The following is a 72,089-nucleotide window of genomic DNA, read 5'->3' on the forward strand; positions in this document are numbered from 1 at the left end:
GAATAATTCAGTCTGCCTTTCTTTATTGGGTCAAATACTCAGGTAATTTTTCAGCTCAACAGTTTACTTTGCTTTGTTACACATAGCTTCAATTATTCCTGTTATGTCACTGGTGGGAAAGCATTTAGAATTTTAAAATGGATATGAACCGTTATATACACACACACATATTTTTCACTCTAGAAAAGGAACAAAGTAATATTTAGTGACCCACCTCATGAAAGTTATGTAGACACCAAATGTTCAAGTTGATGCTTCTTCCCTTTGGGACTTATTTTTATTTTATGCTTTCTTCCGCATTTTAAAATTCACTGGATACTTCTTGTAGTGGTGACTTGTCTAGTGCCTAAGGCTGGCTTATATGAAAAAGCGCTATGGAGTAGCTTTTTAAAAATGTATTTTTAATGAATTTATTGGGATGACATTGGTTAATAAATTATATGTTTCAATTATACAATTATATAATACATTAATTGTATATTGTATTGTTTATTCACCACCCAAATTCTAGTCCCTTCCATCACCATTTATTCCTTTGTAACCCTCTTTTACCAGCCCCTATCCCTTTCCCTTTTGGTAATCACCATACTGAGGTCTGTGTATTATGAGTTTCTTTGGGATATTTTTGCTTAACTCCTTCACCTCTTTTGCCCAGCACCAGCCCCAGCACCTCTCACACTCTTAGAAATAAATTATCCTCATTAATACAGATGAATTAATTAAAAAGTACAAATTGGTAATCAGAATAGTCAGAGGGATGTGAAATATAATTAAGGAATAAATTCAGCAATATTATAGTAACTATGTATGGTGCCAGGTGGGTACTGGAAATAGCAAGGTGATCATCCTGTAAAATACACTGAGTGGCCAGATTATTATGATCTCTGAATGCATAATAATCTGGCCACTCAGTGTATATCCTATATAATGAAAGGCTAATATGAAAATTGTCCCCTCAACCAGGAGTTTGATCAGCAGGCAGGCCGGCCAACCACCCATGTTCCCTCCCCCTGGCCAGGCTGCCAGGCTGGCCGGACCCCACCCATGCACGAAATCATGCACCGGGCCTCTAAAATATATATATATATACACACACACACATACTGAGTGGTGTATACTTTATTTTCAGGTGTATACTTTACACCTGAAATAATACAAAATAATGTTGAATATAAAGTGTAATAAAAATTAAAATAAATAAATAAATAAATAAATAAATAAATAAATAAATAAAACTGGTGGGTTTTATTTTTCTACTTTTACTCCTGTCAGGACTTCCAGTTTGTCTCTCATTAGCCTTAATTGGTACTATGGAGCTACCTCACCTTACATATGGCTCAAGTTTACTTCCAAGCCAAGACATTACTTCTTTAATCATGAATCAGAACTTTATAAACTTAAGATGAAGATAAGAATCCACTGTTTTTCCTGTTACTTCTTCTTAATGACATTTATATTTATGGCTTTAAGGTTGCCCACTAGCCATGTCTTCCTTGCCCCAGGTACTCTCCTCAGTGCATACAGTGGCTGGGGACACACTCAAAGAAGCCAGTGCTCCTCCACACAGATGGATTCTATTTTCCTATCACCCTACACATAAAAAAATCACCATAAAATGTATTTTGTGTTTGCTTTGCCTATGCTCAGAGTAATATATGCCGCTATTAAAAGAAAAACATATTGCATATTCAACATGTGCTATAGTTAAGAACACAAGTTAAGGGATACATCATCCTTTAAGAAAATCAGCTGGCTCATTCATTGCATCATTCATTGGTGTAACAGTGCGTCATGCTCATAGCTTCCAGAAATGATTAAACTACATTCACCAGTGTGTTAGCAGACAAGGTCTGGATCAAATGACCTAATTGCCTTGGTTCCTTCATCTCTATTTCATTTTTTCATAATAAAGATACCCCATTTGGCCCTCTGTTCTTTGAGTGGGGCTTTACTTATTACTGAATATTTAGGAAAACTATCCAAAGACAAAACCGAGTGGGACTGAGAAACAGCAATGAGAAACAAAGCTGATGCTTTCATAGGTACTTCTTCTAGCGTGGCCTGTACTTGTACAGTTGCATTTTTATATGGATTTTTGTCTTCCTGGATGTTATTTTTAAATATATATTTACATGCTGCACACCATCCCTCCAGCATTAGACTGCTACATAAGTCAGAGAAAGCAGTGTTTTGTTTAGATGGGCTATTGTAAATTATCCTCAGCCCCAGACCCTTCAGGACTGGAATCCATGTGAAGGAAGGCCTCCTTATTGGTGAAAGTTGAGCTGCGAGTTATGCTCTGTCGGGGCTTCACAGGTGTAAGTTCATCTAATTTAATATTTTCATTTTTGACCAGAATGGTCTTATCCATGTTTTCTTCACTGTGCCTTGCAACAACAGCATCGAATACATCTAATTTTGGTGGCAAGGTTCCACTTTCAAATAGGTATTTGGCTATATAAGAAATACCGATGTTGGTTAAGAATGAGGTCACCATGGCCAGAGTTTTAAAGGGGAACCTCTGATTGTATATGCCATTCTTATCAGAGTAATAGCCGGGGTAAAAGAACAAGGGCTGCAGGTACAGATACGGCTCCCCGCCAGTTATTCTCAGGAAGAGGCCAGAAACATAACCTGCAGCGGCTCCATACGTGTTGGTTCCCTTGACGAAGAGCACACAGAGGAGCTGTGGGAAGATGATGATGTAAACGAGGTCTGAGCTGAGGTACCAGAGACCGTAAACGGTCTTTGTGAGCAGTGCCATAGCTGTTGCAGAAGCTCCAAACACAAACACTGTGATTCGCATGACCCACACGATTTCCCTGTCTGATGCCTGCAAGAAATTACCACAGCTGGTCAAAAGAATTTCCTGCTTTCAATTGGCTCAACCTATGGGAAAAACCAACCTAAACCACATCCTATGAAGCAAGCAATCTAGCTGGCCTCCCTGGTGGGCCTTAGGGAAGGTTGCTGAGCACAGCATGCAGGAACAGACCACCCACACCTTTCCCAGACTGTGCAGGGGCAGTGGTGAGCTGAGCTAACCTGCTGTCATAGAAGAAGAGCACAAAGGTGGGGGTTTGGGGCTTTGCTCGTTTTACATATTATGGAATAGTTATTATGTGGCAGTGAGGAGGCACGGTTTATCCTTGCTTCTTCTCTCCATAGGAACCCTACCATCTTTAAGGCTACCACCTTCAAAAACAAGTGGGAACATTTTGTTAACAGTGACCTAGAAAATCTAGAGAAAGACAAAGCCTTAGTCAAGGAAGAAGGTGGAGAAGGGCTGCGGGGCCCTCAGTAGCCCACAGTAGCATGGTGTTCTACAGTCAAGAGATGCAGCAAAGAAACCAAATTGGGAGACTAGTTTTGGACAAAAGTGGACTTGAGAGTCAAGTGAAGAGTAGGACAGATGTTAACACAAATCCCCAGGAAATAATTTATCATGTTCTACTTCTACTAGGGTTCTCAAGTTTCTTAACATGTTTAATTAAACTCAAAGTTATTCTAAGATATTTTAGGTTTCATTACTCTTTCACTAGACAGAAGGGTTTAAATTGTAACAATGTAACTGAACATCTTGGGAAATAGTTATATTGCTTTGTTTCCTTCCGTATTAAGATGAATGATAACATGCATTAAAATATCCATATATAGCATAAGTGAAATTCATCATTATTTAACCTTATGTGCTTAATAAAAAAAAGTAGGGTCAAATTTTAATATATAATATTAATAAGTATGTAATATTACATACATAATAAATATACTAACAAAAACAACTACAAAACAAGAATGTAACATTTAAAACATCCTTCTTACATTTTGTCTGAATGAGAGCTGGTAGATGTTTCGAGCAAACATTGAACTTGCTGACAAGATAGAAGAATCTGCTGATGACATAACAGCAGCAGAAACTGCACCAAGACCGAAGAAAGAAATGTACACAGGGCAGAGATACTGCAGAACAATAGGTAAAATCATGTCTGCTTCTTCATTGCTTTTGGGATCTGGCATCCCATATGCAGTCTGGTTCCAGTCTATTGAATAGAAAAAAAAGCATAAGGATAACCAAAAGTCATATGTTCTTTGTCAATCTGGGGTCGTGTTATTTACTAGATAGTTTTTAAGACAAATTCAGAACATATGAATTAGCTTAATTAGGTGGGAAGTCTAATTACTCTAACTAGGTATGTTAGTCTAATTAGGTGGGACATCCATGTACTGGTCAAGTGAAATTATCTTATAGGCCCTGGCTTCTAATGGGTTTTGGTTATATTTAGTCTTATTCAAAAGACCAGCACAGAATATGGTTGTGATAGATCTACCTATCATCTATCTATCTATCATCTATCTCTCTATCATCTACCAATCTATCACCTATCTATCTACCTACCTACCTACATACATACCTATATCTTCTGAAATTGTGGCATTCCATTGTACAGAATTATATAAAAAGTATTAAACTGAAACATAGATGATTTCTTCAATCATTTGAGCAGACCAATGTTTCATTCCTTAGTCTTCAGTTATAAATGCATAAATGGATGAAGACAATACTGGGGCTATTCTCACTCATCCTCGTTCTGTATATAAACTTGGGTTTGGAGCTTCCTCAGCATTACTTCTTCCCAATTAAATTCCTCTTTCCATCAGCTTTCAGTTACTAGAAATAGGAAGTATGCTAGATAAAGGAAATTCCCTTTTTATTTATTAAAAAGTGCAGATATGCCTGGCCTGTTTGGCTCAGTTGGTTGAGCATCATTCCCTGCAGGAAGAAGTCACTAGTTGGATTCCTTATCAGGGCATGTGCCTGGTTTGCAGGCTGGGTTTCCAGTAGGGGGTGTGCAGGAGGCAGCTGATTGATTTTTCTTTCTCATAGATGTTTCTCTCCCTTTCCCTTCCTCTCTCTCTAAAACCAATAAAAACATATTTTAAAAATAGTGCAGATACCAGGCTGAAATTTTCAGAAGGTTTTTGGACTCTGTGGTAAAAGGATTTGAAATGTAAGTATTTCTTAATAGATAGCTCCTTTAATATTTAGTTATATAGTAGTTCCCCATTTGTGGATTTGCTTTCACTGCCTTCAGTTACTCACTATCAACCTCGATCTGAAATTAGAAAATTCAAGAAATAAACAATTTATACGTTTTAAATTGCACCACATTTTAGTGTGTGATTCAGTCTTACATGGTCCCACCCAATCTGGCCAGAGATGCATCCAAGCTATACATGCTCCCACCCATCCATCACTGTGGTATCAGTAGCTGTCTGGTATGATAGTGCTTATGCTTAAGTAACCCTTATGCAGTGTCACTGTGCCTATACTAGTCACCTCACTGCATCTCATTATGTAGGCATTGCATCATCTCACCTCATCACAAGAAAAAGAAGGATGAGTACCACACAATAAGGTATTTTGAGAGAAATAAAAACCACATTCACATCACTTTTATTACAGCATACTGTTATAATTCTTCTATTTTATTTTTAGTTATTGTTGTTAATCTATTACTGTGCCTAATGTATGTTAAAGTTAATCAAAGATACCTATAATAATAAAAGCATAATATGCTAATTAGACCAGATGTCCTTCCGGACAACCTTCTGGAAGAAGCTGGGGCTGCGAGGGCTGAGCCCCTTGCACAAATTTTGTGCATCAGCCTCTAGTGTATGTATAAAATAAAACATAGTATATACAGTGGGTCTTTGAATAATGTCATTTCATTCAGTGTCATCCTATATAATAAAAGCCTAATATGCTAAGTGGTGGTCATTCATTCAACCAAACAAAGCGTAATATGCTAATGCTATACCAAGGCTGCTAAACCACTTGCAATGACATGCACTGACCACCAGGGGGCAGACACTCCAACTGGTAAGTTAGCTTGCTGCTGAGGTCCAGCTGATTGGGACTGAGTGAGATGGGTCAGACACGCCCTGGAGCCCTCCCACGGTACCTCCCCAGCTGGCCAACCTCCCACGTCCCTCCCCGGCCCTGATCATGCACCAGTGGGGTCCCTAGGCCTGGCCTGCATCCTCTCACAATCCACAACCCCTCAGGGGATGGCAGAGAGCCAGTTTCGGCCCGATCGCACTCAATGGAGGCGCTGCCCTCTGGTGGTCAGTGCGCTTCCAAAGGGGGAGCACTGCTCAGCCAGAAGCTGGGTTCACTGCTGGCGAGCACAGCACCAGTGGCTAGAACCTTTCCAAACTCCATGGCAGTGCTTAGAATGTCCCACTGCTGTCTTAAACCTGCTCCCCATCAGTCAGACATCCCCTGAGGGCTCCCGGACTGCGAGAGGGTGCAGGCCAGGCTGAGGGACACCGCCTGAGTGCATGAATTTTGTGCACTGGGCCTCTAGTTTTATTATATTATTGATGGGATCTTATAGGAACCTAACTCTTGTTACCAATTAGCCTATGGTAAAGTTGATTTCATTATACATCATTTTGCTTAAAGTCACAGTACCTATCGATGATGTTAAGTGAGGACTTACTATATGAGATTTGGTACTAGCTGCAATTTCAGGCATTCATTGCATGCCTTGGAATGTATCCTCCATGAATAGTGGGGTACTTCTATACTAGCATATGCTAAAGAATACAGGTACATTAAGATAGCTCTTTTTTATTTGTTTAACTTCTGTAATGTCATGATTACAGAATCAAATGGGAGTCTTTTCCCTTGGATCTTGCCATTTTTTCTTCCCCCCATTTTCCATTACAGTTGTTAAAGCCATGATTTGATGAAGCCAATTTTATAGCATTAATTGATATGTCATGAAACCAGAAATAACAGCCATCAAAATGTGTACTTAATCTATAAAAAAATAAGCTTTATATTTTTTCAGTGGATTGTCCTGCAACACACATGCATACACTAATTTCCAGATCTGTCTTCTGATTGTGACATAAATGCTATATTTTATTCAAAGGCACTCAGTCACCATTATCAGACATTGTTTTAAGTGTTTGCTTATGTCATGGTTGTACAACTGGAATAAAGAGCATGCGATATGAACCATAACTGCTCTCTTAACATTTGTCATCTAATAAATAGCTCTACAAACTGTGGGTCTCATCCTGGATAATATTTACAAGCACAACAAAATAAAAGGTCAACTTCTGGAGTCTATTTTAATTAGCTGAACCTACAGGGCTAATATGACATATTTGTGTAAAATACTCAAAATCTGTATAACATGGGAACATACAATTCAGGAATAATCAATAAGTTCAGTAAAATTAAGGGTGAGATTTAAAAAATGTTTGAGATAGAGTTTAACTGGGAGGCAAACATTTTATAATGCTCTTTTTACCAATTTGAATAAGTTATTCTCTAAGAGACTTAGTGCCTTAGTTTATCTTTATCTACACTCTTATTGACTGATTTCTCTAAGAAGGAAAACTTAATTAACAATCAATTAAAAGGTAAAGCCGCACTTTCAGGTTTAAAGTGGTCATGGTAATGGCAGGCAAACTTCTGGCTGTACTTTACTCATCAAGGGAACTTTAAAAACCCTGGTCACTGGCTCTATCTTAGATTATTAAATTAAAATCCCTGTGGGGTCAGACAGAAATTTGTATTTTTTTTTTAAAGAGTCCCTCTCCTTCTCCGCACATGATGTGAATTGAACCTTGATTGAGTAGAACTGCTGACAGGATTACATATACACAGTTGATAAATATAACAATGCCTGGGGAGGGGATGATTATAAATATTTTATTGGTGGGATGAGAAGTTGAAAAATGTTTGGAGACTACGAATGTATAATACAATTTGTTGAACACTATAATCATGGACTATATGGGGGTAAAGAGGAAAGTGGGAGAGGGAGAGTAGCTGTGGACTGTGGTAACTGGTAACTTTGCTGGAGCCTGAGTGGGTCAATGTGAAGCTGCAAGAGAGGTACCTGTTGATGCTCCAATGGCCCCGATGAGTATAGATGGTATAGCCATCACCAGGCATCCAAAAGCTGCCAGGAAGGATAGCACCTGAGCGTAGGTGGCTGAGGATGAAGAGAGGACTCTCTGGAAGTAGGCCTGCCATGGGATTCCACCCAACATCTGCATGGGAACCAAAGGGACTCGGAATTTTATTGGAGGCAAATAGCATGTATTAGATACTTTTAGCATGAGATTACATTTATGCAATTACTTTCAGAATAATTGTATGTATCACTAAAGTATAAAGAATGGTCTTACATGCCACACACCTCAATGGTTATTATTTTGTTATTATATTTACAATTTTGCAGAATTTCTTCCAGTTCTTTTCCTTTGTAATTACACAAGACAATCTTTTCCTAAATCTACCTCCTCTAAGCTGCATTACAATGTCCTAGAAGTCTCTTTGTTCTTATCTGGAGGTCCTAACCACAAAATTGTCTCAAAAAATTAAGATTCTGAAAACATGGAGTTTTAAAATCTGAATCAATACAGCCCAATGAATATTTCTGAACCCCGGAATGTGCCCGGCAGGGTAATGGTTGTCAGAGCACAAAGATGAGCAGGGGTGGCTCTGCTCTGGGTCGCTGTTCACCAGGAGAGTCAGCTCAGTGCAGGGTTCTCCAAAGCGGAGGGTGCAGAGCCAATGCATTTGGCATCCAAATTATCAAAACTTCTATTTGTACTCATTTTACCTCATGCCCAAATCTCATATGGCTATTATTAAAGTGTTTATACAATGTACCAGTAAAGTGTATGTAAATAAGTACATTTACCTACCTTGAGAGTGTATTTAAAATTCATATTGAGGAAATACTGTGAAAAAAGCTTGGTGACATTGAACTATTATATAATGCATTGCCTGCTATCAGAGGTATGTATGGGAACAGAAGTGAGAAGCAATTACTTACTTGGGGGTAACTAAGGAGTAGAAAGGCACAATGAAGGACAACTGCCTGGTACTTAGGGAAAGCTACAGAAATAATATCTGAATACGTCCTTAGGTACTGGGAGAGTGTCACTAGATGGAGATGGAGAGAGAAGAGAGTACCTGGCAGAGAATCCAATAGAAAAAGAAAGAAAGAAAAAAAAAATGATGAAGCAGCTATGAGAACATTATTTGTTTTGTGGAACTGGAAGTCAGGGTATGTGGGAATGGCTAGAGGGGAGGCTGGGAAAATACCTTCCCATTCATTGCTGTCACATTCCTCTGACTGGCATAGAGTTGGTATTTAATAAATATATATCATATGAATGAATGAATTGATGAATGGGTTTCCCATATCACAACATATTGAAGTTGATTATTCTATAATTGCCTGTTTCTCTCACCCAGCTCTTAATTCAGGAAAACCCATCTAGTTAGTCATTGTCACATCTGTGCCAATTTAGAGTTCCTGGCACATACTGATTCCAGAACAATTTCTTTGTCATAAAATCCATACATGTTTAAAAGTAAAAGATAAAAAGGTAAAAAAATTTAAAATTCATTATCCCATGTCTCAAGTCTATATTCTTTCCAAACTTTTCTTTTGTTTCGCAACCTGTAAATCAACATATTATTAACCTCTTTCATGTAAATGAATATTGTTCAATAATATCACTGATTCTATAAGTTGATATATAATAACTCACATACCAATCTCTCTTGATATTTAGGTCACAAGTAGGGTAAAATCTGACCTCCACTGACAAACAGGAGCTCTGATGGCCAGGTGGAAAATGGGTTTGGATGAGTGAGAGGTGTGAGGGCTGACTTCAGGGAGACCACTGATGGGCTATCACAATAGGCCAGGTGAGAAAAGCTGTCAGCCTTACCTTATGCTAGTCCAGGGACAGTGGGCAGTTAAGAATGGGATTGAGAGAGACCATGAGAGAATCATGACCAGGATCTGACAGCCATTTATGTGAAAAGTGGAAGATCAGAGACCATTGGTGAGACATTTCAAGGCTCACTTCTTACAGTTTAGTCATTCATTCATTTCAACTTATTTTACAACTTAAAGAATGAATATGACTTAACCATATGACTTTTTGAGCTGGAAAAACTTTAGCAGTCATTGGATATAATGCTTTATCTTGAAGATTAGCAAACCTGAGGACTAATTGGTATAGAAGAAAGGACCTTGGGGTTTTGCTTCATCTCTATTTCAATGTCTTGCTCAGACAATGGTATTATTATTATTTCTTATTTTTTTCAATTTTTTAATTGATTAAGGTATTACATATGAGTCCATATCCCCCCTATTTATTATTAACAAATTGCCTATCATTTCTGAGTCTCCTCATCTCTTCCATATACCATAACATACCCACCGTGCAGGTACAGTTACATACACATATAATGTTTGATACTTTCTCCATTAAATTAAAAATATTTAAGAATAACTTTAGCTAATACATTTTGTAACAATCCTTGGAAAAGAAAACCCCTCACCTCCATAAGAAACATTTTTTGTTCTTGTTCTCCTGCCTTCTTACCAGGATATTCTTTACTGAGACAGATACATCTAATTTCAGTGCTAAAAGTTAACAAGTGCCACAAAGACAAAGTGCAATCACAATAAATTGTGAACCACCTAAAGAGAAAAAAATAAACAATTTCCCCTTAATTTTGATATAAAAATTATTTTATTTTACACAAAATCCTCCTAATTAGCAAAGTCACAAAATCTGGCAGGTAGGTCCCTTTGTTTTTCCCTCTTCTCTTAATCTGTGATCTGCCTTTATTTCTTTTGTACTCACTTCTCACTGACAGCACCTCTGCCCCAAGTTTCTGTCAGTCCCAGGTCACCTCGAACTGCCCAGACCTTCTTCCCTGAGGATGCCTCTCCTAGTTTGTCTCAGACACATAAGGCTGTAGCACCACTAGTTTACTTACTATGTAGAGACTAAATGAGTTAATTATTTCAGAAGAATTTGACTTTTAAGGCCTAATTCAAAATACAAGTGAAAACTTTTAGCTGGCTTGGCCCTCAGATTGAGGAGGTATCTGGGAGTATGGCATGGGGTTCCTTCATTTACAGCACAACAGAAATGTGTACACACAATCCCATGGCCGTTATCCTTTAGGCTCTCACTTGCTCTCCATTTTGACACCAGTCAGCTCCATCCTTCCATAGAAAGTAGTAGATTCAGAAATGGTCATGAGCCAGTAGGTGAAATTTACATAGAAACATTCAAATCTTAAAAATGCATTTGATTTTAGGAAAAAAAAATTAGGTTGCGTTTATCAGTTAAGACACCACTTACCAACAACAGAAAACTGTCAAGCCAAGTGTAGACTTCAAATGATTCAATGGTGCCCAGCCAAGGAGCCTGGTATTTGGCATGTGTAGACGTAAACCCAATGTCGGTAACTGCAGGATGTGACAGTGCGAAAGGGACGCTGATCCACTGTAACCAGTGACATTAGATTGTTAGGAAAATATTTTTAACTGTTTAATATGTGCAAGACTTAGCCACTTAGTTCTTGTTTTTTTCTCATAGACCACATAGCTGAGTAGTTTCTCTTGTTCAGACAGAGAAGAAACTGGAATCATGTTCTCTGGGGAACATCATGAATACTGATTTAGAGAAGTTAAAGTAACATATTGTCTACTTCTGTGTTTAATTGTACCAATAATGTTAAGTAGAGAAGAAGTTGCTAGAAACTTTGAAGAGAGAACATTAAACTTGAGAATATAATCCTATCTAATAAAAGAGTAATATGCAAATTGACCTTCACTCCAAGACACAAGATGGCCACCTCCATGTGGTCAAAGATGGCTGCCATAAGAAGGCCGGCAGGGGAGGGCAGTTAGGGGTGACCAGGCCAGCAGAGGAGGGCAGTTGGGGGAGACCAGGCCAGCAAGGGAGGGCAGGTGGAAGGGACCCAGGCCTACAGGGGAGGGCAGTTGGGGGGGACCAGGTCAGCAGGGTAGGGCTTTGGGGAGGACCAGGACTGCAGGGGAGGACAGTTGGGGGGGCAGGCCTGCAGCGGAGGGCAGTTGGGGGGGACCAGGCCTGCAGGGGAGGGAAATTGGGGGGGACCAGGCCTGCAGGGGAGGACAGTTAGGGGGGACCTAGGCCTACAGGGGAGGGCAGTTGGAGGGACCAGGCCTGCAGGGGAGGGCAGTTGGGGAGGGACCCAAGCCTGCAGGGGAGGGCATTTGGGGGGACCAGGCCAGCAGGGGAAAGCAGTTGGGGGGAACCAGGCCTGCAGAGGAGAGCAGCTGGGGGAGACCAGGCCAGCAGGGGAGGGCAGTTGGGGGGGACCAGGCCTGCAGGGGAGGGCAGTTGGGGGGGCAGGCCTGCAGGGGAGGGCAGTTAGGGGTGACCAGGCCAGCAGGGGAGGGCAGTTGGGGCAACCACACTGGCAGGAGAGGGCAGTTAGGGGTAACCAAGCTGGCAGGGGAGGCCAGTTAGGGGCAATCGGGCCGGCCAGGGAGCAGTTAGGCATTGATCAGGCTGGCAGACAGAAGCGGTTAGGAGCAATCAGGCAGAGGCAGGCAAGCGGTTGGGTGCCAGAAGTCCTGGATTGTGAGAGGGATGTCCAACTGTCCATTTAGGCCTGATCCCAGTGGGATCAGTCCTAAACAAGAGGTCAGACATTGCTCAAGGGGTCCCAGATTGGAGAGGGTGCAGGCTGGGCTGAGGGACACCCCCCTCTCCCATGCATGAATTTCGAGCACCGGGCCTCTAGCATAATATAATATAATATAATATAATATAATATAATATAATATGTTATAATATAATATAATCTATAATAATAAAAGCATGATATGCTAATTAGACTGGACAGCCAAATGACCTTCCAGACATTATTCTGGATGTCCTTCTTGATGAAGCCAAGGCAGAGGTGGTTAGGGCAATCAGGCAGGCAGGCAGGCAGGCGAGTGGTTAGGGGTGATCAGGCAGGCAGGTGAATGGTTAGGGGCAATCAGGAAGGCAGGCAAAGTAGTTAGGGGCATTCAGGAAGGCATGAAGGTGAGCGGTTATGGACAGCGGTCCCGGATTGCTAGAGGGATGTCTGACTGCCAGTTTAAACCGGCAGTCAGACATCCCCTGAGGGGTCCTGGATTACGAGAGGGTGCAGGCTGGGCTAAGGGACCCTCACCCCCCAATTCACAAATTTCATGCACTGGGCCTCTAGTATAATATAATCCTATATAATAAAGAGCTAATATGCAAATGGGTTGTCATGCCGTCATGCCATAACAACTCAGACACTCAACACTGGGGAGAGAGGAATGGGGACCAGCCAGGCACAAATGAGATCACAAGAAAGAAATGGGGACCAGCCAGGCTGTGTCATGGGGAGGGACAAGCCACCCACCCTGCGGTCCTGGGTGCCAGTGGCTGCACCTGTGCCTGTGGCCCAGCCTGGCCCAGGAGAGGGACAAGTTGCACGCCCCGTGGTCCCAGGCACCAGTGGCTGGGGCTTTGGCCCGGGAAAGGGACAAGCCATGCGCCTCACAGTCCCAGGCACCAGTGGCTGTGCCTGTGGTCCGGGAGAGGGGACAAGTCACCTGCCCCCTGGTCCTGGGCACCAGCACCTGCAACTGCCACCCAGGAGAGGGACAAGCTGCCTGCCCTGTGGTCCTGGGCACCTGCGGCTGCACCCTGGGCGAAGCTGGCCTGGGTCCTGGGTGCTTGCAGCCGTCCAGAGGGAGGGAATCCCAGGTCCTGGGTGCCTGTGACCAGCCAGAGGAGGGAATCCTGGGTCCTGGGTGCGGAGCAAGGCAGAGGTGATTAGGGGCGATCAGGCCAGCAGGGGAGCAGTTAGGGTCAATCAGGCCAGTAGGGGAGTAGTTATGGGCAATCAGGCAGGCAGGCAGAGGGGTTAGGGGCGATCAGGCAGGCAGGCAGAGGGGTTAGGGGTGATCAGGCAGGCAGGAAGGCGAGTGGTTAGGAGCCAGCGGTCCTGGATTGCGAGAGGCAGTCAGACATCCTTCGAGGGGTCCCAGATTGGACAGGGTGCAGGCCAGGCTGAGGGACCCCCCTCTCCCTGCCCCCCCCCCCCGCATGAATTTTGTGATTTTGTGCACTGGGTCTTTAGTATAATATAATGTAATATTAGATAGATAGATGATAGATAGATAGATAGATAGATAGATAGATAGATAGATATAGATATAGATATAGATATATTAGAAAAATGATAACCATTCATTAAAGTGACAAGGAAACACCTGATTGAGAAATTGGTGGATGAAACAAACCTTCATGCATGATTCTAGTACCTAATTTGTAGAAGAAGAAGCAAGTAAAGGGACAGGTGGTCTATGTGGAACAAGGTAAACAGCAGAATATAGTGTGTGTGTGTGTGTGTGTGTGTGTGTGTGTGTGTGTGTGTGCACGCGCATGTACACACTGTTGGGTTAGGAGCTTTGCTTGCCTGGTGGTGGCTTAGGGAAATGGGATACATAGAGATAGATATGTGGAGAGAACCTTGATTTGCAAGCTAAGAGATTTTTATTTTGTTTTGTTTCAACTAGAAGCTAGAGGAATTTTTTCTGGATTTAAAAAATATTTTAGTAGAATGTCTTCTTCATTTTTTTATAATAGACATGAACAGTGAGTTTAGAAAAAGGGAGGAGTCAGGAAGAGTAATAACGTAGCACTGATATAACCCATATAAAGCCCTGAAGCTGAGTAATGATATTGGAAATGAAAGATATTTTTACAAAAAATAATTATGAAGAAAGATTCAACAGTCTTCAATTACAATAAGAAAAAAGAGGTCAGAGGGAAAAATAACTAACATATGAACCTCAGGTTCACAGTTGTAGGATGATGATAAAATCAACAGAATTAAAGAATCTGAGAAGAAGATATGGTTTATGCTGTAAGTTGATTAATTATATATGTACATATAGCACTTTGCAGCTTAGAGAAGAAACTGTATTTAGCCTTTTATTCCACCAATTTAATTATGACTGAAGTAGTAACAAACAGAACTTGATTTCTTATAAATTAGATACATTTTATAGCAGAAAAACACTCTAAAACACATCCTTACATATATTTGCCCTGCCATGGTTTTACTAGCACATTTGATCTGTGAACTTAGGTATTTTAAGGTCTGGTCTCATACAAAGCAATACATCATGAATGAATAGATTCATCCCTGGAGCTGTGTTCATTAGAATACCAACTGCATCTTTTATGAGAGCTATCACCTGCCAAACTAACCTCACCTCCAACATTCATAACAGAGCTTTATTTCTTGAAGTTTAATATGATGCTAAGAAAACTCAGAATTTCAGCACTGTCACTTGCTTTTGGATATTTAAAAATAAAAATGTAGAAGTCTTTGAGCTAGTTAAATATTTCTGGATTTAACTAAAATGGTGTTGCTCTTATGGGATACACACTTGAGGTCATGTACATGCATGAATCATCACAGCTGCCAGCACAGAGTGCATATTCCATTTACTTAATATTCAGTATGTCTTAGGTGGTGGATATTATTAAATACTAGAGGCCCCATGCACAAAGCTTCGTGCAAGAATGGGCCTTCCTGCCCTAACCGATTTGGCTCAGTGTCAGCCTGTGGACTCAAGGGTCCCAGGTTTGATCCCGGTCAAGGGCATGTACCTTGGTTGCAGGTATATCCCCAGTAGGGGGTGTGCAGGAGGCAACTGATCGATGTTTCTCTCTCATCGATGTTTCTAACTCTCTATTCCTCTCCCTTCCTTTCTGTAAAAAATCAATAAAATTTATTTTTAAAAAAAAGAGAGAATGGGCCTTCCTTCCCCTGGCTGCTGGCACCGCCTTTGCTCTGGCCAGAGCTGCCTTTTTGCTCAGGCCCGGAGCCTCTTTTCCGCCTTCCCACACTGCCCAGAGGCCCAGAGTGGCTGGGGTGGTGTGGCATGCCTGCGTCGTCACCATGGCGATAACACAAGCGTCCCACCCCGCCCCTGGCCCTTCCATGCCTGCGTATGCAAATTAACCCACCTTCTTTGTTGGGTTAATTTGCATACTCACTCCTGTTTTGGTGGTGGGCGTCATGAAGGTATGGCCAATTAGCATCTTACTCTTTTATTAGTGTGATACAATTACAATAACCATTTTTTAAAATTTTTGTTAATCCTCACCCAAGGCTATTTTTCCATTTATTTTTAAAGAGAGTGGAAAGGAGTGATGGAGAGAGAGAGAGAGAAACATAGATGTGAGAGACACATCAATTGGTTGCCTACAGCACTTTCCCAGACTGGCGCTGGGGACTGAACCTGCAACCCAGATACCTGTCCTGGACCTGGAATTGAACCAGCAACCCTTTGGTGCATGGGCTGACACTCTAACTACTGAACCACACAGGCTAAGGCACAGTGGTCACATTTTAAGATTTTAGTTTGCAAAGGCTGAACATTGATTAAAATGTGTTCAGAACAAACAAAAGTGCTTTTAATGTAATATTAATAATGTTCATATCTCATAATTATACAGTACTTTTTATTTAATAAAGTACGAATATATCACCTAATTTAACCTAGGATGTATATGCAATACATAATAAATATTTTTAGTGCCTTACATAATAATTAAGCCTTTTCTTTGTTTTTAGACCACAAATAGTGATGATTAATATTGAAACCCACAGTATTTCCAAGAGGAGTATTTCTATGCCCTATGAGGAGCTTATAGATTAATTGAAACTAATGTAAGGGGAGGATAAGATACTCATACAGGTTAGCATCAAGGTTTAAGTTTTCAGGTTAAGGAAAGTGTGTTGCCTTCAAACTTAAAGGAAGATCACACATAAGCTTCCAGCAGATGCAGCCTTGAAGGAAAGGAAGATTTAGACCTTTCTAAAAAGTAAACTGAGGGCACACTTCTCTGGCAAAATCTAACAAAACAACTAGAAATTTTTATTAAATTAAATTATAAAGAGATTTAACATTTAATGGTATGTGATTTACTATGTATTACTCGAGATGAAAAATAACATTTCTATTAGATTTTGCTGAGTAGTATAAAATTCCACATAAGCTTTTACAAAAGAAAAAGAAGAAAGGAAGGAAGGTAGGAAAGAAAAGAAAGAAGGTAGAAAGGGAGGGAGGGAGGGAGGGAGGAAAGAAGGTGAGGGAGAGAAAGAATATCTGTGAATGACCCCACTTACCAGTCCTATGAAAATACAAAAGAGCTGTACAACGTCTGTGTAGGCCACAGAATAGAGACCGCCCACCAGGGTGTACAGAATGGCAATGAGTGCAGAAACGATGACAGAAACATGTACGTTGACGTCAATAATCACACTGATAGTGGCTCCTGAAAGAACACAAACAAGAGAAGGCTCTAATCAAGGAACTAAAGTGGATTCAGATTTTTGTACAAAAATATATTGAATGTTCAGTGACAGCAGCAGATGTTTTTCCCAGTGTCATATGAAATGTGAAAGCTAAAGTTAGTTTTCATATTGAAAATTTTAAATCTCAGTAAATTGATTATGCATATATATATATATATATATATATATATATATATACACACACACACACACACACACACACTAGAGGCACGATGCATGAAATTCACACAAGAGTAGGCCTTCCTTCCCCCGGCTGGTGCCCAGGACCTGGGTTTTCCTCTGGCTGCCGGCAGGCACCCTGGACCGGGCTTTCCTTGCAGCCCTGGCTTCGTCCAGAAGGACATCCGGAAGGATGTCTGGTCTAATTTGCATATTACACTTTTATTATTATAGATATATATGTATATAGATAGAAATATATATTAAAATTCTTTCTAATTTAAAAATTAGTGCTTTACTAACTTATTTATGTGAGGACACCTGAAATTCATGATGTGATTTCAGAATCCCATGAACTATATAAAATTTAATTCTACCATAAAAACTTACATTAATTCCACCAACTGTTGGAAACTCCAACTTAATATTAAATATATGCAATATATGTACTCTCATCTATGAGAAAACAACCCTTTATGATAAGCATAATGACTAATTTATACATATTACAATTAATATTCACACTCTGTTTTGTATTAACTCTGACCCCTGCTAGCTTTTATTACATAGCAGATGGTATAAGATACCAAGCTTTGAGACAAATTTCTAAGCAACAAATAAATAAATAAATAAAATTAGCAAATTGTAATAGATTAATATTTTCTCTTTCAGCTTTGTTAAAGTTCTATTTTATCTTATCTTATTTTATTGGTGGAGCATTCCTGTCCTGTTCCTGGGACAACAATGCATTGAATGGCCCCAGATTTCAACATCACAGTTTTAAATAATATTCACCATCAATATTTTAAACGTACCTTAGAAATCAAGTTTATGTTTTTCTTACTTTATGACTTTGTTTATTGTGTTTGTTTGTGTCTATGTTTCCATTCAGGGTATTATGATATGAACAGTTGGACTACCTTGGACTGCCAGATCTGGATTTATTGATTTACAGAACTTTTACCCATTGTTCTCAAAAGTTGTAGTTTATATTTCATATTATTAAATACAGCAATGATAGCAATGCTAACATACATACAACAAACCTGTGATTTTAATTGTAATCTTATATTCTATTATCCCTCTTCAATTGCAAGCTAATAGTGTATGCAACCCACCAGAGATAAAAATCCAATATCTCAAAGAGAAATATAAAATATTTTGATCTAAGATAATACAAAATATTTTTCAAACAAAATTTTCTTAGTGCTTTGGCTTTGGTAACAAAATTAAATTTCTTTCCTAAGTAAAAACCAATTAATAAAAGGAAAAGCCTGGAAAGGAATTGAAGAATGATGATGAGATTAATCTAGCCTATCTAATAAAGAAGGAATATGCTAATTGACTGCCACAACCTCAAAGATGGTGGCGCCCACAGTCACAAGATGGTGGTGCCCAGTCCCCTCAGCCCTGCTGGGGTGGCAGACATGCGGCACGGCCAGGCCTGCCCCCAGGTGAGCCCGGCCACACTGCGGATCTGCCTCTAGAGTCCCCCAGTCCCCTCAGCCCCACAGTCACCCAGGGCCAGCCCGAGGCACAGGCAAGCCTCAGATGTCAGCTGGCCAGCCTCCAAGGCCGGCCTGAGACACAGGCAAGCCTTGGATGTTGGCTGCCCAGCCACCCAGGTCTGGTCCAAGGCACAAACAAGCCTCAGATGGTGGCTGCCCAGCCTCCCAGGGCTGCCCAAGGCTCAGGTAACCAGGGCCAGCCGAGGCTTGCGCTGCCGGCAGTAGCAGCAGCAGAGGTGTGATGGGGGCATCGCCTTCCCCTGATCGCCGGGTCGCCTCCCACCTCTGAGGGCTCCCAGACTGTGAGAGGGGGCAGGCCGGGCTGAGGGACACCCCTTCCAGTGCATGAATTTTCATGCACCAGGCCTCTAGTATATATATAAAACTCTAGTATGCAAATAGACCAAACGGCAGAACAACCGAACAACCAGTCGCTATGATGTGTACTGACCACCAGGGGGCGTGCACGGAACATGGCGGGCATCAGCAGTAGATGGCAGAGCATGGGACATGATGGCATTGGCCATGGTGGGATGGTGGAGCAGGTGAGCAGGGGCACCAGAACAAGGCGGGGCACTGGTCACTGTCATCAGGGCGAGCCTCTGGTGGTTGTTGAAAATTCTTTGCTCCCATGTGCCACAGACCTGCACAGTGCTTGCACCTGGTGCTGGCACCAGAGCTACTGCTTGCACCCTTTGCCAGAGCCTGGCGCCAGCCCTGATCTCGGCACCATCAACGGGTGTAAGCAGTGGCTGCCAGCCCTGATTGCCCCTCAGGACTTCTCCACCTCCCCCTGCTCCTGAGGGGTGATTGGGGCCGGCAGCTGCCTCTCGCACCCACTGCCAGCAACGGCCCTGCTTGCACCCACTGCTGGCACCAGAGCCACCGCTTGCACCCACAGCTGGTGTCAGCCCCGCTCACACCCGCATCTGGCACCAGAGCTGCCTCTCACATCTGCTTCCAGTTCCCAGCACCAGTCCCAATCACTTGGCATCATCATCGGGTGTGAGCAGCAGCTGCCAGCTCTGATTGCCCCTGAGGGCTTCTCCACCTCCCCCTGCTCCTAAGGGGTAATTGGGGCAGCAGCCACCACTCACACCTACTGATGGCGCTGGCCCCGCTCACACCTGTTGCTGGCGCTGGCCCCAATCACTCTGCATCATTAGCAGGTGCGAGTGGGGCCAGTGCCATCAGAGCATGGTAGTGGCAGCAGCGGCAGTGGAAGTGGGGCTGCCAGCAGACAGGGTACTGGGGACCGCAGCGGGAGGGGCCTGAATGGAGCATGGAGGATGGACCGAGATCTGCCCCTGGCCCACCGCAGCCTCATGGCCCACAGTTCCCTTCAAGGTGCACAAATTCATGCACTGGGCCCCTAGTTATTTATAAGTGATGGGATAATTGACTTATTTTTTGTATAGATATTAAACAAATTATTTTTTCTCAAATTATTTACTTCATGTTGAAACTTCACACATTCCACACATTTTAATTAGAATGTACTAGTTGCAACTCTTGGCCATTTTTCTTTTGATCTAGTTCTCTATTTTAATAACAACATTTTAAAAGTTATAGTCCATGAGTTATAAATAGTGTAAATATTACCCTACCTCTTTTCAATGTTGTTTGTATGTTATAAAAGTAAGATCACTGGACTAGAATCAGAAACATTTGGAATACTGGTAGATGCTGCAATCTGGTTTTAACTCAGTGGTTGTAAAGAAGTCACCTATGCTTCCATCATTATTAAGATTGGGATGAATTTTTCTCTAAAATATTTTCTGAATATTTTCATCATTTGTAGTGAGTAAAATTACTGTGAAATATTAGTTTGTTTTCTAATGCAGTCATAAAAATAAATATACTGTAACTAAAGTTATAAAAATTCACTGATTTTGAACTGTCAAAAATGTAAATACTATACCTTTCTTTAAAAAGTTATAAGGATATTGTTCATTTATACCAAGAAGATAATTTAAGATTCTCCTAACTTTCAGTGGTGAACTATGTACATTCATGATAAGGTGGTAATGGATCTTATGCTTGTCTATTCTTAAGTATTTTAACTTGTTTATAATAAATATTAACTTTGAATCATTTCCAACTATTATTTTTGAAGAAAACCCAGGTGTTAATTTAAAATTAGACATATATTCTCTTTATCAGAACATATATTTCCAAAAATAGAAGTAACGTTTTAATATACATTGTTCATTGTGTATATGTACAGTGAGAGAGACAATACATACTTTACATGTATATTGACATACACACATAGAAGTAGATACACACATATATACAAAAATAACTACAACAAAGTTTAGTGTTTAGCTGTTGTTTTATATTTCTAAAATACTTTTGAAATATTAATTTATTAATTCTATTCTCCCTTAATTGCTCTGTTATATAAATTGATCTTTATTTAGTGAGAATAAATATTTTGTATTCTGTCACATATTCAGCTCACTCCTTTTTGATATTTCAGCAGGTAGTTTGTCTTAAAACCAAAATTTTCTGGTGTTGAAACCAATGACAAACAAACTATTGCTTCATAGCTAATGAGAGCAAGGTAGCAAAGGAGGTGCATTTCCACACATTTTAATTAGAATGTACTAGTAAGTGCTGTGGTACTTGTGGAGTATTGTTATCCAGCACGAGGAATGTCCAACATTTTCACTGAGTTATTATAGTATTTTATAACTATCAAATTATCTTCTTTTTTATATCAAGTCATTCCTTTATTTTAAGTTGGGGACCAAGAAAACAAGATAAGATTATATAGGAGTTTGAGAGAGAAAGGAGTAAAAATTAGTATAAACTAATATCTGATATTATAGTGGCCAGGTCTGATGATAATGCTGAAATCAGAAGACAAATTTGTCTAGAACGTATAACATAGAAAGAAATTCATCTTATCTAACTTTTGTTTTGACCACTGAAAGTCCAGCTGTAGATTTCTTCTCTTTATTTCCATTTGTAAGAAGAGATGGAGAGTAACACAACAAATGCCTGTATATCAAACACTGACATAGCTCACTGAGGAAAATAGTGGAACTTCCAACTCTATTGATCTTTGGAAAGGACCCCAGTACTTAGTAGAATGGCTTAGATTTACCCTGATCAAAAGGTAGGGTATTGACTCTGAAGATTCTCCATGATTTCACTGAAATCTTTTGCTTTTAAAAGCTTATAAGTGGGCAGAGAATCCAAGGGCCAAGGGCAAGTTGTCCGTAGCAATCATTAATCTTGGTAGTAAGTTAGGCTTTAAAGAGCCAAAGTTCATTTTATAGATCCCTAAACATGTATACAATCCAATACTTTGCAATGTTAAGGGATCAAATTGAGAAAGGATGTTACATTCTTTTTATTTTTCTCTTTTGAAGAAAGTAGCAGAGCTAGGGGATTTCAAGATGGTAGCAGAATAGGTGGAAGCTATAATCACCTCCTCCCAGGACCAAACTGGATTACAACTAAGTTAAAGAACAATCATCCCAAATAACCAACTGAAGACTAGCTGTACAAGTATTTACAGAGGAAGCTCTATTGAGATTGGTAGGAAGGGCAGAGTAACCAGAAGAGCTGTCCCCACTCCCATGGGCAGCAACTAAGGTTCTGGGGAGATATCTCAACCACAGGGGGATCCCTGTAAGAAGTATGGGGTGTAAACCCAAAGCCTGGCTCCCAATCCCAGAGCACTGAGCCAGGAAGAAGCTCACAAGTAATATCCGGCTGTGAAAAGCAGCAGGGTTGCTATCTGACAGGAAGAGACAGAGTCCACTGGAGACACAGGCATCCTCCTAAAGGGCCAATGCACATGCATCATCCCTTATGCCAAAAGGTTGCAGGTTCAATTCCCAGTCAGGGTACATACCCATGTTTCAGGTTTGACCCCTGGTGGGGATGTGCACAGGAGACAACTGATTGATGTATCTCTCTCTCTCTCTCCCTCTCCCTATCTCTCTCTCTAAAATCAATTAAATAAAAAGGGCCAATGCACAAAATTTCATTCACAGCCTCGCACCCTGGATTCTGGCAGAGGGAGGGTGAAGTAGACTAGAGTAGTGTAAGGAGAGCCTGGGGTTTTAGGCTTTGGGAAGGGAGCTGTGGGAGCCATCAGGGTATCTTAGCTGAGTCATTCTTCAATTCTTGTCTCCATCATTCTTGTGTGGACACTCCCCTGCATATGGCATCAGCCTGGAGAAAGCTATTGCCCCACACTCTGGACTCCCTTTTGTCCCACCGTGAGAACCTTAGACCCTTCTGAAGATTCAGCTTCCTTGGCAAGGGTTTAGAGGTCTGGGCAGACTCAGGAGATGTCAGGGACTGAGTTGTCTGGCTTTGGGGGTGGGGCCATTTTCTCCACTTTCCTGTGAACCTGATTGGCATTTCCCCCTTATGAGAAATCCAATAAAAACACCCTCCTGACTTCTGGCAGACCCTTCTTCTGGGCTCCAGAGGCCCCATCCATCCAACTCATAATGGCTCTGCCATTTCTAGTTTGTGGATCTGGGGCAGGTATCACACCTACCACTTTCTCTGAAGCCTGACTGACACATCCCCAATGGAAGACCCACTAGACCTTCTCCCCATTCTGCAAGAGGTTCTTTCAATAACTGAGCTTAACAGGCAGCAGGCAGGCAGAAGCAGCAGAAGACAGATTTCATCGGTATGCCTTGGGACTTTTGTTGACTTTTTCCTGAACCAGATGTTGGTAAAAGCTGGCTTTGGTGCTTATCTTGATCCTACCTGCATGCACACAAGCCCAGCAGATGCAGCCACAATTATGGATCACTTGTAGATCCAAACAGGTTACCAAGAACCAGGCACAGACTGATATTGTCCTGCTCGAGTCTGTCCCAAGAGACCCAGAAGGAATACACCCAGTTACCAGCTTTAGACAACATCAGAACAAGACCCAGTAAACTTCACAATATCCAAAGGGCAATCTCAGCAGGCACTAAACCCTGCTGAGGGAAATTCTGCTTCATACAGTCAGCACCTGCACAGTAGCTCACATGCTATGGTTGGTGTTTGAGCCTCACAGTCAGCCACCCTAAGGTTCAATCACATGCACAAACAGGGCAATAGTAATCAAGACTCAAGTAAAAGGGAGGGACCACATAACCAACACAAGTGATATTTCTAGAGCACCCAGCTCAGGTGATCAAGGAGACTGCATCAGTGGGTTACATAGGACACTTACTATATAAGGCCACTCCACAAAAAACTGGGAGTCATAGCAGATCTATCTAATATATAGAAACCAATATAAAGAGGCAGCCAAATTGGGGTCCTAAATGAAAAGACAGGAGAACACTCCAGAAAAAGAGCCAAATCAATTGGAGGCAAGAAATGTATCAGCAAAATAGTTAAAAGTAATGGTTATTAGAATGATCAATAAATTTAGTGAGAACTACACAGCATGAAATGGGACATAGAAACCATGAAAAAGAATCAGTCAAAAATGAAGAATACCATATCTGACATCAAGAATACACTGGAACCCTAGCTGGTGTTGCCCATTTGGTTGAGTGTCATCTCATGAGCCAAAATGTTGCTGTTTCAATTCCTGGTCAGGGCACATGCCTGGGTTGTAGGCTTGTTCCCAGTGTGGGGAGGGGAGTGAAGGAGGAAGCAAATTGATATTTCTCTCTCACTGATATTCCTTTCACTCTCCCTCTCCCTTACTCCTCCCTAAAATCAATAAAAAAACATGTTTAAAAAAGAATATACTGAAAGAAATAAAAAGTAGGTTGGATGAAGCAAAGAATCAGATCAGGAATTTGGAAAACAAAGTAGAAAAAAATCCACAAAATCAGAACAGAAAAAAATTAGGAAGAATGAGGATATTTAAGGGAACTTTGGGACAACATAAAACATAGCAACATTCTCATTATAGAGGTTCCATAAGGAGAGAATGAAAGCAAGGAATAGAGAATTTATTTGAAGAAATAATGACCAAAAACTTCCTTAACCTGGTAAAGAAAAAAGACACACAAGTGTAGGAAGCACAGAGAGTACCAAACAAGATGAATCCAAAAAGGCCCACACCAAGACACTTCATAATTAAAATGGCAAATATTGAAGACAAATACAGAATCATAACAGCAGCAAGAGAAAAGCAGTTATGGGAGCTCCTACAATGGAGCTCTATATGACTGTCAGCTGATTTCTCAACATAAATACTTCAGGCCAGAAGGGAAGACATGTAATATTCAAAGTGATAAAAAGCAAGGACCTACAACCAAGGCTACTTTACCCAGCAAGGCAATCACTTAAAATTAAAGGACACATAAAATATAAAACTAGGCATCAATCCCAAGGGGGGGAAACACCCTGAAAAATACACAAACACATCAAGGCTAAATAATATGTTATTAAACAATGAATTGGCTAACAAGGAGATCAAGGAAGAAATCAAAAGATATGTTGAAATATATGAAAATGAAAACAGCAACCCCAAATATATGGGACACACGGAAAGTAATCTAAGAGGGAAATTTATAACATTACAGACCTACCTCAAGAAACAAGATAAATCTCAAAAAAACACCCCAAAACTAACTTTACACTTAAAGAAACTTGTAAAAGAACAACAAACAAAGCCAAAAGCGAGTAAACATCAGAACAGAAATAAATGAAAGAGTTAAAACACACACACACACACACACACACACACACACACACACACACACACAAATAACCCTAATGAAACCAAGAGCTGGTTCTTTGAAAATATAAAGATTGGCAAACCTTTAGGAAGACTAATCAAGAAAAAAAGACAGAGGAGAAATAATAACCCATACCAAAGAAATACAATGGGTTATAAGAAAATATTATGAACAACTATATGCTAAAAATGTGGATGAAATAGACAAAATCCTAGAAATATACAATCTTTCAAAACAGAATCAGGAAGAATCAGAGAATCTGAACTGACAGATTATAATTAGTGAAATTAAAGCAGTAAAACAAAACAAAACAAAAAAAAAACTTGCAACAAACAAAAGTCTTGGGCTGGATGGCTTCAGAGGTTAATTTTACCAAACATTCAAAGAACTAACACCTATGTTTCTCAAACTATTCCAAAATTTCAAGAGAAGGAAATACTCTCAAGCTCATTTTATGAGACCAGCATTATCCTAATTCTAAAACTAGATAAAGACACTACAAAGAAAGAAAATTATAGGCCAATATCCCTGATGAATATAGATGCTAAAATCCTCAATAAAATATTAGCAAACCCAATCCAGCAATACATTAAAAAGGTTGTACAACATGAATAAGTGGGCCTTATTTCAGGGACGCAAGTTTGGTACAATATCCACAAATTAATAAATGTGATACAGCACATAAACAAAATGAAGAATAAAAATCATTTGATCATATCAACAGATGCAGAAAAACCATTTGATAAAATCCAGCATCCATTTATGATAAAAACTCTTAGAAAAGTGGGAATAGAGGGAACATACCTCAACATAATAAAGGCCATATATGACAAACCCATTTGCCAATACTTCTAATAAGGAGTTAGTATGCAAAATTTTTAAGTAACTTATAAAACTTAACACTGAAAAACAATCTAATTAAGAAATTGGCAAAGGACCTGAATAGACACTTCTTCAGAGGACATACATATGACGAATAGACATAATGAAAAAATGTCCATCATCATTAATCATCAGAGAAATGCAAATTAAAACCACAATGTGATATTAATTCACATTTTTCAGAATGGCTATCATTAATAAATCAACAAACAAGAAGTATTCACAAGGATATGAATAAAGAGAAACTGTGCACTGTTGGTGGGAATGCAGATTGATGCAGCCACTGTGGAAAGCAGGATGGAGTTACCTCAAAAAATTGTAAATGGAACTGCCTCATTACCCAGTTATTCAGCTTCTTGTAATATATCGAAAGAAACCCGAAACACAAATTCAAAAAATATATGAACTCCTATGTTCATTGCAGTGTTACTTATAAGAGCTAAGATTTGGAAGTAGTCTAAGTGCCCATCAGTAGATGAGTATATAAAAATGTGGTACATTTACACAATGGAATACTATTTACTCGACTGTAAATAAGAAAATCTTACCTTTTGTGACAGCATGGATGAACCTGGAGAATTTTATGCTAAGTGAAATAAGCTAGTCAGAGAAAGATAAGTGCCATATGATATGTGAAATCTAATGAACAAAATAGCGAAAAAAGTAGAGACAGACTCATGGATATAGAGAACATACTGACAGCTGTTAGAGAGGAAGAGGTTTGGGGTAGATGAGAAGGGTGAAGGGATTAAGCAAAAAAAAAAAAAAAAAAAAAAAGGAAGACAGACCCATGGACATAGACAACAGTATGTTGATTGCCAGAGGGAAGAGTAGTAGGGGAGTTAGAAGACGGTAAAGGGAGGATAAATGGTGATGGAAGGAGACAAAATACAGATGATATTCACAGGATTATATACCTAAAGCCTAAGTAATTTTAATAACCAATAACACTCCAATAAACTGAATTAAAAAAGAAAAATAGTAACTAAAGGACAAACCAAATCTATCTATCTATCTATCTATCTATCTATCTATCTATCTATCTATCATCTAGCTAGCTAGCTAGCTAGCTATCTACATAGATGGTTTATTCATTCATTTGTGATAAGATTACAACTATTAACAAAACATAAATCCAGCTTTTAAGAAATTTATAATTTTTTATGAGATTGAAAATTGAACATGAAATAAACAGGCCATAATCACACAAAGTGGTAAGTCCATTGAAAACAAAATTTTGGTGTGTCTAAAGAAGCCACACACACAAAAAAAGCATCCAGCAAGTTTAGGATGACTTCTCTGAGGAAATGGCATTTCTGAGAAGATCTGGAGGACACTTTTTGGTTAGCAAGGCCGATGTGAGAAAGGAAAGAGGAGAGAGGAGTCAAGGCAGAGGCCACCTGGGCTTGCACAGTGTCAGAAGCAAGATGGGACTGTAGTTATGAAAAAAAAAAGAAGAAAGGAGGAGAGGGGAATGATGAGAGGAGAAAATCAGAGGCTAAGTCATATAAAGCTTATGGACCTGCTTACAAAGTTTGATTTTAAGCAGGAAAGGGATATAATTACATTTGTAGTTTAGAAGGATGAGTCTGGTTACCATGAGGAGACTACAGGAGGTGACAGAACTGTAAACAGGGAGATGGTTGTAATAAACCAGGAGAAGGAGGCAGGGGAGGCCTGACCTGTGGCTGAAGAAAGTAAAGTTGTGTATCTGATGGTGAACCAGAGAGTCCAGTAGAACAATGTTTCATTTGTCCTTACCTAAGGCGGAGAAGATGGCTGCTGCCCAGAACATTTCTCCCATTAGTGCAGGAATAAATAGGAGGCCACCCATGCGTTTGCCATAGATCTGCTGAAATGGGTCTAACATGGTCACATAGCCCCTGGAACGCATAGGTTTTGCAAAAAACAGACCACCTAAAAGGAATGAAAAAAGTGTTTATGACAAAATTACTAATTCCTAATATAACAGTCTTGGCCAACCTTTTATTATGCTACAATTTCTCAAGGGAAATGAATTTTTAAGGACACATATGTATTAAGGAACCAGTCTAAAATATGAATATAGAACCAAGCAATAGTCAGCAACCAAAGGCAGATTTCTTGATACCTTTATTATTGTATGTATCCAAAGGACAATTGAGTGTGTATCTGAGGCATGTGGATTAAAAAACATGGACCAGCACAGCACCCACCGAAATGCCTTGATGATTGTTGAGCACAGCAAGTATTCAAATATTTTGATTAAGCCCAAGATTTAATTAAACTATTTTAAGTGCAAAAATAAGTTAGGAATACTCTGTTACATAATATTCGTGACCTTTTATTAGCGTGATTTACACAGAGAAATTCAGGTACAATTCAAGTTGATTCATTTTAAATTATATATCCATGCTATTTTTGAAAGAAAAAAAAAACATCATTATGTTAAAGAAATAACTGTTCTGATAGCTATAATATCAGGGGATTTTTTTATGTATTCCATAATCAAGAAATCAAATAATCTATGCATGTGCTACCAATTTCTGTAGTACCTAAAGATTTCTGGTAACATTTTCCCACAATAGTTATTTACATTGCTTGACTTATTTCACTTGTTATTATATTCCTCCTCCTTACTGAGTGGGTCACTGAGGTTTGAACTTTCACTTACCTAAAATCAGACTGAGAGAATATCCAATTGGTGCCTGAGCCCAAGCTAGACCATAATCTGGTACATACACTGCTTCAGCTGTCCCATTGATATAACCTCCTCCAACCCAGGTGGCTGAAAGAGAATGAAGAATGAGGGAAAGATACTCTCACACTTGTAACACCCTAGGCCTGCTCAGTCTAGCACATTGGCCATTAGTCTCATGTGGCTATTTATTATCTTAAGTGTGGTTAGTCTTCTAGATGAAATGCTCTACGAGTGTAAAATACACATGGATTTCAAAGACTTAGTATGTTAAACAATTTTAAAAAGACTTAGTATGAAAAACTAAATGTAAGATATCACAATGATGAAAACATTTACAATGTACTGAGTTAAATACATGCTATTATTTACATTAATTTAACTATTCTTTATACTTTCTAAAGTGGTTTGTAGAAAATGTAGCATTACATTATATTTCTCTTGAATAGGGTTTCCCCCTAGATATTTTCTAAATCCATTTAGTCATCAACACTTTTAAATGATATTGTTAGTACACAAAGTTTGAGATAATATGTAATATGGTACGTGATTATTTTTATTCTCAATAAAACTACAACTTTTCCCCCCAGCCTCCATAACATGGGTTAAATGTCTTTATTTCAAGGTTCTTGTGTTTTAATTGTATTGATCTATTCCTATTGATGGTGACTATTGTCCTCAAGGTGTGTGTGTGTGTGTGTGTTGTGTGTGTTGTGTGTGTGTGCATGCACATGTGTAGTTGTCAGTGTGTGTACTTTTTGTTAATAGAGTCAGTTTAAATCATAATTAAGTTGTACTTACTACCTTAAATTGTTAAGAGAGTGGAGGGAGGAAAGATATGTCACTTACTTCAAGGTGTCCTAAAGTTAGTTTAAGTTACCTTTTCCTACTCTCTTCCCAAGAACCCAACGTACACTTAGAACCTAGATGAGCATTCAGAAAAATTTACAATCAATGTTGACTGCATATCCATTTGCAATTTTTTTTTAATATGGCTCTTCTAGTGAGATATTTGATATTTCATAGAGAATAATAAATATTTTTAGATGTTACTTAATACAATTTCTGTAGCATAATAGCTGAAGGAGAGGTAAAGGAAGTCCCCACAACCTCCCCCCTCCCCGAAAGAAAAAAGAATCCTGCGTTTTGGTTAAACAGTTGTGAAGACAATGTACAAACTGCCATTTTCTGTGAGAATACGATATAATATTTGATTCTTGCTGAAAAACTAAAGTTAATGGAACACTTAAATTTCTGCAGTTTATATATTTTAAGAGTATAAATAAAATATTTAAAATAATTCCTATGGAGAATTTGTGTAAAATTATGAGGAACATAGGTTGGCAAGAAGCTTACTAGATATGAGACTGAATTCTAAGCTGTATCATCCAATTTGACTCTAAAAAATTCCCTAAAATCTCACAGAATGTAAATAAAATTTCTAATATATATATATGAAGCTATAGAAAACAAGCATTTCCCTTGTATTCACCCCAAAATCTATCTAGCTTTAAAAAAAATCCAAACACAAAACAAAGAAGAGAGAATATTATTTTTAAAGGGATAACATAAAAAGACCTCCCTGAAAAGGAACTTTAAGTATACTTAAATGGGAAGTTTTGTACAAAACCCTACAACGGACTGTTGGAGACCGGGTGTAAGCTGACAAAGTCCTTGCACCTGAGGGGACTAGCAAGGCTGTCCCCTATCCACACAGTTTTCCCAGGCTTGTTTGGATGGCGGTTATCAGTAGAATGAGAGCAACCTTTCATAGCTTACCAAGAAGTCTGTAACTATTTACTGAGATTTGCTGTACTGAGAATTTGTCCTTCTGCTCTGTCTCTCCCTTAGAGATTAAGAGGAACAAAGAATACATTCCTCTTTACAGACCTCCTATTCAGTGTTTTGTGTATAAAAAGCATTACGCAGTTAAACTTGCTGCAGTCTCTCGATGACCTGTAGTCCTCCCGATCCTGCTTTCCTGTCTTTCTTTCTTTTCTCAATTCCCACCTCCCTACCTCAGCTCGGTTCAACCTGTCAGGCTGGCCCTGGCAATGGACAAACACCCAGTTGGCAGCCACTGTCATCTTCATAGTAGCTTTTGCATGGGAGTTAATAAATAAGCAAAGCTTTCATTTGTCTTTTTCATTCGAAATCTTGCTGAAATTTTTAAAAAGGTTCCCTTTCCCCCCTCACTGTATGTAACTAGGACCTGAAAAGATGAATCCTCTCAGGCACAGGACCGGAGACTATCTTCCATCTTCCTCCTAGCAACTAGAACTGGTAACACCACACCAGCAATGTTTCATTGCACAAAGCAAATGGCCTGATGGTCTTAGGAGCAAAAGTTTATTAGTAATCATTTTTCATTGTGTAGGTCTCCTTCCATTATCCAAAAAGAAAATTGGTGCCTGAATAATCACAAACATTATAACATAGAAGTGAAGACGTAGTTACTTGTCATAGGTAGAGTCCTTCCATTTTTATCAAGCTAGCACCTTCAAGGACAGAGTTTGCTGTGCATGTTTGTAAATTTCATGTCAGATGCATTTTTATTTTCAATTTTTACTCTTTATCAAAAATATAAAATCAATTAAATTGACAAGGGTTAGATAACATGGTTCATATTTTAAAAGAATTAAGATATTGATCAAGATTCTTTTCAGTTCTGAGAGATTAGAAATTTTTTTAAATCTGAGCTAAACCAGGATTCTTTATAAAACACATTATAATTCAATTTTTTCTATACAATTTAACAGACTATAGGTGAAATAAGCCAATCAGAGAAAGACAAATGCCATATGATTTCACTTATATGTGGAATCTAATGAACGAAATAAACTAACAACAAAAAATAGAAACAGATTCTCAGAGAACAGACTGATAGTGGTCAGAGGAAAGGAGGTTGGGAGCTGGCTGAAAAGGTGAAGGGATTATGTGATTATGCAAAAAAACCACACACCACTTCCCAAAAAACTCATGGACACAGAGTATGGGGGTAGGGTGGAGGGAGGTAGGAGAGGGTAAAGGGGGGATTCATGGTGATGGAAGGAGACTTGACTTTGGGTGGTGAACTCATAATACAATATACAGATGATTTATTATAGAATTGTACATGTGAAAGCTATATTATTCTATTAACTGATGTCAAACCAATAAATTCAATAAAAATCAATAAAAAGAAACAAGAAAAAGTGGAAAAGATTATTAAGAAAACAACCTATTAGATTAAAAAAATCACTGTAAATGATAAAAAACAAATTCTGAAATATTATCTTTATGGGCAAAACAAATAGAATGTTAAACTAGAGTAATAAAACATTATAAAAATTTATAATAAAAACAATGCTTTGATATACAACAGCTTATTTATTCTTTCGAACTTTTTTTTTAGTGAAATCAACCACTTTGTTTTATTTTCTTCTCATTTTCTTTGTAATAGGAGAAATCTGAGGGAAATATAATCACAATTTTTTGAATCCTCTTCAAAAATCAGTATCAGAAATGGATTTTTAAGGGAAAGAGGAAATGCTATAATGAAAACTGAAGATGAAAATATAAAGTTGTATTCACTGTTCACCAATAGGTGGATAATAAGAGAACATAAATAAGAAAATCCATGCCAAAATTTTAGTGAATGATTTTTATTCTTAGTGATTTTGTATTTATCTAATTTCGCATATCAAGCATCATAGAAAATATTTTGCACAATACAATTTGTTCCAGATATGTGTGTATGTAAAAAGAAAAAAGACACAGGATAAAAGACCTCCTTACAACTGTGTGCATTTATAAAGAAATAAAGAGGAACCAGTGAGAGGGTTAAATGTGATGAGATCATAAAAAGGCCCTGGGCGTGGCTCCCAGAAGACCTGGGTCTTAGTTAACCATGTAAATCCGTGTATTCACTTAACCCCAAACCCTTTTCCGAGTTCTGAAATATAAAGATAAAGACATTCATAAAGACCAAATGAAACTACATATACTTGGCCAAGAGTTAACAAAAGAAAATGTGAATATATGAAAGAAAAACCTATAGTCCACAAATTATTATAGAACATTATAGATTTCAGATGGCCAAACAGATGTAGTCTTCACAGATCAGTTTGGTGAAGTATTTCACATAGAGAGCAAATAAATCCTTTTTAAATAAGACTTCAGGACTGAAACTGGGCATCAATTGGATATGATTTCCAAAGGCTTCTTTTCCCATGAGCACTCAGAGTTGCTGTTAGTATGGGTTATATTGCTGATGTTTAAAAACTAATGAGATTCTAAAGGAAAAAGTATTTTTTAGTAAATATGTATCCAATAATATTAAAAATATAGTTTTAAATTGTTTTTCAGAAATATTGTCAATGACCAAAAAGAACATAAGAGAGAAATAAACCACCACTTAAACAGGACCACCTCTGGGCAAAAGAGGATAGAATATCAGCCCCTCCTGGCACAGAGAGGGTTCAAATGAGAGAGAGCTGCAAGTGGGGGCTGGGGATTCCTGTTAAGACATGCCCTGAATGAATTTTTGCCTTTTGTTTCAAGATTTTTGGAAATCTTTTCCTTCAGTGCTGTAGATTCCTAACATCTGATTGGGCTCCTGCAAGGAAATCAGTTTATCAAATGGGATAATTAATTTCAAATCAGGGCATCAATTTGGAATTGTGTTGCCCCTGAATTTATTGTTTAAGGCCTCATTAGTTATTGTTTACTGATACTCATCATTTCAGACAGTGCAAAGTCACAACTTCCTACCCAAGTTAGTGAACAAGATGAGATGCTGACCTTATCACATTAATTACCAGATACAGAACTTGTAATACTAAGACACTTTTGTACTTTCACCCACCTCTTTGTTTTCCCTGTTCCTACCCACTGAACAGCCCAGGTTTGTTTTATTCAGAGTCTACATAGTGGTTAATTATAAGATCATTTTGTTCAAATACTACTGAGTTGAACAGTTTTATTTTTGTTTTAAATAAATGTAAAATTATTTTTAAAATATATATGTAATGAACACAAAGGATCCTAAAGACAAAGAGTAACATTTGCTTTGTCACTCTGAGAGGCCAAGGAGGGGCGGGCAGCATGGAGCTGGACATCTGAACCTACCTGTCATGGTGAAGCCGCCCACCAGCAGGCCAATGTCTCGGCCACCAACTATGATGGCCTCCCTGCGCTCCTCTGCGCTGCCACTGTTTTTTGTTTTCCAGGCAGCCCATATTCCAACAGCCAATATCAGAAGGTAGAACAGGATGATAGCTATCAGTCCTTCCACATGGAAAGCCATTTTTATCTAGAGGTCTGGAATCTTCCACAGCTGGCTACTTCATTAGACTTCTGAAGAAAATACAGTAGCATATTATAAACCAGCCATACATACATAGCCAGTCAGAAGTAAATCAACTGGCTCATGAGAAATCCTTTGCCACTTGAAGAAAAAGTACATTGAAATCACATGTTAAACTAGTGGTTACCAACAGGTGTCTATTATATTATTCTATTTAACAATATAGCATTGTTTTGAGCATTCAAGAAAAAAAATTCTTTGTAACAAATGTAATCATGATTATTCTGTGTTTAATAAATTCTTTCAAAATAAAGTTAACCTTTTCCTATACCTTAACTCAGTAATTCAGTCAAGAAATCACTTAGAAAGAGCATGAATCTGTTTGCTTTTGAGAACTAACTTACTATTCCATCTAGAATTATTCAGTAAGGTAAGTATATCATAAAAGACTACTCTGAGAATTATAACATATTTGTTCATTTATTCATTCTTCTATCCCTTCCTTTATCAGTTTCAGGGAATGGTGCAAAAGCAATGTGAGGTGAAAATATCTTAAGAAAAAAACAGAAGAGCTTTAGAAAATTTATTCCTAAAATACATCAACTCCAATTTTCAACAAGTGCCTGTGGTTCAAGTTTCTGTAGCTACTAACGATGTTATGTGTAACATCTTGATCAACCTTCCTCATCCACTGTCCTTTGTTCCTTTTATCTCGCCCCTCCCCCTCAATGGTATATACAAGAAACCATTCAAAAATTACATTAAGTCCTTAAAAATGTACGAGTGCCAAAGACATTAAAATCAAGACTCTCAGAAGACAGATGTCAACTTCTAACGTCTTCACTTTTTCTTTGCTTTTCCCCCCTCATGACCACAGCTATTTCACGCACCCATTTCACACAAACACGTTTCTGGGGGAAATTGCTGTTTGTGCACGCAGGTGGGTAAGGAAGAAAATACAGTAACACACTATAAACCAGCCACACATACTTAGCCAGTATTTCTTCCTTGGGAGAAGAGCTGGCTTCCCTAAGACTCAGGAGGAAGGAAAAGAAGCCAGCCTAACCACGAAGTTCTTTCTGGGGCCACAGTGGGGTGCTCCCAGACCCTGCTGTCCTTCCTGGGCCCCTCTGCCCACCTCTTGCGCGAGGACCTTGTTGCTTCTCTAAGCAGACTTTCTAGCCGCTGGCACCTGAGAACCATGAGTGCAAGGGAGTGGACGGCCCGCACATCACCATGAAGAGGCAAAATACCCGCATCCTTGGGCTCTGAAAACGCCCTGCTCCGCGCCTACCTGAGTGATCCGCACGCGGAGAATCGCTGAGCCAGTCTGGCTGCTCCGGGACCGTTGCCTCCAGGAACCGCGGAGGCGGGGTCTGCAAGGGTGCAGTGGAGTGTGTGTGTGTGTGTGTGTGTGTGTGTGTGTGTGTGTGTGTGTGTGCGCGTGTGTGTGTGTGCAAGGGTGAGTGGGAGGGTGTGGCCGGGGGTGCAGGGGTGGGGGCAGGGCCAGGCGCTTGGGTCAGGATCCCCGCGCGGCTCTTCGCCCAGATTCTCCAAGAACCTGGGCGCAGGCGGAGTTGACAGGTGTGGGCGCCGGCGGAGGGCGTGTGGCACAGGGCGAGCCGGCGATCATCCCAGTATTGGCAAAAGTCCCCTTTATAAGAGCGGCCGGTGGGGGCGATCGTCAGATCTCAAGATCGGACGTCAGAGGAAAGTGGTGCTGGGGCGGGTGCTGGGGACAGTGCCCTCGGGAGCAGGGTGGGTGCCCAGGAAGCACAGCCTGAAGAACTGGGGCGCAGCCGGGCTCCAGGCCAGTGCCACCGTGACACCCTGATCCCTGACAGTTGCAGGGAGAGTCCTACCAATCCCCCTTCTCTCCTCCAGGAAAGAGGGCGTGATTCCCTAGGGTCATTACCAATTCTAATTTGCCTGGACTCTGGTTGGAAGCAGGGAACTGGGAGGGTCTCAGACAATTATATTTTCAGGGAGCAGCTGGAAGTGCAATAGAGAAGAGGGGTCGGTGTTCTTCCAAGACTTTGTTGGTATGGTGTCTTGAGGCTTCTCTCACTGAGAGCCAGAGGCATGCATGCTCCTACTGCCTCCCTGGCCTCAAGGAGCCTGGTTCTGGCTTCCCTGGAGATGGGTTCTATCCAGCAGACATTTCCAGAATGTTTCAAAAGTCCCTTTTCACGTTTAAATAGAATCAAATGAAAGACTCTAGCAGTTGTCCAAAACAAGTAAAGTTACTACACAAGACAGGCAAAGACAGCTTTCCTTGTTGAGCAACTTGCCCACAAAAATTTACTCCAGAGCTCCAAAGAATTTTCTATAGAAGTTTAAAATGTCTATCTGTCCACACTTAGATATCTGTATTTACGTGCTACCTAGATTATTTAGATATTATGGATATAGTTACATATCCATAGTACACATAGTTATCTATATTATTTCCATAGTTCACCTAGCAGCATATTAAACAGTAAAATATGAAAATCTAAACTGATAGAACAAATAAGATTTTTTAACTTTTGTCCACCTCTTTCTAGGCAAAATTTCTGATGATCCCAATTTTTTTTACACTGGATATGGAAATGAACCCTCAAGTTTACATCACTACTCCTTTTCTTTGTTCTTGTACAAAGAGTAACTGCATCCACCACTGTGTGTGAGATAAGGAAGCCTCCAGGAGTTCAGAGGGAACAGACAGGGAGAAGGGCCTGCATGGACAGCTATGTCTTTCTGCTTTTCTGAAAAAGGCTGAGACAGTCTGTCAACATAGCCCTTTTCACATGAAAGGGTTATACATTGAAGCAATTTTGAGTAACGGACTCGACTTTGGCCACAGGTTTAATGTATGTCTTACCTACCAGAGTAGAGTTAAGGTGACTAGTCGTGTCACAGGACTGGCATGTGCTATGGCAGTGTGTGAAATCTGCACAATGCTTAGGTCAGGAAGCTAGACTCAAGTCCAAAGAGGGACAAAAGAGATGGCTGTCCTCATAGACATACCACTAAAGCTTTTAGGTATATGAATTGGGAATGCAGCCAGGGCACGACTCTCTTTGGGGGCCATCTAATCCACTTTAAGAAGCCAGACTTGCCAGACTAGATTCAGTGCCAAATCTGGGAAGATGCAATGACCTTGAAGGTGGCCAAAAAAAGTTCTGACATGGCAGAACAGCTATTTTCATGACAAAAAGCACCAGTTGAAAATAACAACTGCTAATGCACTGAGTCTACTCCTATAAGGACATTTCCTCATTGCCAAGTCTTTTGAGCTCCTGTGTCTGATCTAAGGATGACACTGCAGTGAATTTCTGCTCCAGGACGTACCCTCCCAGACACCTACTCTTTTGTCTCCAGTATGTACCTCTGTCTTCAGTCTCCCGAGAATATGTGATCATGCTTGGAGTTAGAGAAATACATGTCAGTGGAAGATCCATTGCAGCTTTGGGGGATAAAAAGCAGGTTTTTCATTTCCAAATCATTTATTTATTTCAGATCCATTTTTCTAAGTGGCTTTTATGTTCCAAGCACTGTTCTAAGTACTAAGAAACATGTAGAAAATTATATAGACACCCTGCCCTTAAGCAATTTATCTTTTGTGAAAGGAAAGAAGGAAAAAATAAACAAAAGCTCTACTTCAGTAGGCTATTACAAATGCCATGGAAAGATGTATCATATCTGTATATAAATGTTAGGCAAAGCACAAACTAAAGTCCTTAATCAGATGCAGCCAGGGAGAGATTTATTCATTCAACAAACACACGGTAAGCATCCACTATTTTTCAGGAATTGTCATATGTACTAGGTATACATCCAAGTGACTGAAACCAAATTAACCCAGTTCAGTGAGCTGATGGTCTACAACCTCGCTACTCAAAGTGTGATCTGAAGAGCAATAGTGTTAGCATCATCTTTTTAAGATAATACTGGTGATTTGAGAACATCACTTGGCATAGATGTATTGAACATAAATGTAAATGCTGATGAGATTTGGGAGATCTATTTTAAGTCCTTACCCTTCATAATGTCCTAGTTTCCTCATACAATTTTTACTTGAACCTTTCTTAACTTTAATTGATTACATTTAGCTTCAATTGAAACTTGGCCTGTCATTTCAAAACCAGAGTGATCATCACAATCATAGAATGCTTTGTAAACTGCAGATTCTAGGGCCCCATAGCAAGAATTATGATTCACTAAATCTTGGGCAAGAATTAAAAAATCTTTTTTTAGTAGGCCATTTTTTTTTAAAGAACAGCTTTAGGGTAGCAACAAACTTGGGCAGAACTTTTTGTCAATATACTGCCTCCCTCCATGCATGTATAGCCTCATTAACATCCATCATTAGTATCCCCCACCAGAGTGGTACATTTGTTATAATGGATGAAGTTACAGGGACACATCAGCTCTCAGAGTCCACTGTTCCCAATAAGGTTCATTCTCAATGTACTTTCAGTGGGTTTGTACAAATGTATAGTAGCATGTATATTTTATTATAGTATCATATGGAGTAGTTTCATTGCCCTAAAAGTCATCTGTGCTTCATCAATTCATCTCTCCCTCCCCACTATCTCCATAGTTTGCCTTTTCCAGAATGTCATAGATTTGGAAACAAACAGTAAGTAACCTTTTCAGATTAGCTTCTCTCAATTAGTAATAGCATTAAAGTTTCTTTCATGTCCTTTCATGGCTTGATAGCTCATTTTTCATTGCTGACTAATATTTAATTGTCTGGATGTACCAGTTTACTAAAGAACATTTTGGTTCCTTCCAAGTTTGAGCAATTATGAATAAAGCTGCTATAAATGTTCATGTACAGGTTTTTGTGTGAGCATACATTTTGACTCCTTTGGCTAAATACAAAAAAAGTGTGATTGCTTGATCCCATATGGTAAGAGTATATGCCCAAGTGATTTTATATATAGGCCCGGTGCACGAAATCATGCACGGTGTGGGGGGGTGTCCCTCAGCCCAGCCTGTACCCTCTCCAATCTGGGACCCCTCGAGGGATGTCCGACTGCCCATTTAGGCCCAATCCTACCTGGATCGGGCCTAAATGGGCAGTCGGACATCCCTCTCACAATCCAGGACTGCTGGCTCCCAACTGCTTGCCTGCCTGCCTTCCTGATTGCCCCTAACCGCTTCTGCCTGCCAGCCTGATCACCCCCTAACCACTCCCCTGCCAGCCTGATTGATGCCTAACTGCCCTCCCCTGCAGGCCTGGTCACCCCTAACTGCCCTCCCCTGCAGGCCTGGTCCCCCCTAACTGCCCTCCCCTGCTGGCCTGGTCACCCCTAACTGCCCTCCCCTGCAGGCCTGGTCCCCCCTAACTGCTCTCCCCTGCAGGCTTGGGTCCCCTCCAACTGCCTTTCCCTGCAGGCCCAGTTGCCCCCAACTTCCCTCCTCTGCCAGCCTGGTCACCCCTAACTGCCCTCCCCTGCAGGCTTGATTGCCCCCAACTGTCCTCCCTTGCAGGCCTGGTCCCTCCCAACTGCCCTCTCCTGCTGGCCTGATCCCTCCCAATTGCCCTTCCCTGCTGGCCATCTTGTGGTGGCAATCTTGTGTCCACATGGGGGCATCCATCTTTGACCACATGGGAGCAGCCATCTTGTGTGTTGGAGTGATGGTCAATTTGCATATTACTCTATTATTAGACAGGATTTGATTTTTTTACAGAGAAGAAGGGAGAGGGATAGAGAGTCAGAAACATCCATGAGAGAGAAACATTGATGAGCTGCCTCCAGCACACCCCCTACTGAGGATATACCCGCAACCAAGGTACATGCCCTTGACTGGAATCAAACCTGGGACCCTTCAGTCTGCAGGCTGATGCTCTATGCACTGAGCCAAACTGCTTAGGGCCCAAGTGAATTAGTTTTTAATAAAGTGCCCAACTATCTTTCAATGTGGCTGCAGCATTTTGGATTCCTACCAGCATTGAATGAGAGTTCCTATTGTTCCACATCCTCACTGGCATCTAGTGTTGTCAGTGTTCTAAAATTTAGCCCTTCTAATAGATGTGCAATGGTATTGCATTTTTATTTTAATTTGCATTTCCCAATGATATATGATGTGGAGGGAGTATATTTTCATGTGCTTGCCATCTGTTTATTTTATTTTTTTTATGGAGATGTCTTTTAAGGTCATTGTCCTATTTTTTAAACCAGGTTGGTTTTTTTCATTAAGTTTTAAGAGTTCTTTTTTATATTTTGGATGACAGTATTCTGTCAGATGTTTTGTAAGTATTTTCTCCCAGTCTGTGGCTTGTCTTTTCATTCATTCTCTTGGCAATGTCATTTACAAAGCAGAAATTTTTATTCTAATTCCAGCTTATCAGTTATTTCTCTTATGGGTTGTACCTTTGGTATTGTATCTAAAAAGTCATCTTCAACTCTGGGTCATCTATATTTTCCCTATATTATCATATCAGAGTCGAGTGTTGTATTTTACACTTAGGTCTGTGATTCATTTTGTATTAATTTTTTGTGAAGGTTTTAAGGTCTGTGTTGAGATTTTCTTTTTGTTTTCTTGCATGTGGATATCCAGTTGTTCCAGCACAATTTTTTTAAAAGATTGTCTTGCTCAATTATAATGTCTTTACTCCTTTGTCAAAGATCAGTTGACTATGTTTATGTGGTTCTCTTTCTAAGTTATATATCCTGTTTGCCTTTTTCCCCAGTGCCACACTCTCTTCATTGCTGGAGTTTAATAGGAAGTCTTAAAGTCAAGTAACATCTATCCTCCAACTTTGTTCCTCTCCTTTAGTATTGTGTTGGCTATTCTGGGTCTTCTGCTTCTCCATATAAACTTTAGGACAAGTTTGTCAATATTCAAAAAATAACTTTCTGGAATTTTTATTGGAACTTAATTGAATCTACAGATCAAGTTGGGAAGAGCTGGTATCTTGACAATATTGAGTCTTCCTAGACTATCCATGAACTTGGAATACCTGTTCACTTATTTAATGTGTGAGTGTTTTTTTTATTCCTTTCATCGGGGTTATATAGTTTTGCTCATGTAGATCTTATACATATATTGTTAGATATATTCCTGTGTCATTTACTTGGGTGCTATTTTAAGTGATATTATATTTTTAATTTGTTTCCACTTGTTCATTGTGGGTGAAGGAACACAGAAGTTTTAAAAACTTTCTCCATTGATCCTGATGATCAGTTAGGTTGGGGGAATCTTGCTGTGTTTCACAGTGGAAAGAGTTTTGAATTTAAAACAGACAACTCTAATTCATATTTGCTAGTTATGGGATCTTCAGCAAATTATTTTGTCCTTCTTGAGTTTTAATTTTATGTTCTGTAAAATGGCAATAATAAATGTGCAAGGTTAGTGTTCATAGCATGGGAATGTGAAGATTAATGTGAATGGCAAATGTTAAAACACTAATGCTCAATATATGGCAAGCAACAGCTGTTGCACTGGCTTCTGTAGTTGCTTTGACTTTTCCTAGAAGCCTGCTGGTGTTTCATCCCTGTTGGTGGTTAAGTTCACAAACAGTGGGAGAGTAAGTGTCCAAGCCTATTTTGTTATCTGATGGTGAAGAAGTATTTTGCTACTAATTCAGAGGTGCTTCATGAGTTCACAGGTTCTGTGAACCACTTCATAGGCTAATAAATAACTTCTGATTCTTGACCAATTTTTAACTAAATCCAATGTAGTTTTTATTTATTTTTGTAGCTAGAGCTGGAGCAGTGACAATAATACACTTTCAGAAAGATACATGTGGAAGAGAAACAACTTCTTCTTCTACCTGACATTCAGCCTCACCAACAGTTCTTGGCAACTTTTCTTTCTTTTTTTTATTGTTTCAAATATTACACATAGTAGTACATATATCTCCTTTTTTTACATATAACCCCTGTGGCATGCCCTCATCCCATCCCCCAAGTGTCTTGTGTCCATTGGTTGTGCTTATATGCATGCATAGAGTCCTACGGTTGATCTCTTTCCCCCCCTCCCCAACATTCCCCAGCCTTCCCGCTGTAATTTGACAGTCTGTTTGATGCTTTACTTCCTCTGTATCTATCTTTTTGTTCATCAGGTTATCATTTTCTTTATTTTCAATAAATGAGTGAGAACATGTGGTATTTTTCTTTCATTGCGTGGCTTATTTCACTTAGCATAATGCTCTCCAGTTCCATCCATGCTGTTGCAAATGGTAAGAATTCATTCTCTTTTACCGCAGCATAGTATTCCATTGTGTAGATGTACCATAGTTTTCTAATCCACTCATCTGCTGATGGACATTTAGGCTGTTTCCAAATCTAAGCTATGGTAAATTGTGCTGCAATGAACATAGGGGTGCAGATGTCCTTTCTGATTGGTGTTTCTAATTTCTTGGGATATATTCCTAGAAGAAGGATTACTGGGTCAAATGGGAGTTCCATTTTTAGTTTTTTGAGGAAACTCCATACTGTTCTCCACAGTGGCTACACCAGTCTGCATTCCCACCAGTAGTGCATGAGGGTTCCTTTTTCTCCACATCCTCGCCAACACTTGTTGTTTGTTGATTTGTTGATGATTGCCATTCTGACAGGTGTGAGATGGTACTGCATTGTCATTTTGATTTGCATCTCTTGGATAATTAGTGACTTTGAGCATGTTTTCATATGTCTCTTGGCCTTCCTTCTGTCTTCTTTCAAAAAGTATCTATTTAGGTCCAGTACCCACTTTTTTATTGGATCATTTATCTTCCTTTTATTAAGTTGTATGAGTTCCCTGTAAATGTTGGAGATTAAACCTTTATCAGTGATAATATTTGCAAATATGTTCTCCCATACAGGGGGCTTTCTTGTTGTTTTGTTGATGGTTTCTTTTGCTGTGCAAAAGCTTTTTATTTTGATGTAGTCCCATTTGTTTATTTTCTCTTTAGTTTCCATTGCCCTAGGAGTGGTATCGGTGAAGAAATTGCTTCGGCATATGTCTGAGATTTGGTTGCTTGTGTATTCCCCTAGTATTTTTATGATTTCCTGTCTTATGTTTAAGTCCTTTATCCATTTTGAGTTTATTTTTGTGTATGGTGTAAGTTGGTGGTCTAGTTTCATTTTTTTTGCATGTATCTGTCCAATTTTCCCAACACCATTTATTGAAGAGACTGTCTTGACTCCATTGTATGTTCATGCCTCCTTTGTCAAATATTAATTGAGCATAGTGGTTTGGGTTGATATCTGGGTTCTCTATTCTATTCCATCAGTCTATATGTCTGTTCTTGTGCCAGTACTAGGCTGTTTTGAGAACAGTGGCTTTGTAGTACAGCTTGAAATCTGGTATTGAGATCCCACCTACTGTGTTCTTCTTTCTCAGGATTGCTGTGGCTATTCGGGGTCTTTTTTTATTCCAGATGAATTTTTGGAGAGTTCTTTCTAGGTCTGTGAAATATGCCATTGGTATTTTAATGGGGAGTGCATTGAATCTATAGATTGCTTTGGGTTGTATGGACATTTTAATGATGTTGATTCTACCAATCCATGAACATGGTATGTTCTTCCATCTATTTATGTCTTCCTCTATCTCTTTTTTCATTGTCCTGTAGTTTTCCACATATAGGTCTTTTACTTCCTTAGTTAAGTTTATTCCTAGGTATCTTATTTTTTTTGGTGCGATGGTAAATGGAATTGCTTTTTTAGTCACTCTTTCTGTAAGTTCACTATTTGTGTATAGAAATGCCATAGATATCTTGGCATTAATTTTGTATCCTGTTACATTGCCGAATTCGTTTATTAAGTCTAATAGTTTTCTGATGGAATCTTTATGATGTTTTTATGTACAATACCACGTCATTGTGAATAAGGACAGTTTTACTTCTTCTTTTCCAATTTGGATGCCTTTTATTTCTTCTTCTTGTCTAATCGCAATGGCTAATACTTCCAGTACTATGTTGAACAGGAGTGGTGAGAGTGGGCATCCCTGTATTGTTCCTGCTCTTAGGGGAAATGGTTTTAGTTTTTGTCCATTGAGTATTATGTTGGCTGTGGGTTTTTCATATATGGCTTTTATTATGTTGAGGTATGATCCTTCTATTCCCACCTTGCTGAGAGTTTTTATCAAAAATGGGTGTTGGATTTTGTCAAATGCTTTTTCTGCATCTATTGATATGACTATGTGGTTTTTCTCTCTCAATTTGTTTATGTGATGTATCACGTTTATTGATTTGCGGATATTGTACCATCCTTGCATCCCCGGGATAAATACTACTTGGTCATGGTGTATGATCTTTCTGATATACTGTTGGATACAATTTGCTAGAATTTTTTTGAGGATTATGGCATCTATGTTCATGAGGGATATTGGCCTATAATTCTCTTTCATTGTGTTGTCTTTATCTGGTTTTGGTATTAGGGTGATGCTGGCTTCATAGAAAAAGCTTGGAAGTGCTCCTTCCTCTTAAATTTTTTGGAATAGTCTGAGAAGGATAGGTTTTAGTTCTTCCTTGAATGTTTGGTAAAACCCCCCTGTGAAGCCGTCTGGCCCTGGGCTTTTGTTTGCTGGAAACTTTTTGATGACTGCTTCAATTTCTTCCATAGTTATTGGCCTATTGAGATGTTTAGCTTCTTCCTGATTGAGTTTTGGAAGGTTGTATTGTTCTAGGAATATGTCCATTTCCTCCAGGTTGTCCAGTGTGTTGGAATAGAGTTGTTCATAGTATTTATTAAGAAACCTTTGTATTTCCCTGGGGTCTGTTGTTATTTCTCCTCTTTCATTTCTGATTTTGTTTATTTGGGTCCTCTCTCTTTGCTTCTTGGTGAGCCTGGCTAGAGGTTCATCAATCTTGTTTATCCTTTCAAAGAACCAGCTCTTGGTTTTGTTAATCTTTTGTATTTTTTTTTTTTTTTTGGTCTCTATTTCATTTATCTCAACTCTGATCTTTCTTATTTCCTTCCTTCTGCTTACACTGGGCTTTTCTTGTTGCTCTCTTTCTAACTTTTGAGTTATAGGGTTAGGTAATTTATTACCATTGTTTCTTGTTCTTGTTTTTTTTTCAGTAGGTTTGTAGAGTTATGAACATCCCTCTCCAAAACTGCTTTTGCTGTGTCCCATAGATGTTGGATTGTTGTGTTTTCATTGACATTTGTTGGCATGATGTTTTACTTCTTCTTTGATCTCTCTGGTAACCCATTCATTGTTTAATAGAATGTATTTATTCTCCCGGTGTTTAATTTTTTTTATTGTAGTTGATTTCCAGTTTTATACCATTGTGATCTGAGAAGATACTTGATATGATTTCTATCTTCTTCAATTTGAAGAGACTTTGCCTGTGACCCAATATATGGTCTATCTTTGAAAATGACCCATGTGCCCCTGGGAAGAATGTATATTCTGTGGCTTTGGGGTGAAATGTTCTGAAGATGTCAATTAATTCCATCTGGTTTGTGAGTCATTTAGGATTGATGTTTCTTTGCTGATTTTTTGTTTAGAGGATTTGTGCAGTGGTGATAGTGGAGTATTAAAGTCCCCTACTATGACTGTATTGCTGTCAATCTCTCCCTTGATATCCTCCAGAAGTGTTTTTATGTATTTTGGTGTTCCTGAATTGGGTGCTTATATGTTTACCAGAGTTATTTCTTCTTGTTGGATTGCTCCCTTTAGTATTATGAAGTGGCCTTCCTTATCTCTTTTTATGTCCTTCACTTTAAAATTTAATTTGTCAGATATAAGTATTGCTACCCCAGCTTTATTTTTTCATTTTCTTTGTGTGAAAAACCTTTTTCCATCCCTTCACCATCAGTCTGTGTGCATCTTTTTTTCTAAGGTGGGTTTCCTGTAGACAGCAGATATATAAGTCATGTTTTCTTATCCACTCAGTTACCCTATGTCTTTTGATTGGGGCATTTAATCCATTTACATTTAAAGTTATTATTGATAGGTACTTTACCCCTGTGTTCCTTCTTTGCTTCCTATTTCTTCTTTTTACAGCAGACCCTTTAGCATTTCTTGCATTGCTGGTATGGTGGTAATAAATTCCCTTAGTCCTTTTTTGTCTGTGAAGCTCTTGATTTCACCCTCAATTTTGATTGATAGCTTTGTTGGGTACAGTTTTCTTGGATTCAGACCCTTCCTTTGCATGACTTTGTATATTTCACTTCATTCCCTTCTTGCCTGATGTGTTTCTGTTGAGAAATCAGTCGCTAGTCTGATGGGGGATCCTTTGCAGGTAAATTTCTGTCTCTCTCTGGCTGTTTTTAAAATTCTTACTTTGTCGTTGGTGTTTGCCAATTTAATTATAATGTGTCTTGGCGTCAGTCTTTTGGGGTTCATTTTGTTTGGAACTCTGTGAGCTTCTTGGATTTGTGTGAGTTTTTTCTTCCCTATATCAGGGAAGTTTTCTGTCATTATTTCTTCAAACAGGTTTTCTAGTCCATGCTCTGTTTCCTCTCCTTCTGGATCCCCCATTATGCGGATGTTGTTTCATTTCGTGTTGTCCCAAAGTTCTCTTAGGCTCTCCTCCTGCTTTTTATTTATTTATTTATTTCTAGAAGCTGCTCTGTTTGGGTATTTTTTCCTACCTTGTCTTCTAGCTCACTGATGTCGTCCTCTGCTTCTTCTAGTCTTCTGTTGGTGCTTTCTGTTGAGTTCTTTATAGCATTGATGTCATTTTTCATTTATTCTTGGTTCTTCTTCATTTCCTCTTGGTTCTTTCACATATTGTTGAATTTGTCTTCCATTCTTTTCATCCATCTTATGACCATTTCTCTGTATTATTTCTGTGACAGCTTGCTTGCCTCCATTTTGTTTACTTCCTTTACTGGTGATGCCTGCTTTTCTTTCATATTTGGGCTGTTTCTTTGTCTCCCCATGATCTCTCTTCTCTGAGTGTCTGGTTATGTAGTTCTCACTCTCCTGCATTGATTTAAAGGCTCAAAATAAAACACAACAAGGCACAATGCACAAGGTACTGAACACAAATGTATTCATGATACTAATAACCCCAAATAAAGGTGACTACCAGAGAAAAGAGAATTAGGGGATAAGAAAGAAAGAAGAGAAAGAGAGAGAGAAAGAGAGCAAAAATAAAATTGGAAAAAGGAAAAAAAAGTAAGAGAGAAAAGACAGAGAATAAAAAAGAATGGGGAAAGACCTATTTATATGGGAAGAAAACTCCAATAGAACAGCCACTAATCCCAACAAATGCCAGCGACAAATACCTAGAGATGAATGCAAACTACAAACAACAACTAATGTCAAGTGAGGCGAGGGACAACAAAAGCAAAAAACAAAACATAAATAAAAAACGAAACAATCTCACAAAGAAGCATAAAAAAACAATATAATCAACAATTAAGCAAACAACAACAAAAGGACAGAGAAAAAAAATTTGGATAGTGAAAAAAGAGAAGAGAGTGGTGTGTATGGACTTAGAGCAGGGGATTTGAAATTACATATATAAGTAGGGTGAATTTTTAACAGGGGTAAAAAGAAGGAACAGGGCAAATCTAAAGCAGGAATAAGGTAAGAGAAACAGGACAACAAAAGGGGAAAAGTGAGGAAGAGGGTGTTGACATAAAGGTAAAGTTGAGATAGAGTAAAATGATGCTAAAGGAAAGATGAAAATAGAATGTAGAACACTAATCCCAAAATAAAATAAAGAGAAAATAAAATGACACTTTAAAAATAAAAGTAAAATAGTAGTAGTAATAATACTGATTAAAAATAAAAATGTAATAATTAAACAGGTAAAATCAATTGAAGAAAAAGAAAAAAATAGTTTCTTAAGTAAAAGATGAAAAAAAAAATAAAAATGTGCAGTAGTGAAGGTCATTCACTTCCTCTACTGTTCTGTTTGGCATGCCTGTTTCCTAGTCAGGACAGTATTGAAGTTCCCTGCGTTCCACTGCTCCTCAGTGTTGTAGGCCACAGTCCTGATTTTCAAGCAGGCAGTACTTCTTTGCTTCTTATACTCCTTTATTTGTGTTTTCACAAGAGTCAATTTGTGACTCAACCCCTGGGTGGCAGTGTTTCTGGATTGACCTCCAAGTCTATAGGTCCTCTCTAGCGAGTGCTTAGATTTTGTTTTCCCTGTGGCACTTAATACCGGTTTGGAGGAATGAGCTGCCCCAGAGCTAGTTCTCTGATTGTTATTCCCCGCTCTGATCCCCAGGTTCCACAAAAACAACTTTCCCCTGCAGTCTCTTAGAGTGTCCCCAATTGGGTGATCCTATGTATTGGGCTTAGTAATCAAAAGCTAGGATTTAAAGAGGAAAAAGAGGAGAGAAAAAAAAAAAGAGAGAGAAAAAAGAGCCAGAGTATGTGCATGAACTCTGGTGCTGTGGTGCAAGTCTGTGCAGTCTTTTTCCCCTTGGGTCTAAGCATCCGGCACACTTAAAATTTTTAGGCTGCTCTTTTGCACCCAGTTCAGCTATGTGTTGCTTTTTAGAGTTCCCTTCTGTTAGCAGCACTGAGGATCCCCTTCCACATTCATGGATCACGCCAGCCCCAACAGCCCGGCCACGGACTTTTCTGGGCGCAGACTTCCCTGGATCATCCAGCTCCCGCTGCACACATTTCTCTCTCCTGCTCAGACCACAGACCTCACCTTATCCCAGGAGAAATCTGACCTTTCCATGAGGAGGCGCAGAGCTCCTCTAAATCCGCATGCTTGCGCCACTTGGGGACCAGTGTTCCTGGGTTCACAGCTGTTCACTGGGTGCCGTTGTTGTATATTCTTGGGATTTTCAGGCTTCCGACAACATCCACTCCCCCCTTCAAGATGGCCCGATCTCTGTTTCAGAGCTGGTCACTCCAGGAGGGATCCCAGCAGCAGTGGAGGCTGCCCAGTCATGGGAACCCTGTCTGGTAATCCCCCACAATCCCCTGGAGTATAGCTGTCCCTCAACTCACAAACAAACACTCCCTGTGGGTCCACACACTCTCCCTTTGTTCTCTCACTCACGCACTATCTTGCAGTCTGCCTTCCCGTCAAAACCATCTTCCTTCTCCAGACCTAGCAACTTTTCTTTTAAAAAATATGGTTTTATTGATTTTTAAAAATTAAGTTATTGGGGGCTACATTGGTTAATATGATCATATAATTTTCAGGTGTAAGTTTCTATGTTACAAGATCTGTATATTGTACTGTGCGCCCACCACCCAAAGTCAAATTTTCTATCATCACCATATATTAGGACCTCCTTACCCCCACCCTTTTCCCTCTGGCAACCCCCACAATGTTGTTTGTGTTCACAAGTTTCAGTTTTGTATAACACACTAGAGGCCCGATGCATGAAATTCGTGCATGGGTAGGTTCCCTAGACCTGGCCAGTGACCAGGGCCTTTCAGCTGCTGGCCAGGGCCTTTCTTCATTCTGTGCCACCCCCTGGTGGTCAGCGCACATCATAGGAAGTGATCAAACTCCCGGTCTCCCGATCAAACTCCCAAGGGGACAATTTGCATATTATGCTTTTATATACGTATATAGATATGAGTGAAATCATATGGTACTTAGCTTTTTCTGACTAACTTACTTCAATTAACATAACGTTCTCAAGGTCCATCCATGTTGTTGCAAATGGTGCTATTTTATCCTTTCTTATGGCTGAGTAGTATTCCATTGTGTGTAAGTACCATGTCTTCTTTATCCAGTCCTCTATCATCACAGGACACTTTGGTTGTTTCCCATGTCTTGGCCACCATGAATAAGGCTGAAATTAACATAGGGGTGCATATATCTTTGCAAATATAAGATTTTAAGCTTTCCGGGTATATACCCAGGAAAGGAATTATAGCTCTATTCTTAATTTTTTGAGGAATCACCAGACTGCTTTTCATAGTGGTTGGACCAGTCTACATTTCCACAAGCAGATAATGAGGGTTTTCTTTTTTCCCACAACCTCTCCAACACTTGTTAATGTTTGTCTTGTTGATAATAACCACTCTAACAGGTGTGAGGTGGTATCTCATGGTTGTTTTTATTTGCATTTCCCTAATTGCTAGTGAGGTTGAACATCTTTTCATATATCTATTGTCTGTTTATATGTCTTCTTGGGAGAGGTGTATTTTCAGGCCCTCTGCCCACTTTTTGACTGGGTTGTTTGTTCGTTTGATGTTGAGTTTTATGAGTTTTTTATATATTTTGGAAATTAAACCTTTTTCAGAGCTACTGTTTGCAAATATCATCTCCCATCTTGTTGGCTGCCTGTTTGATTTGTTGTCAGTTCCTTTGTGCAGAAGATTTTTTCATTTGATATAGTACCATTCATTTAATTTTGCATTTATTTCCCTGGCCTTTGGGGTCAAGTTCATAAAATGTTCTATATGACCAAGGTCCATAAGTTTGGAACCTATAATTTCTTCTATGTTACTTATTGTTTCAGGTCTTAAGTCTTTGATCCATTTTGAATTAATTTTTGTACATGGGGACAAACTGTAATCCAGTTTCATTCATTTGCATGTGACTTTCCAGTTTTCCCAGCACCATTTATAGAAGAGACTGTCTTTACTCCATTGTGTGTTTCTGGCTCCTTTGTTGAAAATTTTCTGCCCATATACATGTGATTTTATAGCTGGGCTCTCTATTCTGTTCCATTGATCTGTGTGTCTGTTTCTCTGCCAATACCATGCTGTTTTGATTATCATAGCTTTGTAGTATAATTTGAAGTCAGGGAGCATGATATCTTCAGCTTCATTCTTTTAGCTCAGTATTGCTTTGGCTATGTGGGGTCTTTTGTGGTTCCATACAAATCTGATGATTTCTCATTGTATTTCTTAAAAAAGTGACTTTGAGATTTTGATAGGGATTGCAAAAAATCTGTATATTTCTTTGGGTAATGTGGCCATTTTAACTATATTGATTCTTCTAATCCATGAACACAGGTTATTTTTCTATTTTTTTGTGTCTTCTTCAATCTCTTTTAATAATGCTTTGTAATTTTCAGTATTTTGGAATTTCACATTCTTTATTAAGTTTATTCCTAGGTATTTTATTCTTTTGGTTGCAGTTGCAAAAGGAATTGTTTTTTACATTTCTTTTTCTGAAGTTTTGGTGTTAGTATACAGGAAGGCAATGGATTTTTGCACATTGATTTTGTATCCTGCAACTTGACTGTATTTGTTTATTGTTTCTAATAGTTTTTTTCTTTTGGTAGAGTCTTTAGGGTTGTCTATATACAGAATCATGTCATTCACAAAAAGTGACAGTTTTACTTCTTCCTTTCCTATTTGGATGCCTTTTATTTCCTTCTCTTGTCTTATTGCTCTGGCTAGGATTTCCAGCACTGTGTTGAATAAAAGTAGTGAGAGTGGATATCCTTGCCCTGTTCTTGATATTAGAGGAAAAGGTTTCAGTTTTTCACCATTGAGGATGATATTAGCTGAGGGTTTATCCTATACTAGAGGCCCAGTGCATGAAATTCATGCATGAGGGGGTGTTCCTCAACCCAGCCTGCACCCTCTTGCAATCCGGGACCACTGGCTTCTAATCGCTCACCTGCTTGCCTGCCTGATCCCCCTTAACCACTCGCCTGCCTGCCTGATTGCCTGCCTGCCTGATTGCCCCTAGCCCCTCTGCCTGCCTGCCTGCCTGATCGCCCCTAACCACCTCTGCCTCAGCCCCTGCTGCTGCGGCTTTGTCTGGAAGGTCATTCAGATGTCCAGTCTAATTAGCATGTTGCACATTTATTATTATAGATGGTTTATTTATTTTTTTTAACGAGAGAAAGGAAAGGGAGAGAGAAATATTGATTGACTGCCTCCTGAACACCCTCTACTGGGGATCAAGCCTGTAACCTGGGCCGGTGGCCTGACCAGAGTAGAACAGGTGACCTCTGGGTGCATGGGTGCATGGGACTATGCTCAACCAACTGAGCCACACCAGTCAGGTCCCTGGAAACTTTTCAGTGACATCCTCTTCACATTACATGGGGCTACTTCCTTTACATTCATTTAGCCTCAGCTCAGACATGGATCAAAGAGAGCTTTCAGAATCCCTTCTATGCTGAGACTGGGTAAATGTGCCCATCTTTGAAGCTCTTCCCCCAGGGCACTTACTACTACATATCAATTGTCTGCAGATCATATGTTTATTTCTCTATTAGCCTGTGAACTATGTGTAGGAGAAGATCATATTCCATTCATCTTTATATTCAGCACTGGAATACTACTAGTTAAAAACTTAGTTGAATTGAACTACTTTGTCATTTTACAGAAGAAAAAATTGAGACTTAAAATGAATAAAGACCAGACCTTATTAGAATAGACCTCCATGTACTGACAATTATAATAACACTAGAATTAATCACTTGGCTACTAATGAATTAGAATCAAGTGCTATTGCCCAGCAAATGCCAAGTTTTTTTTTTCTTTGCTCTTATGATAAATGGTATAGGATGACTAAATCCTTGTAATTTTAGAACAAGAAGTTACACAGGAATTTTCCAATTGTGCACCTCCATCACGGTTTTAAAAAAGTACAACAATGATGAATAATGTATTTTAGGGTAAAAAAAATTCCCTCTATGTTGGTGTCATATCCAAATATTGCATTTGTTTCTTTTTTAAAGAGTAATTGATTGAGGTAAAATTCATATGACATAAAATTAACCACTTGAAAGTAAAAAATTCAGTGACATTTAGTATGTTCACAATAATTGTGACCATCACCTCTATATAGTTTCAAAACGTTTCCAAAGTAAAACACTTATCCATTAAGTAGTTGCCCAACTTCCTCATTCCTCCCAGCCTCTGACAACTACCAATTTTTATTCTATCTCTATGAATTTATCTATTCTGGGTATTTCATGTAAATTGAATCATATAAAATCTGACCTCATGTATCTGACTTCTTTCATTGAGCATAATGTTTTCATAGTATATAATTCACATTGTAGCATGGATCAGTAGTTTGTTTCTTTTTATGGTAAAACAATATTGTATTTTAATTGTATGTATATAACAGAATTTATTTACCCACTCATCTGGTGATGAATATTTGCTTTGTTTCCACCTTTTGGCTGCTGTGAATAGTGCTGCTATTAAACATGCATGTGTGTATACATGTTTGAGTCTCTGTTTTAAATTCCTTTGGTATATACCTAGGGTTGAATCACATGCTCATATGGTAATGATATTTAACATCCTGAGGAGCCACAAAATGGTTTTCAAAAAAGCTTGGCCATTTTACATCTACACCAGCAGTGGATAGGAGTTTCGATTCATCCAAATCTCAAGACCTGTTTATTTTTCTTACTTATGACATAATAGCAAGAATGTGAAGTGATATCTCTATATTGTTTTGATTTGCATTTCCCTAAAGACTAATGATGTTGAACATCTTTTGCTAATTTTTTTTTTTAGCCATTGCCATCTTCTTTGGAAATATCTCTTTTTAAGTTTCTAGTCCATTTATAATTGGATGATTTGTCTTTTTCCTTTTGACTTGTAAGAATTTTATGTATTCTAGATATAGACTTTCATCAGATATATGATTTGCAAATAATTCCTCTCACCTATATGTTGTTTACTTGAAAATATTTTTGATGCACAAAAGTATTTAATTTGATTGTCTAATTTATGTGTGGTGTTTTTTGTTGTTGCTGTTGTTAATGCATTTGGTGTCATATCTGACAACATCACCAAATCCAAGGTCATGATGATTTACCCTATGTTTCTTCTAAAAGATTTATGGTTTTGAGTTAATTTTGTATATAATATGAGGTACAACTTCATTCTTTTGCATGTGGTTATCCAGTTGTTTTAGAACTATATGTTAAAGAGATTACTTTTTCCCCATTGAGTGATTCTGGCATACTTTTTGAAAATTAGTTGACCATGAATATATGAGTTTATTTCTGAACCTTTAGTTCTATTTCATTCATCTTATACACTGAGTGGCCAGATTACAGTATTATGATCTCTGAATGCATAATAATCTGGTCACTCAGGCCTGGTGCATGAATTCGTGCATGGGTGGGGTCCGGCTAGGGGGAGGGAAAATGGGTGGTTGGCTGGCCTGCCTGCTGGTCGAACTCCTGGTTGAGGGGACAATTTGCATATTAGCTTTTTATTATATAGGGTATTCACTGAGTGACCAGATTATTATGCATTCAGAGATCATAATAATCTGGCCACTCAATGTATGTCTGTCCTTATGCTATTAAGAGTAGCTTTATAGTAAGTCTTGAAATTTAGAAGTATTATTTCTCTAATTTTGTTCATTTTCAAGATTGTTTTGACTATTTGGGGCCCTTTATAATTCCATAAGAATTTGATAATTATCTCTTCTACTTCTGCAAAATAAATTAACATTGAAATTTTTACAGGAATTGTATCTGTAGGTTGTTTTGAATAATATTGACATGTTAGCAATATTAAGACTTTCAACCCATGAACATGTCCTTGCTTAAATTTATTTTTAGGTATTTTATTATTTTAGATACTATTATAAGTTTCCTCTTTAGATTTTTTACTCTTGGTATATAGAAACACAACTACTTTTTTGGTATTCATTTTATACCCTGCTACTTTACTGAATTTATTTATTAGCTATTTATTAGTTCTAAGTGTGTGTGTGTGTGTGTGTGTGTGTGCGCGCATTCTTTGGGGTTTTTCTACATATAAGATATGTTTATTAGAAAATAGAGATAATCTTACTACTTCATTTTCAGTTTGGATTTATTTTATTTTTCTTGCCTAATTACTTTGGCTAAAATTCTAATGCTATGTTAAATAGCAGTGGTAAATTCAGATATCATTATCTTGATCTTAGCAGGAAAGTACTAAGTCTTCACTATGATGTTAATTGTAGGTTTTTCATATGGACCTTTTATCATGTTGAGGAATTTTCTTTATATTCCTAGCTTTTTTGGTATTGTAATATAGTACATTGATTTATCTTCTCAGATTGAATGATCTTTGCATTATAAGATTAAGTCGCACTTGGTCATGGTGTAAAATCCTTTTAGTAGGTTGCATTATGCTCATTAATATTTAGTTGAATAGCTGTATTAATAGTAATAAGGAATTTTGGTCTGTAGTTTTCACTTCTTGTAGTGTCTTTGTCTGGTCTTAGTATCAAGCTAATGCCAGCCTCATATAGTTAGTAAGGAAGTGTTCTCTTTCTTTAATTATTTAGAAGGGTATGAGAAAAATTGGTGTTATGTTTTTGTATGTTTGGTAGAATTTATCAGCGAAGACATTTGGGTCAGGGCCTTTCTTCTTAGGAAAATTTTGATTGCTGATTCAATCTGTTTAATAATTATATATCTTTTTAGATTTTTCCAGTTCTTAATTAATCAGTTTTGCTAGATTATGTGTTTCTAGAAATTTGTCCATTTCATTTATCCAATTTGTTTGCATGTAAATGTTCATTGATTGAGGTAAAATTCATATGACATAAAATTAACCACTTGAAAGTAAACCACTTCTCTTTTAATCTATTTTATTTTTACATATTCAGTAGTAATGTCTCCTCTTTCATTTATAATTTTAGTGTTCTATCTATATTCCATAGTAAATCTAGTTAGTATGTCACATTTGTTGATATTTTTAAAGAACCAACTTTAGGTTTAATTGTATGTGTACTCTAACCTTTATTACTTACTTACTTCTATCTTTAAGCTTAGTTTGCTGTTCTTTTTCCATTTTCTTCAGCTACAAAGTTAGGTTATTGATGTGAAGTATTTCTTTCTTTTTAATGTTGGTGTTTATGGCTATAAATTTCCCTCTGTACACTGCTTTTATTGTATTCCACAAATATTGGTATATTTTCTTTTCATTTTAATCCATCTCAAATTATTTTTACTTTCTTTTGTGTTTTATTCTAAGACTTAATATATATTTTATTAGGGTGTTTTAAATTTTAATTTTCACATATTTCTGAATTTTCCAGGGTGTTTTTGTATGTATGTGTGTGTGTGTGTGTGTGTGTGTGTGTGTGTGTGATATAGATTTTGAGTTTCATTCCCTTGTGATTGCTAAAATACTTCATATAATTTAACTCTTTTAAAACATATTAAGACTTGTTTTGGGCCCTATACATGTCCTATCCTGGAGAAGGTTTCATATACATTTAGAAGAATGTTCGTTGTGCTGTGGTTGAGTGGAATATCTTTTATATGTCTATGTCTTTAGGTTAAATTGAGTTACATTGTTGTTCAAGTCCTATGCTTTCTTTTTTTAAAATAAATCTTTATTGTTCAGATTATTACATATGTTCCTCTTTTTTCCCTCATAGCTCCCCTCGACCTGATTCCCCACCTCACCCCATGCCCTTACCCCCCGCCCTTGTCTTCATCCATAGGTGTAAGGTTTTTGTCCAATCTCTTCCCGCACACCTCACACCCCCTTTCCCCTGAGAATTGTCAGTCCACTCCCTTTCTATGCCCCTGATTCTATTATATTCATCAGTTTATTCTGTTCATCAGATATTTTATTCACTTGATTTTTAGATTCACTTGTTGGTAGGTATGTATTTGTTGTCACTTTGTTGTTCATAATTTTTATCTTTACCTTTTTCTTCTTCTTCCTCTTCTTAAAGAATACCCTTCAGCATTTCATATAATCCTGGTTTGGTGGTGCTGAACTCCTTTAGCTTTTTCTTGTCTGTGAAGCTCTTTACCTTTAATTCTGAATGATAGCTTTGCTGGGTAGAGTAATCTTGGTTGTAGGTTCTTGCTATTCATCACTTTGAATATTTCTTGCCACTCCCATCTGGCCTGCAGTTTCTGTTGAGAAATCAGCTGACAGTCGTGTGGGTACACCCTTGTAGGTAACTAACTGTTTTTCTCTTGCTGCTTTCAAGATTCTCTCTTTGTCTTTTGCCCTTGGCATTTTAATTATGATGTGTCTTGGTGTGGTCCTCTTTGGATTCCTCTTGTTTGGGGTTCTCTGTGCTTCCTTGACTTGTAAGTCTATTTCTTTCACCAGGTAGGGAAAGTTTTCTGTCATTATTTCTTCTAATAGGTTTTCAATATTTTGCTCTCTCTCTTCTTCTGGCACCCCAATAATTCGGATGTTGGTACGCTTAACGTTGTCCCAGAGGCTCCTTACACTATCTTCATATTTTTGGATTCTTTTTTCTTTTTGTTTTTTCTGGTTAGGTGTTTTTGGTTTCCTCATGTTTCAAATTTGGTTTGATTCTTGGGGTACTTTGATCTACTGTTGAATTTCTGTATATTCTTTATTTCAGACAGTGTATGCTTAATTTCTGACTGGTCCTTTTCTATTTTTTTTGGCATTCTCATTAAGATCTTTAAAGGTCTCACTAAGTTCCTCAGATGTTTTTAGCAGATTCTTGAGTAACCTTATAAATGTGGTTTTGAACTCTATGTCCAGTAGTTTGCTTTCCTCCATTTCTTTCATTCGTAACATGTTTCTTTGTCTCCGCATTCTGGCTGCTTCCCTGTGTTGATAGAGTGGCTTTGTGTGGTAGGTGACCTATAGAGCCCAGTGGTTCAGCCTCCCCAATCACCTGAGGTGGATACTCTTGGTGCACCCCTTTTTATGCTGAGTGCACAGTCTTGTAGTTAAGCCTTGATTGCTGTTGGTATACTGGAAGGAATTTACCCCCAGGCCAATTGGCTGTGAGGACCTGCTGTGTCTATAATGGAAGAACTGCTGTGCTGGAGACACCCTTATGGGGCAGGACTTGTTTCAGTGGGGCTTTGGTGCTCACTGAGTCTGCATCTTGAATGTGTTGCTTATGGATGTGAGAAGTTGAAATCTGGTGTTGTCTCACACTGATCACTAGGTACACTGGTTTCTGGGTCTCCAATGGTGTGCAGGTCAACTACTGTCTGAGGCCACCCAGCAGGAGCTACCGCGAGGTCTGCAGATTTCTCCTGGTCTGACCAGAGCTGAAGTTTGTTAGATTAAGCTGCGATAGGGCAGGCCATTTATATGCAAAAGCCGCTGCGCACAGTTTGGGTGGGTTTGTAAATTGGATGGGGCGGGGTTTCAGGGAGTCACTAGGGCATGGCAAACAGCGATGGCTGCCAGTCAGCCATCTCTGCATCTCCGCATTTCCAAGTCCCCGTGTCCCACACCCCAGTGCAGTAAACAATGATTCCTGTGTGCAGCTCTGCAAGAAAGACACCCTCACTTTCCGACCCAATGGCAGACAGTCCAGCTTCTCCCTGTAGGGGTCTGGGTCTCCAGACTCTCTCTGGAAACTGGAGTTCAGAGTAATGAGGATCTGTGTCTCCATTTGGGTTGAAAGAACAGCACACCCAGTCGCCAACCACCAGCCTGATTCGTGCACCTGCATACCTCAGCTTTTCTGCACTTGCGCACGTCTCAATGCTCTTTTCTCTTGCCTTCTAGTTGTATAACTTCTACTCAGCCAGCTTTCCCATGGTTCTGGGTGATAGACGTTTTGTCTTTTAGTTGTAGTTTTGGTGTGGTTGTGAGAGGCAGAACATACAGGTGTATACCTTATGCCGCCATCTTGGTTTCTCTTATGCTTTCTTTTTAATCTTCTGCTGGTTATTCTATCAGTTATTGAAAAGTATTAAAATATCCAAATATTATTTTGTTAATTTCAATTTATTTTATTTTTTGTTTTGTGTATGTTTTACAACTTCTTTGGCACTTCTTTTATTCCGTTATTCTCCTCCTTTGTTTATTGACAAAAATGTTGTCTCTTAAAAATTGTAATGGCATGTCTGAATCCCTTCTGTTATATAATGAATTTTGTTGCTCCAAAATTTGTTATGTTGAAACTTAAATACCAATGACTATATTTGGAGATAGAGCCTTAAGGAGATAATTAAGGTTAAATGAGAACATAAGGGTGAGACTTTAATCTAATAGGACTGGTGTCCTTATAAGCAAAGGAAAAGATATCAGAGCTTTCTCTCTGCAAGTGCACAGATAAAAGGTCAAATGAGGACACAGTGAGAAATTGGCTGGTCCATGAACCAGGAAAAAAGGCCTCACTAGAAAACAAACTTGCTGGCATCTTGATCTTATATTTATAACCAGAGTCTGGTTCTGTTATTGCAGCTCAATTTTACTAATGCATACTTTAGTACACTAGTGGGGTACTGCTGAAACAAATACCTAAAACTGGAAGTGGCTTTGGAACTAAGTAATAGGTAAGGGCTGGAAGCTTAGATTTCTTTGAAGAAAATACTGAGAGAAATATAGAAATGAAAGGCAATTCTGTGAGGACATAGAAAGAATAGAAGATAAGTGTAGAGAAAGCTTCTATCATCTTAGATAACATATATATCATTATGAACACAATGTTGATAAAAATATGAACATCAAAGGTGCTTCTGGTAAGGTCTCGAACAGAAATGAGAAACATGCTATTGGAAGCTGGAGGGAAGGAAGGTGATCTTAGTTATAAAGTGCCAAAGAACTTGGCTGAACTGTGTTCTAGTAGTCTTATTGAAGATAATACATGTGTATGATAAAACTCTGAACATTTACCTGAAAATATTTCTCAGCAAAGTGTTGAGCATGCACCATGGCTTTTCCATACTGCTTGTAGAAAAATGTTAGCAGAGAGAGAGATACGTTGAAGGAATTGTTTTTAAAAAATAGAACTAGAAGATTTAGAAAATTCTAAGTTTATTCATATTGAAAAAATAAGACAGCATGTTCTGGAGAGAATACCAAGATTATGGCTTCATAAGGAGATTACTGGTGGATTTAATCAGCCAACTCAGTTTAACCCAAGAATAGAGATGGGATTATTCCAGCAGAAACAGGTAGCTGAGATTAAGTGGGAAAGGGATAATGAGACAGAATAAAGAAAGGGTGTGGACTTCTGTGATTCTATAAGACTAAAGGCCCAGTGCACAAAATTTGTGCACGGGGGTGTGTGTCCCTCAGCCCAGCTTGCACCCTCTCCAATCGGGGGCCCCTTGAGGGATGTCTGGCTGTCTGTTTAGGCCCAATTTCAGTAGGATCAGGCCTAAATGGGCAGCCGGACATCCCTCTCACAATCCAGGACTACTGGCTCCCAACTGCTCACCTGCCTGCCTTCCTGATTGCCCCTAACTGCTTCTGCCTTTCAGCCTGATCACCCCCTAACCACTCCCCTGCCAGCCTGATTGATGCCTAACTGCTCCCCTGTCAGCCTGTTTGCCCCTAACTGCCCTCCCCTGCAGGCCTGGTCACCCCTAACTGCCCTCCCTGCAGGCCTGGGACCCCCCAACTGCCCCTCCCTGCTGGCCATCTTGTGGCAGCCATCTTGTGTCCACATGGGGGCAGCCATCTTGTGTGTTGGAGTGATGGTCAATTTGCATATTACTCTTTTATTAGATAGGATGGGACAGTAGAGTTTTCTGACATTGAGCAGGCATTATCCTTCAAGAAAAGAAAAGAATAATGTTGAATGTGACTCAGGTGTTATTAGGGCTATACTCCTACCATAGGATGAAGGTGGAAAGCTGTTTCCTCTCTGGTTTCAGAGTATAGGGCCAACTCCTCTATTTCAGTGGGCCAAAATACCACTACCCAGTGCCTAGGGGTGTGGTCACCCTGCAGAGCTGAGAGGAAGGACTCACGATCTAAGATCTCAGAATCAATGTTATTATTCAAGTAAGTAGTCCTGAAGAGAAGAGTATGGAGCTAAACAGGACTATTCTGGAGCCTTAAGGTCTAATGGAATTTCCTTGGGACATTTTAGATTTGCTTGAAAACCATTACCCCTTTCTTCTTTACAAAATTTTTTTTGGGGGATGGAAATGTATATTTTCTGCCTTTCCCACCTGTGTTTTTGGAATTTTGAAACCACACAACTTGTCTGTTTTCACAGTTTTAAAGCTAGAGAGAAATTTTGCCTCAGGATGAATCATAACTTGAATCTCACTCATACCTGATTTAGAATTATGGCCCCTAGAACTGAGAGAAAATAAATGTCAAATTTGGGATGTTTGTGGTTATTACTTATTTAAATATTTTTTTTATATATCTTTATCTCTCTCTCTCCTTCTCTCCTGGGATTCCTACAATGCATATATTGGTCCACTTGATGGTACCGCACAGGTCTCTTATGTTCTTCTATGATTTCTTCATTCTGTTTTCTTTCTGCTTCTAATCCCTGATCATTTTAATGATCTTCAAATTTACTAATTCTTTCTTCTACCTGATCAAATCCACTATTTAACACTTCTAGTGATTTTTTTGTTTGTCATTATAGTTTTTAGTTCCAAATATTAAACTAGTTGCTTTTTATAACTTTTATCTCTTTGTTGATATGTTCATCTTGGTCAAGTATAATTTTCTTTAGTTCTCTGTCCATGTTTCCCCTTTTGAGCCTATTGAAGACAGTTATTTTTAAGGATTTGTCTACTATTCCTTGTTGTATGTGATCACTGAAATATCTGTTCCTTAGGTCACTTACAGCTGATGTTTCCATAGAGATTTCCTTGAATGCCAGGATATGAAACAAACACATGACCAAACAAACAAACAAACAAACAAACAAACAAAAAACACTAAAGAGATAAAGATACAGATAGAAAGATGAGAGAGATAAAAAGTGGCAAACATTGTGGTGCTCCTCCAAAGTTCAGTTCTCTGTTGATAATCTGAATTTACATGGAAAATTAAAGAGAACTGGTAATGGCAACAATCCTAATAAAAGAGTAATATGAAAATTGACCATCACTACAACACACAAGATGGCCGCCCCCATGTGGTCAAAGATGGTTGACTCCATGTGGACACAAGATGGCCACCACAAGATGGTCAGCAGGGGAGGGCAGTTAGGGGTGACTGGGCCGGCAGGGGAGGACAGTTGGGGGGACCCAGGCCTGCAGGGGAGGGCAGTTAGGGGCAACCAGGCTGGCAAGGGAGGGCAGTTAGGGGTGACTGGGACAGCAGGGGAAGGCAGTTGAGGGCAATCGGGCTCGCAGGGCAGCAGTTAGGTGTCAATCAGGCTGGTAGGGGAGTGGTTAGGGGGTGATCAGGCTGGCAGGCAGAAGCAATTAGGGGCAATCAGGCAGGCAGGCAGGCAAGCAATTGGGAGCCAGCAGTCCTGGATTGTGAGAGGGGTGTCTGACTGCCTAAACGGGCAGTCGGACATTCCTCGAAGGGTCCCAGATTGGAGAGGGTGCAGGCTGGGCTGAGGGAGACCCCACCCGCCCCGTGCACGAATTTCATGCACCGGGCCTCTAGTATATATAAAAGCCCAGCAATCGGAATGGCAGAACAACTAGAATAACCAGAATGATCAGTGGCTATGATGCACACTGCGGCAGCCAACCAGCCTGAACTGGGCCCTGATTGGACCCCCGCTGCAGGTCCAACCCCCGATTGATCCCCAACACCCCAATTGGGGGTGGGGCCAGCTGGCCAACCACCTGCGGCCCCTCCCTCCCACCTGCCTGGCCCGATGGGCCCCCATCAGGGTGGGCTGGCAGGACACCACCTGTGCACAAATTAGTGCACTGGGCCTCTAGTTCTTATAATAAAATGTTGGGAAAAATATCTCAATAGACATTGCTCTTACTAGTACTATTTGGTAGTTTATAAACCAATTATATTTAAGGCCAACTTTTCCCTTAGTGTATTTGGTGAAGGTAAGAATCTTCCCATTTTTATTGAAAAAGTGCCATTTCTAATTTCTACAAAGTCCTTGGTATTTTCCAGAGGATTGTTAATGCTCTTACTTAAATACAGTGGAACCTCTGTACTTAACTTGTTCCTGAAAGCTGCTCAAGAAGCAATTTGTTTGCAAACCAAATTATTTTTTTCTCATTAGAAATAATGTAAAATGAATTATAGACCCTCAAATTATTCCTGGCTTTAACCTTTCTTATATATAGTATGTGTCTAATGTAATGTTTAATCTATAAATAAACTGTTTTTTAATCCTCACCAGAGGATATTTTTCCATTGATTTCTAGAGAGAGTGTGAGACAGAGGCATTTATTGGTTGCCTCCTGCACATGCCCCTGCCAGGACTGGGGAACCTGCAACTGAGGTATGTGCCCTTGATAGGGAATCAAACCCTAGACATTTTGGTACAAGGGCTGATGCTCTAACCACTGAGCAAAACCATGCAGGGCTATAAATACTTTAAAAACAAAAAAAAAAGACATGAAATGTAAATTAAAATGTAACAAAAAGGAAATGAAATGTACAGTAAAAATATTTACATACTGGAACTTACCTTTAATGTTGAGAGCTATTGATGACTGGATATGGAGAGGAGGGATGGGGGATGGAGAGATGTTAAAATATCAGGTGACTCTCCCTCTGGGGTTCTTTCTCTCTTTGCTCCACTAGAACTTGCTTTAAGCTCATTGGGCTTCTGAATCACTGAAAACCTACCCAATGATATTGGGGCGGGGAGGTTGCCTGCATTTTAACATTTGCTGAAGTGAAAGACTGCAGTGCTATTGAACAAGTTTAAGGCACTGTTTGCTACTTCTTTGTCAGGGTGATATTTCTCAATAAATATTTGCATTTCTCCCCACTTCCCAAGCATTCTCTTGATTAGTAAAGTAGGAATATGCTCCCTTCCCTCCCCCTCCTCTGAAAAGAGCTCCTCAGCTGATGTCTGTTGCTGCTCACTCTGAATATCTTGGAGTTCCTTGGTGGTCAGCTCATGTTGTGGTCCTCCACCAACTCCTTCACATCATCATCATCCATCTCCAAGGCCATGGACTTGCCCAGAGCCACAATATCCTCCACAACAGGCATAGGCTCATCCTCAATGCCCTCAAAGTCTCTTTCAGCAATAGATTCAGGTCACAATTTCTTCCAGGCTGATTGCATGGTCCTGGAAGACACTTCCCCCCTTCTTGGTCTATGAGCCTCAAGCAAGTGAGGATATTAAAATGTTCATTCCAGAACTCCCAAATTGTTAAATTATTTTCAGAGGCCATCTCAAAACACCTCTGCAACAGTGCCTTTGTGTAGAGTTTCTTAAAAATAAAAATGACCTGCTGGTCCATGGCCTGGATGAGAGGAGTTGTGTTAGGTGGCAAGAACCTAACAGCGATGAAGCTGTACTCCTCCACCAGCTCAGCCTCCAATCCTGGAGGTTGGCCGGGAACTTTGTTCATTACAAGAAGTGCCCTGAGTGGCAATTGTTTTTCCCAGAGCTATTTCTCCACACTTGGGTCAAACACTTCATGAATCCACTCAATAAAAAATTTCCTGTTTACACAAGTTTTGCTATTAGCCCTTCACAACATATTCAACTTATTTTTCATGACACTATTTTTCTTGAAAACTCACAGGTTTTCAGAATGGTAGATGAATAGAGGCTTCAGTTTAAAGTCCCCACTCGCATTACACACAGCAATAATGTCAGCCTGCCCTTCACTGACTTGTGTCCTGGCAATGATTTCTGTGTGATGTAGGTCCTCTTTTGTAGGGAGTGGCTCTACGGTCAAGCTTCGGGCTGACCTGTGGCAGGGCCACAAACAAGTCCCAGCCTGGAGGGCAGAGCTCTCCTAGAATAATTAAGCCTGACCTTGTAGCCCTCCCTAATTCCTTCCTACGTAACTAAAGGGCTCTGGGAGGTGCAGCAAGTGTTGCCAAAACAAGAGCATTTGTATACATGTTAATCTACCCTTGTTTTAATCAGACTATAAAATAAATCATCAGCTTGCAGGCTAGGTCTTTTGTGTCCTCATACAGGCATGGGAGATCCACTGAGCCCCAGCTGTATTCTCTTGTTTGTCTTTTCTTCAATCCTTCACTGCCCCTCCTCAGATTCACCCTTGGCCATGCTGGGGCGGCATACTCTTTGGCATTTCCCTTCCAGAAAAGGCCTGTCTCATTACAACTGAACACTTGTTGGGGAACAAATCCCTCAGCCTTTACATATTCTTGAAGTTCTGTCACGAAAGTATCAGTAGCTACTTTGTTAGAACTGGCAGCCTCCCCATGCCTCACCACTTTGAATGGCACTTCTTTTTTTAAATTTATGGAAGCACCCCCTACTAACCTTAAATGAATCACTTTTAGCACTGATTCCAGGGGTGTCTTTCAGGAGGTCAGCATGCAGTATCTTTGCTTTTTCACATATCACTGCCTCTGAAATACAATCATTGGCGAACTGCTTTTCATTTATCCAAATCAACAACAAATTTTCTGCCTATTCAATTGCCTGTGATTATTGTTTCATGAGCACTTTCACACTCTTAGCAACATCAGCATGCTTGATGGCACCTTTATGTTTTAAAATTGTGCTAACTGTCGACTTCATTATGCAGTACTTGGTAGCCAGGTCAGACATGTGAACACCTCTATCATAATTTGCAAGTATTTCTTTTTTAAACTCTATCCTTGTTCTCAAAAGTTTCCAATTCACTTTGTTTCTATCAGTAACCTTCTTAGGACTCCTGATAACTTACTGTACATATCCTATCTAATAAAAGAGAAACATGCAAATTGACCATACCTTTGCTATGCCCACAAACCACGCCCACCAGCCAATCAGGAGCTAGTATGCAAATTAACCCAACCAATATGGCGGTTAATTTGCATATCCAGGTGCAGAGCGAAGACTGAAGACAGTGTAGAAGGAAGCCAAGCGCTGCAGAAGGGAGCGAAGCTGCGGAGAAGCAAGTGGGGTGGCAGAGATGGGAGGGAAGCAGGTGGGGAGGCAGAGACTGGAGGGAGCAGACGGGGCAGTGGAAATGGGAGGGAAGCAGGCGGGGAGGGAAGCAAGCAGGGTGGCAGAGATGGGAGGGAAGCAGGAGGGGTAGCAGAGAAGGCCGCAGGAAGCCCTATTCTTGGCAGGAATCTTCCTGCCACGGGCCTCTCGTCCTATATAATAAAAGCCTAATATACAAAGTGACCCAACAGTGGAACGACCAGTGGAATGACCAGTAGCTATGATGCACACTGACCACCAGGGGGCAGATGCTCAATGCAGGAGCTTTCCCCAGTCTGCAGGCCAGCCAAGGCAGGGGCCAGCATGGGCCCCCTGATTGCCTCGCCAGTCGCCACACAGAGGGAGGCAACTGCCAGTGACGGTGGCAGCGGCAGGGTGATCGGGGGGCAGGGCTGGCTGGCAAGTGGGCTGGCGAGATGGAGACAACTGCAGAGGGAGGTGACCAGTGGTAGCGGTGGGGGATGGGGCTGGCGAGTGGGCGGCACCAGGCCAGCCAAGGCGGGTGCCAGCTGGGGCCCCCCAAGCACCCCGCTGGTCACCTCACAGATTGGCCCTGATCGCTGGTCAAGCCTAGGGACTCTACCCATGCACAGATTTTATTCACTGGGCCTCTAGTCCTATATAATAAAAGCTTAATATGCAAATTGTCCCCTCGACCAGGAGTTCAACCAGGAGTTCGACCAGGGGGTGGGGCTGGCTGGTCCACAGCCTGTGGCCCCTCGTCCTGGCTGACTTCCCCCCAGCCAGCAGCAACAGGTGGCTGGGGGAAGGGAGGTCTCAGCCAGCAGCTGGCAGCCACTAGGGAACCTACCCGTGCCTATAGTATAATAATAAGAAGAAACAAGACAAACAAACAAAAAAACCACATAAAATATTCAAAGCACAATTTCCTGAGATGTTAACAATGCAAGGTTTAGGGGTAAACTGACTCATACTCAGACATTCTCTCCTTTGTTGCCTGAGAGACCTAAGACTGATCATATAGGTATCAGCATGAAAGGTTTGTTGGGTCAAGAACTGAAGTTATTTCAAGGTCTGACTGTATTTAAGAAGAAGAGTTAGTACTGCTACTACATGTCTTTATTTCCAATTGGGATTTCAAATAAACTATGGAAAGATCACTGTGGAAGCAGCAAATGGCTTAGGATAAAATTTAAAAATCTAATTGATTGAAGTTTCTGCTTGATGAATTCTGGTTTACAGAACTGAATTGAAGGCAAATGTGATATATGGAATAAACATTTTGTGACAATTATTTAATGCTGTTTTTCCTTTAAAAGTCACAAACTTGTACAAAGAATCTATTACAGTAACTCCCAGTAATATAAAGAAAAACATCTGAGTTAGGCAAAATTGTATGCTTGCACTTCATAATAGGCTAAATACCTGACACTTTTTCTTTTTGAAACCTTTTCTAGTCTTCCTCTTAACAACAATGTAATTTTAAAATGTTTTAATGCTACTTACTGTTAAAAAGCTATAATTACATTTCAGTCTACCCCTTTATATTTGCTTGATTCTTTGATATAAAAGAGTGTGCATTTGATTCTTTTTTCAGTGAAACTATAAAAAAGCTAGAAAATAAAGGCTAAGGTTATACTTAATAATAATATTGATTTATTTCTCTTTATGCCTATGTAAAACTACATACATTCATTTTTATTGTACTATAAATTACTTTAAAGATAGAAGACCTTTATTTTTTTTTCAAAACTAGAGTAACATTTTTCTTACAGTCTTTTGATAATTTTTTACATTAAAGTTTAATTTTGCTCTTTTGAGAGAATAGTCTTATATGTGCCTTATTGCAAAAACTTCCATTTCCAGGGAATGTAGGAACATAGTATATAATGGATGGGTTGTCAAGTGAATTATACAAACTGTTGCTAAAGCAACTTCAAATTGAGTCAGTGAGCTACCTGAGCACATCTGGCATTGACTGGCTTGTGATGGCAGCAGTAATATTGGATCTTTATATTGATAATCAACACGTTATTTGTTGTTGCAATTACAATTTAAAACATAATACAGATTAACTGTTTATATTTTAGCTATCGTCAGTAAGTATTAAAGAAATGGTTTACAGTGCAGTCAGTTTACATCCTTGAAGTCAGTAAAGGGTTATAAATGCCAAGCATATTAACAGGAAGCAAACTTTAATGTAAAAAAAAAATGTACAATTACCATTATTATAATGGGAGAAAATCAACATCATATTTTAAATAACATTTTACTTTAGAATATTTTTAATTAAAATAAATAAATAAATAGTACAGAGTAGTCCTATATGCCTTACACTGTTTCCCCTATTATTAATAACTTACATTAGTAGCGTACATTTAGCTCAGTGTTTTTATATTGATTCATTATTATTAATTCAAACTTATGGTTTGTTCATGTTTCTTTGTTTTTTACCTACTGTTCTTTTTTTCTGTTTCAGAATCCCACCCAGGGTACCATATTACGTAGAGTCAGCTCCTTAAAAGTCTCCAGATTATGAAACAAACTTTCTTTGTTTGGATGGCTAACCAGTTTTGAGTTCTGATCAGATATTTTATAGAATGTACTTCAATAGGTGTTTGTTTGATGTTTTCCTCATGATCAGACTGTAATTATGGGTTTTGGGGGAGGAGGGCTGCAGAGATACAATGCCATTCTCATCCCATCATATCAAGAGTACATGCTGTCAACATGACTTATCACTGTTAATGTTGACCTTGGTCACTTGGCTGAGGTAGGGTTTGTCACATTTCTCCACTGAAAAATTACTCTCTCCCTGGCCCCCTTTACATATCATACACTGTGGAGGAAATGTGCAGCCTGAATTCAATGGATGAGAGTTACACTCTACCTCCTGGAGGGGAGAAATAACAAAAATCACTTAGAATTTCCCTCCATGGAAGATTTGCCTATTCTCTAAATTTAGTTATTTTTTAATAATTAATTTATATTAGTATAGTCTTATGGATATTTATTTTATCTTTTGGGTTATAATCAAATACTAAAGTTTTTCTTTTGTTGCTTAAAATTTTTATCTTTGTGATTAAGAGTTTTTACAACTGTGTACTGTGTCTCATTGATATACCACCATGTGTGTGTTAGTATTTCCTTGCCTTCTTCCACAGTAAGATGTTCCAAACTCATTTTTGTATGTTCCCTGCCTCAGCTGTGAAGTAAGCCATTTTGCCAAGAAATTGTAGTTCCTTCATGAAGAATGGTTTTAGAAAGCAATATATGGTCCCTGGGTGTGCTCATTGTTTCTAGAATATTATTGCTTTTAGGTACTTGCACATAAAATAATTTGGAAATATGCATAAATTCTACCCACTTTATGTCTGCTTATATCTCTAAATATCTATACTAATAATAGAGGACTATGCAAATTGCCCAGGATGCCGTAATATAACGACCGAACAGCAGGGACCTGAGGCTTCATGGCTCCTGGCCAGGGTGGGGGACCTCAGGCCACGCCCCTCACCCAGTGGGGCTTGATGGGGGACCTGGGGCTGTGCCCCTCACCCAGAGGGGCTTGACATGGGTGGGGCCGGCTGGGTCTGGGACTCACCCCATGGGGGTGGGGCCTTCTGGGTCTGAGTCTCCTGCGTTTTCGAAGTGCATGGGTGTGGTGGGCGGGGACTTGACTCTAGGTCCCACGGCACACCCCAGACTCTGAAAGGAGGGAGATTTTCATGTACATTTTACTAATTTTCTTTCATCTCTGACACTTCTATTATAGAGGAAGGGCAAATAGCAATATTAAAATGTTTCCTCTAATTAATTCCCTTTTCATGTGCATGAATTTTGTGCACTGGGCCACTAGTTGATATATATTTACTGGTATCTATCCTTCCATATCTATCTATCTATCTATCTATCTATCTATCTATCTATCTATCATCTATCTATCATCTATCAATCATCTATCTCTGTCATCTATCATCTCCACCTCTATCTATACTATGTGCAAATTTATACAGTTGTTTCCAACTCTAATCCAGTTCCTGTGTGGCTGATTCTAGACTTCTTTACTTGTTTTTCTATAACTTTTCACTCCAACGATTAGAAACCTGGTTTTACATAATTTCCAAGTATTTTCTTGTTTAATTCTAGTACTTTTAGAGTGGCTTCATAATTTCAACATTACATTTTAATGATAAAACAAAGATGTGTTAGGCAAGGCCATTCTTGAACTCTGGATATTTTTGTTTAGTAAGAAAAAAGGTCCTGTACCAGGTACTCATAAGAAATATTTTATACATTGAAGAAAATTAAAATTCAGTTAAGATAAATAATAGAGTGAATGTTAGATTTTTATCTTCTATTCACATGAATTATTATTAGTATTTGCTACTTAAAAATGAAGTAATTAGGAAAAAAACACACAACAATTCCTCATAATCACTCTGGTGGCTGGAAAGAAATAATACTCTCAGTTTACCATTAGGAGAAATTTATTATTATATTGAAGAGGTCCAGCTTCAATCCATCAGATATAAAGGCTTACTCCTTAGCCATAGGAAGACAGTGAAGACAGTTTGCCAGGATCATGGGCAGTCTTGATGTCATCTAAGGTAAACATGCTCTTTTGGGAATGATTATGTTTAAAATTTTAGGTTTTTAGAGCATGCATACTGTAAAAACTACAGGTATACCTAGGTCTCTGCTTATTTTTTTCTAATAATTACATAGATATTTGAAAAATTAATAACTATAAGCTTTAAACCTACATTTAATTCAACTTCATGAAAAGTCAGTGTATGTGAATCTAATGTGCTATTTGGTCTTTTCTAATTCATAACTGCAAAACACATTCATCCTTAGTTAGTCCTATTGAGACTCCTCTAGACTGGGCATCACATCTGCATATTGTAATTGATGATGGTGATCTCTTTGCTCTGTTCATATTGAGTGTAAGTACATTCTGTCAGTAAATGTTGCTAAGTAAGAAAGAAAATGAAAATGAACATTATCTTTACCACTTTAAATAAATGATTCAAAAATTTAGTAGGTGTGCATGTTCAGAATATATTTAATATAAAAATTAATAGAAACCCTGAAATAATGTATGATACTGATGAACTCCTTAAAATAAATTAATTAACAAATAGAATACTTTCAAATTTTATTAAGGTTAAAAATTCTATCTATATACCTAATGGAAAATAATTTTAGAAATATTCTGAGTTAATTAAAAGAGATTTATTCTGTATGCAAAAATTAAACTTTGGTTCAATAGTAAAGATATCTAATCTATAATATGTATATATTTTTTAAATTTTAGATATTTTAATATTTCTATTCAAATTAAATTTTATTAGCTGTGATGACTTTATAATTAATGGTTTTTAGATGGTTATTATATGCACATACAATTATATTCTTCTGTTTATGTTAGCTATAGATATCTTAGGCATATGTATGCTCTCTTGATGACCATGGTAAGATAATGTATTTATTCTTTAACAAATACATATTGATAACCTAATATAAGCAAGGCTTATGTGCATAATAGCTTTTTAAATTTATTTTTCATTTGCCATGCAAGTTGAATAATAATAGTAAAACTTGATTTAAAAATATATGTAATTACACAATTGTGATCCTCTGGGAATTAAATACTTTTACACACTATGACAGTATTGCCAATAACCAAAACAAGCATGTATCATTGTCTTTCTTTTTCCTTGTGGAGCCAGAGTTTCTTACTTTTTATATACTACAATACTGATTATAGAATGGCTTATTCACTGTGCATTCCTAATTATTTGCCTAATACTTGTAAATGTACTGTTTGTTTTATTTTTCTACTTAAGAAAGTATTTCAAATAAAGATAAATGTGGCATTATCCTATCTAATAAAAGAGAAACATGCAAATTGACCATACCTTCGCTACGCCCACAAGCCACGCCCACAAGCCAATCAGGAGTGAGTATGCAAATTAACCCAACAAATATGGCGGTGGCCACAGAGCTGGAGAGAGCAGGAGGCTTGGGTTGCCCCTGGAAATGGAGGAAGCCAAGCTTTCTGCCCTCCCTGGCCCACCCTGGCTACAAAGTTTCAATTATAGAAGATAAATAAATCCCAGATACCAGGGCCTCCACTTGGGTAGCCTGGGGGCGTGG

The 72,089-nt window shown here is 39.1% G+C and overlaps 1 protein-coding gene across 1 annotated transcript; it reads right to left on the bottom strand.

Moving 5' to 3' along the window:
* Positions 1-2,062: 2,062 nt before the first annotated feature.
* On the bottom strand, positions 2,063-35,864 carry SLC5A7 (solute carrier family 5 member 7). Its single transcript, XM_080654233.1, has 9 exons — positions 35,727-35,864; positions 34,255-34,482; positions 29,122-29,235; positions 28,230-28,385; positions 17,063-17,211; positions 11,206-11,349; positions 7,920-8,073; positions 3,823-4,040; positions 2,063-2,833 (listed from the first exon to the last, which is right to left on the bottom strand). Exons 2-9 carry the CDS (start codon positions 34,430-34,432, stop codon positions 2,204-2,206), a joined length of 1,743 nt encoding a protein of 580 aa, XP_080510359.1. The 5' UTR covers positions 34,433-34,482; positions 35,727-35,864; the 3' UTR covers positions 2,063-2,203.
* Positions 35,865-72,089: the final 36,225 nt, after the last annotated feature.

The sequence above is a fragment of the Plecotus auritus genome, assembly GCF_963455305.1.
Source record: "Plecotus auritus genome assembly, chromosome: 2".
In the NCBI taxonomy this organism is placed as follows: domain Eukaryota; kingdom Metazoa; phylum Chordata; class Mammalia; order Chiroptera; family Vespertilionidae; genus Plecotus; species Plecotus auritus.

Coding starts and splice junctions, on each gene's coding strand:
- SLC5A7 (XM_080654233.1), bottom strand. CDS start 34,432: ATGGCTTTCCATGTGGAAGGACTGATAGCTATCATCCTGTTCTACCTT. Junction 28,386..29,121: donor TTCTCTCAGTCTGATTTTAG/GTAAGTGAAAGT, acceptor CATTCCTTTTAG/GTGGTCTGTTTTTTGCAAAA. Junction 2,834..3,822: donor AGCTCTCATTCAGACAAAAT/GTAAGAAGGATG, acceptor AATTTCTTGCAG/GCATCAGACAGGGAAATCGT.